Below are 72,089 nucleotides of genomic sequence, written 5' to 3'. Positions count from 1 at the left end.
CAACTTTGTCATAAATATTTCTTACTTTACAGTACATACTCAGTATTTTATGCATAGTACCCCTCCTTAAAAGGAACTTGATAATTAAGATTAAGATATTGAACGTAATGGAAGCTTCTACTTGTGTTCCAATGAAATATTAATATAAGATTGGATATCTTTATTTATCTGCAAAGTAAAAAATTTAGATATGAAACAGTGATGGGAATAAGCGCCTAATCATCGACAAGCATTGATCAAAATTGTCGACTGCTGGTAATATCATTCCATTTGTTCAGAAAAATAGAAGTACTACTTTCTGGTATTACCTACATAATTTTCCGCGATTTTCATATTTTAGTAAATATTATATTATTGTATAATTGCGACACAGCCGACTATAGTTATTTTGTTCATATTTCCTTCAAACATCAGCTCTTTTACACTGGTTTCTATATGTAATGGGAAACAACATTTTTACCTCTGAAGCATGTGTAAATAATTCATGCTGTGATCATATTAAGATATTTTAACATGAGGTAGACTAACATGATAGTACTATTAAATCGTGACAATACTAATGTAAAGAAACACATCTTTTATTTAAACAGCAAATAGATTCAAAATCCTGATTCATGTCACGTTTGCAGATATATAACTGATACAATCTTTCGAGAAATTCAAAGTATAGTAACGGCCATATACATACGTACAGATTGTATTTTAATTTCGAAATGGCATACATTTTTCTGGGTAGCTTGCAAAAGTATCGAAACGATATTTTTATAACATTTGAAACTTGTTTTAATTAACTAACAGTAACGTTTTTTTTTATTTCAAACATTCAGAAAATTTCTGCATATTTGTGTTGAGCAACAACTTTTGGGCGTACGATTCTTTATTGTGATGTTGCTTAACACACGTATTCATAAATTCTCTGAATACTCGGATAAAAATAACTTTACTGTTAGCTAATAAAACAAAATTCAAATGTTATAAAAATATCGTTTCGGTAGTTTTGCAAGCTTCCCAGAAAAATATATAGATACGTAAGTACAGTGGTTCAAAAAAGTATTCGTACACCCTTTACAACAGAACAACTGTTTCAAAATTCGACCAAGTGACTTGAGTTTCTTTGTGAACTTAGAAGGATTAGAGTATTAAATGATGTGTCAACAAAATGTTTAAAAAATTGCAATAGGTCGAAATCGCGAAGAAAATAGTAATGACGACTTTTGACGACTTTTTTTCTCTAAGATTCTAATGAAAATTTAATGAATGCTTAACTTTGTGCAGGTTATATGCATGCTGAAAATTTCATCGAGATCGGTGAACGTTGTTATGAGATACAAACGGTTAAAAGTGTTGAAAATCGCAGTTTTTCGGGACTTTTGACCTACAACTGTAGTACATCTAAAGATTCTTACATGTTTCGATGCTTGTTACTCGTTTCTGTATATACCCATTTCAATAAAAGTTGCAGCATGTATATAACAGACATAACTCTTCGAAATGTATTTATTAAATTTTCATTACAGTCTCAGACAAAAAAGTTGTAAAAAACGACATTTACTATTTTCTTCAACATCCTGAATAGTCGCAAATTTTTCAAAATTTTTTTAACACATTATTTAGTAAACTAATCCTTCTAACTTCACAAAGAAGCACATGTCACTTGGTCCAATTTTGAAAAAATTGTTCTGTTTTAAAGGGGGTACAAATACTTTTTTGACCCACTGTATTTTGCACTCCATCGAGCGATACTTTACTTATTCACCAGAACCCATTCCCCGACCTGATACAGATTATAATTCTAAATTACTTGCACATCCACTAAAAATTCGCAGCTCGCAAGAGAATCAAGGTGCGAATAAGAATGTGCACGAATCCTGAATTACATTTTTTTTTTCTTCTTACGTAAGTCGTCGTGGACGGATCGAAATCGATCGATTAAACGAATCGGTCGTTTCTATTCGACGCAACCGGTCCACCGTTGGGTCCAGATACCAGATAAGTGAACTTCCTGAGCTCCTGTCGCGTATCGATCCGAATTCCGATTCAATTTTCTACGCCCCCGACGCACACGGCGAAACGCCATGCATTAAACATCGCGCATAACGCATACCGTCGCGCTAATCCAACCGGCGATATAAGCGCATCAGCCTCGATACAAATTTAAGTTCGATCGTCTACGCTTCTACGATGAAAACAACTATTTTGAACATCCGTTTTCGATAATTGTGAAAACGGAATTGTGTACGTAGACATAGAGTACCGGACAGATATTTTCGGAGAAAAACCTTTTGTTGTATTATTTGAATTAGGGATACCATTGATGTTACATTAAAGGGTTTGCAAAGTTTCCGACCGAATTGTAATTTCATCATACGTAACTGTGTCATAACTTTTGTCACGCTCGTATTTGTTAGAAACAGGAGAACAGATTATTTTTATACAAGAAAATTGTTAACCCTCAAGTGGTAAGGTGACTTTTATGGTCGTAGTATGGGGTCGGATCCGATCCGAACTCTTTTTTGGTATTTTCAGACGGGTAAAAAAAAGTTATTATCTTGAACTTGTATTTTTGTTTCTTCACTAAGGAATAATAATTGAGTTATGTCACTTATCATAATACAACTATTAAACGTTTACTAAATAATAAAAAATATTTTAAAACGAGAATAATAAAAAAATAATATAAAATTGAATGAAGACACAAGAGGAGTTATATCTTGGATGGCATACGACACAGACCTTACCATTAAAGGGTTAAGATCACCAAATCTGAAGAAGCAATGTATCCTTAATACGGGTATATCAAAAGTTTATTCGTATTATACATTTTTGAAAAAATGTGTAGAAATTACAGTATGACCGGAAAATTTGGGCAGCAATCTGAAATTGCACGTCATCAGTGAAATTGTACAAAAAAACATTCAATATTTAACCAGTGAAATTTACAACCCTTTTATTATAATTAGTAGTAATGATCCGAACGATAAGCAAACAATTCAGTACACAAATATTTAAAATCCTAAGTAGCAGACACATAACCTAACGTATTTTAAAACGATATCGTCACAACAGTAAAAGCAAAGGTATCAACATAATGATACTATTAACATACTAAAACCCCAATTGCAAGACATGATATCTAAAAATTCATTTTTACCTTTGACTACAACGATCGACAGTACCTACTAAAATTTATATCGCAGATTTCACAGTTTTCACAGTTCTGGGAAACCTTAAATGATCGCGACAACGGGTCCGCAATCAATTCTGATCCCCCTGATTGTCGCGTAAATTTGCGAACCGAACCTCCTTCGTTTACCTCCTCGCCTAAGAAATTATCCCTCGTTCGGGGCGTCGTCAGTTATTTACGCCGGAATAATGCAAATCGGACGTGCGATACCATGCACAATTTTCCCTGGCAATGGAACACATTACGCGGTTACTAAAAGTCTAGTGAAAAAGGGCCGATCGCCAAGCGGTTTACCATAATAATTATACGCATCTCGGTCGCGCCTATTACGCGGGCCGCATAATAGGGCCAGACGCGAAATAACTATAATTTACGCGTATCACCTTATTCCGTATGCCGGGCTATGGTCATAAAGTATTTGAGCTGGCCCTACCGCCAGCCACCATCGAAAATTATAATCAACCGCGTGTTATTTAAGTTTACCAATTTTATTTAGCTCCGTTCTATCCGTCTATCGCGGACGTGTCCTGCGGACATACATACATACATATATGTATACATGCATACAAGAGGACCGTTTCAGTTTCATCCGTCGGCTGGGCACCAAGAAGACAGCGGCCAACCTGCTCTATTATTAGGCGTAATGGCCCGGGAAAACTTTCATTAACTTGTCCGATGCCTAATTCATGAGACGACCGACGCGATACCATGTAATCCGCGCGCCACTTCCCTGCCCACTTCACGGAAAAAAAGGATCGAATCCAATCGGGGAAACGATTTCGACCGTGCGGGATGAAAGGAAAATGCCTTTTTGCGTTCGTCCTCTCCTTTCCATCCCCTCCCATCCTCTTTCTTGTAGCGCTTGAGTTTAGGGTTGGACGAAATATAGTTCAAAAAGTAGTGGATCGATGGATGTTTCACCGGTTGGTAATCTTATTTAAAGTAAATAACACCATTCTTTTCTTTAAGGGATTCAGACCACCTTTATGTGTTCAATATGTAAATACAGCATTTTTGTGAATTTATTTCTGTACGATAAAAATACCTTTTTCAATCAAAATTTTTCGATGAGGGCGGAGACTTGTATCCATAGTACAGAGAAATGCGTTTCTTCAGTTGTTCTTTAAAAACGAATATGGCTTCCACATGAATTCATTGAAACAAATGTGGATTCCTGATAAGCAGGTTTTGGAAAGAAAAATTCAACAATGAAATATTAAATAAATCTAAGTTGTCTATCGTCTTACGAAGAATTTTTTCGATATTTTAATGTTTATCTGACTTATGCGTAAATTTTCATGTAAAAAAATGAACTTTTGCTACAAAATCTTGTGCCATTTTCTTATTTTTCAACCGAATGAGTCTATTCATAAATGTCTCTATCTTTATTGAAAATTTTTGATGGAAAAATATATTTTTGTCATTTAGAAATAAATCCCCGAAGTTACTTTTCGAACACATCAAGGTGATTTAACCCCTTAATAAGCATTCCTTACTAACATGTAACAATATGGGACATTAGTTATTTAAATTAGCGATCTTCCTACTTTTTTGAATGTATTAGTTTCCGGGTGTGGAATGAATTAATATGACGATGCTGATTTTTGTACAATTCAGAGATTTATTTTTTTCATTAATTGTTCAAAGCAAAACTTATTATTAACATTAATTGTTACTTCTTTGCTAAACGTTAATTTTTATTAAAAACGAAACTACAATATGAAAAATTCTAGTCTTTATGGCAAATATTCAAACTGAAATACATGAAAACAAGACTGGTTGAATTTAACATCACATGTTGTGCCCAATCTAATCTATACATTTAACACTATACTATCCGTTGTGATTCATTTTGAACAATATTTAACGAATCATATTGTTAGAACAAGTAGTACTGCTTAAACAATAGAGTGTACAATTTAGGTGTCCTTTATAAGAGACACTTTGTGCTTGGTAACCCATTTTCGAGACACTTTCCGTCTTTTGTTAGTAGTTTAAAATTCTAAAGACAGAAAACTCGTGAATGTACCCTGACAATAAAGTCGCCAGACTCTGACTGCGTGAAAGAACTCTAGATTGACATTCAACTAGTGACCATTGTTAACAAATTTTATTCATAAAAGTATTCTCGTATACTGCAATCAGTAAAATCAGCCACTTCATATTGAATAATTTAGTAAGTTTCTTTTCCATGATATATGAAAAAAGTATAATTTTAATATAAAAATTATGGCTTTAATAGAATAATGAAAGATTATTGTAGTTTTAATTCGTTGTCATAATATAAAAAGCACAGCTGAAAGACATATACCAATATTATACATAAATTTTCAATTTTGTTCAGTTGTAATGAATTTCTCTTAATAAAATATAGTGGCAAAATCTTCCACATTTACAGTCATTTGCCCATTGCAAAAGTAGAAATATTTTCAGACCTGTTATCAATTTTACATCAAAATATATGATTATATTTTCAACCCAATGAAATTTTGCGGAGAAATAATCATTCTTTGTTTAATTATGATCTTTGTAAATTACTAAAAAAACTTAGGATTCTGCGGAAAGATCTAGAGTTCAATTGATAAACTCTATCTCAAAGCATTCACAAAATTCTTAAAATATTTAGTTTTAAACAAATTCAGTAGAAAGTTTAAAGAACTCAGAAGTCTATTTAATTCCAGTTTCTGTATATAACTCAATAAAAAAACAAATCTGCATTAACGTTCCCAGTCTGATTATCAATTTTCGAAAAAGGTAATCAAAATTCGTTAACCATTCACTTTCACTTCAATAAACACACAAAAATCAAATATCCGAAATTAGATTATTTCCTAAAGGATTTAGAAGTTTTCAAAACTGAAATATGAGTGCTAAGAGACTTAATTGACTTAAAAGGCACATCTCCTCCACCTACAGGATATCAGAAGAACTACACGACCAGGAATTACACAGAAGACGACTAGGAAACCTTACCTACGGTACCACCGACTAGGTATAGGATAGACCTATCATCTTATGGGACTTCGTGCCTCAAGTTCTGAAATACCGATCGTGTAAATAGTCAAGGATTTTCTACTGCCCTCTACGTTATGAGAACGGTGAATTTGTGAGCTACGTTAAATCCATTCGAGCTCAACTAGTCTAACTTCTACCGTGTTGTCGAGTCTAAAGTACGCAATGTTGCCAAATCATGAGTGTTCGGTAAGTCGGAAAATCATCGAAGGGACCATGGTCGTGAACGGATTCTCTTCCGTCCGTCTGCTGTAAAGTAGACGTATTACGTGGAAAGGAGTCTTGGGTTCCAGTCCTGACGGACCTATTGGTTTTTTTTCGCGTACAAAAAAGTTATTGCGTTTAATATTGTTTTTATGAATATGTATATGTATTATTATGTACATTTGAGTAAATTATTTTATTATTCCATTGTTATTACAACAGTTTAACAATGACAACGAACGCATGTATATTTACAAATATCGGACTAACAGTATATTTTTATTCTATATTATTACACATAAGTGAGTAATACGTATCAAAAACGTAATCGAAACACAGATTTCTATTACACCACAAACATCGCATAAAAGATATTTCGTTATATTGACATTTGTAATAATTATGGATGTTGCGGGGAAATCAATATTATTGACATTATGGAACATATAACGAAATATCACTGTAACACTTAAAAAAGTTTCAAAGTTCCATTTATATCATTGTCCTGTGAAAATATTTATATTTCCAGCATCATTCATGTTTCAATCAAAGAATTTACAGAATAAGGAAAAGGAATCTAAATTAAGTTTCAGTAGTTCCATACATCTTTATCTCGAATAATTTTCTAAAACATTCAAAGTACTAGACATTTTTACACTTTGAATCTCATCGATTTCTAAAATAATCCTAGTTCGATGTAATATAGAACGTGGTTTTACGAGATAGATTCGAAGTTCGCAGCAATTAGCTCGATATTGTCTTCAGTTCACAGTACTTTACCGATGACAATACCGATTGCCCAGGCCTCACCACAAGGAGGTTGCTGCGAGTGGAGGCCCAAGGCAGGTAGATGGAATCACAAGTTCTACATCTACCCACCTTTCACAATAAACCTTATAAATAACTTAAATCTTAACTATCTAATACTATCGATACTAAAAGCCCTCGGCGGATGACTTCTTTCTTGAGCCTAAACCTATAAAAAACTAAGTTCCCTCGTCGGTTGTCTTCGTTCTTCAGCTTAGAACTAATATTATCTTAATATTCTAATTAATACGAATTAATGCTATTAATACAAAATAACTTTAACTAAACGCAACGTAGTCGCTAATACTCAAACGAAAGAGATAGACGGAATGAAAAAAATTCCATCGATCATTTCGTTTACGCACCTAATATACCAAGCAGTTATTAATTCTACGATAAACCACGTTAAACTACAGTATGAACAAGTATCGCGATGAAAGTGTTGTCGCCAGAACCTGGTTTAAGAAAATAGGAAAGACGGGCGACACCTCGCTAACCCGGATCCATCTTTTACTGTCATGGAGCTTTGGGCTGGTCACCTGCGTACCAGACCCGAACCAAAAGAGTACACAAGCATGGTAGTGCAAGCGAGATTCCCTGTTAAACAGAGTCCGTTTACGGAGCAGCCTCCCGACTACTCCGTACTCTCATTTTGGTATTGGACCGACGGAGAGCACCGATACCGCGGCACGCTCTAACGTACTCTCTCGCTCGCACACCTGCCCCCATAGACCACCGAAATTCTTCGGCACGCGTCAACACCGACGGAGAGCACCGATACCGCGGCTCGCTCTACCGGTCTCGTTCGCACACCGTGACGTCATCCGATTCCCGGAATCCCGCGGCTACGAGATGGCTCATTACGGTAAGGCATTCCCGCATGGGAAACTGTAAGCCGCCGGCCAAAAGGTAGATTTGATAAACTATTTATGAAACTACATCTATTCTGAATTTATCTGTTACAAATATACAAATGTAAGGCAAGATATAAAAACGAATAAAACAAGAACATGTAAAAAGTAACATTAATACAATGTCCATTAACGATGCATTTAGAATAAATTGTCTTGTAGTTAAGTGAAAAAATATATACTTTTCCGTTTCACGTTTCATGACTGTCATATTTATTCCTTAACCTTAAACTAAAGCATCGGATATTTTTATTCCCGTCAAATCATGTAGATACACGCAACATGAATGGAATATATAACACTTCATTTGTGCTAATAATACTCAGAATCCATGCTTTATCGGTAACGTCTAAAATGGTAAGCTCTTTTCCGTCACACGATTTCCTTCCTTTCCCTGCGCCGATGATATCCAACATTTTCCCAGAAACTTTTGACAAATACTTCCAAAATCGTCACCGAGTTGTCGACACAGTCGCCGTATGGATAATTTGACCAATAACGAGTATATCTCGAATGCAAATATAAACCGATTCTAAATTTATGCGTCGATCCATCGTCGTGCTGATTGTGAGTCCAGAAGCGAACGTCAATCACAGAAATCATTATCACTTTGTAACGACGTACATATAATTACCTCACTTAGTTCATCGCATGAGCGTTACGTTAGGGATCTGGACGCATGCTATGTACGTATTTCCAGGTACAATGTATACTTCTCCGACTCCTCCTCCGAAGGGGTTGTATAGCTCGGGGCGTTTAACATCCGTTCGCGTGTCCGTCCATCGATTACGCGTTGGAAAAAAAATCTACGTAAATAAGCGCGGCGGGAGGTAGTGAACGAGCGAAAGAAAAGAAAGGGGAGAAGCGCCTGAAGAGGACAAGGTTGAGAAAGGAAGTAGCGAGGTGTATATTTAGTAAACTACTTTGTCGGAGAATGGATCCAGCCTGGGGGCGTATTCAAAGAACCCGGTTGGCCGATGAAAGACAGACGGAGGATGGGATGGGAAGTTCCAAGCGATGAATACTACGTGAGGTCGGGACACGGTGGACGTGCACGCGGCTCGCGTGAGCAGCACGGTAGCAAATTTCGTGACCTGACGTGACTCCCGACCGTACAAAGTAACTTCACGCTAGATTGAGATTGCCGACGATCTTCATCCCCCCTGGAGGATTGGGTTTGCCGTGATGGCCCCAGAGATCGGATCGTGATCAAGGGAAAAACCGCGTAATTGTCTGGCTACGCACGCAAGAACGTCGTATTATGTTAAATTAGAGAAATACTTTCTAGTCGGCTGATAAGTGTCCAGTTCTATTCGATAATTTTTTTGACAAATTTATAATAATTTTTCGATCCTTCTGCGGTAGAACTTGAGTGAGTTTACAGCAAAATAATGTATGAAATGTGCGTAGTGACATTGTTCATTTTAAAAAAGCTTTTTTCAGTTAGTGAATGTTGTACGGATCGAAACAAGTGGTTATGGCTTGTATAGTAGCATCTGGATTATACCGTGGGTGAATTAGGCGTTCCAAGCCGATACTTCAGTTTTTCCCAGTGTTCCGTGTGAAATGTGTGGACCAACATTGTCCTGTTGCATGATAATCCCTTTCAGAAGGAGCTGAAACGAATTTTTTCATCATTTTTCTTAAACACGGCCAGACTGAGGCAACTTTTCGTATTTATTCTATAAGTAACTGTTGTTGAATCTTAATAAAATATTCTCTCGGAAAGAATGTGAACATCGCAAATTTAGTTGCCAACTTAATATTATGCGTCGATGTCAATGTAACATAGTGAATTGTTACTTAGAATAGAAATTGACGAGGTTGAGTGTGTTTCTATTATTTAAAATAAAATTGAAATTGATCTATTAGTACGAAACGTAAAAATCAAAGGAATAAACGTTACAATATCCGGAAAAAGTATTTGTGATCTGTTTGAAGAAGCTGTTATGTCAATCTCACTCTGCAGTAAACTGTAAACTTATTAATATAATTTAATTATATAAATTTACTGAATAATAATATTCCGAAAATTTGTTTATTGGAATAGAAATTTCTATTGAAAAAACACATGTTATGAAAGAATTATTATACATTTCATTAAACTATTCTTTTAGAGCAAAATCCATTAAAATTTTTGCAGTGACTCAATACTATCTGCAAGAATAAGTCGTAAGTGTAGAATGAAATTTCGTTTTCGAGGAAATTAAAATTGATTATTTATATATACAGATTCTAAACCCCCCCCCCCCGGTGACCCTCTTGGGCGTGAGGGCTATTTAAGCACGGATCGAATATCCCATCAAACACAAGATACACACATAATGTGCTCTAAACTCTAGGGTCCAACGAAGAAACTTTTTTCTTGTTTTTTTTTTAGATATTAATGAATAATTAAACTTGTGTTTGGTAGGATGTTGGGTGCGTGGTTAACACTCCTGGTAGTGTGAGGTGGGATGTTGGGTGCCTGGAAAATCATGTATGTTTGAAAAAACGCCCACTCTGTTACTTCATAACATATACATATATATTCATGATACACAAATATTGTAAATATTCAGCCTCAATTTAAGAGGAAAACTTAACAAATAGGGTAGCATTAGAGATATATAGTGGTAAATATATTTTAGTGAACATCTCAAAAACTGTAAGAGAGCGACTATTATATGTATAGGAAAAAGTTGTCCAGAATGATGGCCTTGACAACATAGATAATTGTCTTGGATGATTTAATGTTGTGTTGAAACTTTGACAAGCTCTTCTGTAAAGTTATACATCCTTGACTTGTGGCAATATTGCAGTCAGGATATGACGTATCGCAACGAAACGACTTAATGTGTTTAATAAAATTTTGTTCTACCTCCTATCATTTCAAAGATATATGTAGCCTGGCTTATTTGCGTAGGACACCCTCTACAGTAAATCCTCGATAAGTGTTGAATGGCCCCTCGACACTGAACATTAAATATTTCCGAAACTAATGGGCACATGCAGTTGAAACAAATATCATTGGCTTCAGAATTCCAAGCTCTGTCACTGTGCTAAACCTCATTCAAAAGTCAGTTACACCTGGGAAATTCCCGTTGTCAGAGCCGAGGAGCCTTCGAACTCTCATCGAGGATTTACTGTATAGCAGTCCGCGTATTACTACGGCCTCATTACTCTGTCTACAGACTCGTTCAGGTACAGGATCTGTAAAAAAGACTACTTGTCAGTCATCCTTCGTCTCCCTTATCTAAATTGTCAACGATACCAATTTTACCTGACTTCGTTAATGATTCTGATTATTATTGGTCACCCGAGCAGCCCTTGGAAGCTTTTCAATGTCTGTCATCGTGCATGTACCGAACATTGTTCACAATCTTGCCGGTGAGGTCGTTTCCCACGTCACCGATTCACCCCGCGGATGAGACTTAACGATAGCCTCGTTTTTATTCGAACGTCAATGTGTGCGTGCCTGAATTTTCTTTCCACGATACGGCACGCTATTGCCAGCTATTGCGGCGTGTAATGAATGGTTACACCGGCGCGCAGAAATTACAAACGTGTCGTCCTCGAGTTGTTGCGCGCGTGTACGCCTCGTTTTTCCGCTCGTATCACGACACGGCAATTTCTATGTCAGGACCACTCACGGCAAGCGGGGCGAAGGAAACTTTTGCGGCGCCAAAGCCATTGAAACAAGAACGGGGCGTAATAACTTGCATTTTTGCGCGTGGAAACGTTCGGCGGCGTGTAAGAGAGAGTACATTTTTTTATGGGAACGTTTGAAAAAATATTTCAGTGCCGCGACATCTGGAATTTTTAATCGTCTAGAATTAAAAATATCAGGTAACCAAGATAGTTCGTACCGTTTTAAGGGGGGACAAAGGGGGGTAAAAGTTAACAAAAATCGATTTCTTCGAAATGCATTTTCTTAAAGTTTAGCTCTTCAAAAATGCTATGTGAAAGTTTCAAATCGATGTTCGAAGAATTTATAAAGATACAGTGCTTTTGGATTACCTACATAAATAATTTCAAGTTAAACTTTGAACGCGTTTTTCTCGAAACGGCATTTTTCTAATTGACGTGTACGATAACTCTGCCTATTTTTATTCAATCAACTTGAAATTTTGACATATGTATTTGGCGTATCTATCATTTACTTCACAAACAAATATATCGTAAATCACGTCTCGTGATTTGTCCTGACCGCAATCCCTCCACAGGAGTCCGACATCTATCATATGTCCCCATGAATGACAATTTCGACGACAAACGTGTGAAACTATTACATATGAAGCTTTGAACATCGTACAGAAGGTTTACAAGTTACTGAAGAGGGAATTATTTTTATTGTTATAAGTCTGAATAATATTTCAGCCATGTTTTACTGAATTTATGCACATATTGTTACAAATATATTGTAAACTCGTACATATAAGTAGTATTTAAGGCAAATGTTGTGAAATTTATTCAAATACTATTGTAAATTTTGTATTTTCATTAGATGTTTTCAATAAAAAGCAGTTCAGTGGTACATATGTGTTGTTTATTAAGCCTATCACTACGCTATCTCATATTTTCCATAAATAAATAAATAGTAATATGTAAACTTAATTAAAATTGCATCAAAATAAATTAGAAGTTCAATTTACCACGAAATTTGAATATGAAAAAGCGCGGGATAACTGCAAAATCGCGGATTTACTAAAATTATAATACCTGACTTACAAATATGAATATACGTTGACCTATAATTAAAAATAATCAAATGGATTTCAATTGATTTTGAAACAATTGTGACTCAGTTTTCTCACGAAAATCTTATCAACCTATTAAACATGTTATCATTAACTCTCGTATAACGAATGCAGTATCATTCTGACCATCTGTAATAGGTATGTTTCCATTCTGTATAATTATATGGATATGTAACATATAAACTTGAAAAAATGCATAAAATTTTACGCTTAAGTCCTTCTTGAAACCCACGTACAATGGAAATTCTACTATGGGTCAAATTGACCCTGCATTCATCTGCCTCGTCAGTCCCAGACCATTCGCCTTTCGAGAGTTAAGAAAAAACAAACATAGTTAAAATTTGATTTTCCACACACCGGTCAGATTACTTTATTGCAATCGCTGAACTGTACCAAACGACTCGAGTTTTCTCCTCTCACTCATTCGCAGTATCCATCTCGCTCGGTGATCAAGCTCAGTGATCGACATTATCTTAGTTGCCATGAATCCAAGTACATCTAGACAGCTACACCGCGGACCTTAAGAGTAGTCTACTCGCGGTCACCATTGTATCACAACGTGTCAACATCTTCAGTTAATCGATTCTTGGTTAGCAGGTATGAAAGAATCGAGTATTCAATTGCTATTTTCGGTATTAAGCCGCTTGACCAAAATCTTGCGTTATATTTAATATAAGACGATAGCTACACAATATGCTTTATTATTACGTTCTTGCATAATAAGTGTTGGTTTTGAACTGCAGAATTTGAACTATCAGGATTTGTCTTAACCAGAAAATTTTTAATCGAAGAAAGATCTATTTGAATCGATAGATTTTCACTAATGAATTATAGGCTTTATGATTCACGTTTCTTATGTGCACAAAATGAAGCAAAATTTATTATGCAACACCCACAATGAAGATTATTAATGAGTGTGTTATATACTCTAAATTGTACAATACTGTTACCTTTTATGTTTTGTAATGTGGATAATAGTGATTTTTCGAAAAGTTGTGATACAGTTCGTAGTGGACTACTTGGTTTATACAATTTTAACGACACGTAAGGTCGTGTCTATATTCTTACAGCGACGTGCCATACACAGATTTAAAATCAGGCAGACAATAATGTAAAAGTATTCTATATTCTTAATCGTGTATTCACGAAAGTGCCGACAATAGATGACTAGACAAAATTTATGTCTGAACACAACGTCGTTCGAACAATGTTCAATCACACGGAATTGGAATTACTATAAAATAATTGCATATCACTATGCTTATAAGTACAGATTCACATTTTTATACACTATACACCAGGGTTTCCCAAACTGTGTTCCACTGAACATGAATAGGTGTTCCGCGACAATTTGGAAAGGTTTCATCATCAAAGTCATTAAGTGCTTTATTTATTCATATTTTTATGTTTATATTATATTATAGTTTTATGTTTAAAAATATTTACTAAATATATAATGTGTTTTAATAACATTTTTTTTTAATTTTTACTAGCAGGAATTACCCAACCTAAAAAATAAGCTAAGTGTTCCGTTAAAATTTCCGGATTTGCATTTATTAAACAGTAACAATTTTACAATCATAATCCACTCTATAGTGCCTATCTTTTAGTGTAGTAATTGCTGCAGATGGGGACGGGTCATTCCACGCCAAGCGAAATAGTTTTGTAAACAATGTCCGGGATTTTGCTCAAATTGAAATTACATACGTGATAGTCCATTTGAAAATAGGGGTTGGTTTAAATCACCATTTCCCTGGTTTCTGGTAGAAAGTAGAAAAACTGTGATACAATCAATTCCATCCACAACTCATAGTTGCACTATACAATCCACTATCTCTGCAAGTGGAAAACTACTGGCTCCCCTTTTCGTCATGTTAAAAGAATCTTTGTTTGGTATCATGAAAATATCAATTAAAATATATCCCTTTTGCATGATAAATGTTTAAAAAGTATATATATATATGGATATAAAGGAACCACTGTATATCAAATTCTTAGTTAAATAATATTAAATTAATAAGGGCGCCGATACTGTTTTTACACCCGGGCGGCCAACAACCCAGGAACGGCCCTGGTGGACGGTATTATAATTTTACACAACACATACACAGGCTCGCGTTATCATAAAGTAGGCAATGTCATTAAATCATCACTAGAATCTTTGCTGTATCATCCAAATATATTTTATCTATCGGTTTATTGGAACTCGACCATGAAAACATAAGTAGACGTTGTAAATTGCTTACACTCGAAACTGGTTTGATAACGTATATGAACATGTTCTAATGATTTTTCGCCATATTGTAATATAATTGCTTAATGTATCCATAAAAAAAATTACAAAAAATGAACGAGTGTGTGACGGAATCTTCCAATCACGTAAGCATCTGAATGGAATGCTGAGTTTACGTACGCAGTGAATATGTAAATTTTCTGATGGCGTCTGAATTGTGAATACGAACTTCGTTTTCTAACATAAGTAACATTTTTTTACGCAAAAACTGTTTCACCATATTACATATTATATATACAAATTTCATATTGATTTGAATTTACCTATGTAATATTAAACATTGATTTCTTGTAAGTATACGTTAAATCTTATATAAAAGAACTAAAGATTCTTCCTAAAAGGTGAAAATCACTTCACAAGAAACCACACGAGGAGCATAAAGTTATTAAAGGGTTTTTTGAAAGATTTATTGTAACAAAGTTTCAATTGATCAGTTAATAGTAAAAGTGTAAAACTTCAATTTGGCAGAATAATTGGACAGATGAGATGTTTTCAATATTCATATGTCTGTAACTTTGATGGCTATTTATGACCATTCAAAATCACAACATTTAATAAGTGTAACCTGTACGTTGATATATACAAGAAATTTTTCTCTGTTTTTTAAGACAAAAAATTGAACTTCTAAATTTTTTATTTTTCACATAATACGTCATTTCTTCCCAAAATCGTGCGTTGTTGCAAAAACTCATGATTTTTAAAAATGTTCGTGTTTGCACTAAGCAAATAAGTATTAAGGCATAATAGGCCTAAAGTTGATATTTGTTGGTATATTTACAATGAATATTTTATTATAAAAGGTGTTTGAACTGTGGACCATTATTGCTCATACAGACATTTAATAGTTTAAAAACTGACATGTACACATTTTCTAGTGTGCATCTGGCAATTTTTGAAAATGATAGTTCTTGCATTATCTCTGGAGTCGTTAGTGGTTCAATAAAGTGCAATGTAACACCTTTTACAGTAAACCTTAATAATTATTTACTCTTTATGCTCCGTAAAGAAATGTGCGTTCTACTTAAAAAAATCAAGGTGACCTTCAAAACTTTATGTGCGAACAATGTTGAAAAAGAATAATTGTTCTATTGAAAAGAATAATTCTGAATTAAGTTGTAAAATTTGATATTTGCATAATCATTCGCAATCTAATAATGATATTCTCTACATTACTACGTGTACAAAATAGGTTGTATCATGCGAAAAAGATTCATCATAAAACCTAGAAAAATTTGTACATTTTATAAAGACATGAAGTATTTTATAACACAGTATGGTTCAGGTTAGTGCGGAAGAATCAGGTTCGGGCTTTCGCAGATAGTGATGACATATTTCGTTTCTCAGTGAGAAATCCTCACATGAAATCTGTACAGTGACGAGACACCAGAAAGAACAATGTAAACACTCATGATGAGTGATTTACTAGGAAAAATTGAATTCCCGTGTTTTGCATAATACAAATATGAAGATACGAAAGATATGACTTCCTTTACGATAAAATAATTCAACGAAGGTGTTTGGACACGGTGACTTCGGTAGTAGTTTGTGAATAATTCCTGAGTATTTCTCAAACAAGCAAAAACATGTCAGGGTTACGTAAGATTAACACAGTCGGTACGTAATAGACACGAAGCGCAATACGCGTTCAGAAATACTCGATAGTATAATGCGTTACTTTTCCGGCGCTATTTTATTTGGCTTCAAAGTGACTTACGTTCTGATCGGCCACAGAAGACTCACAACGACTAAGTGAAGTGTTTAATCAACAATAATCTACGTTGTATAACGCGGAAAATTGTATAAATCCTCCAAGTATCGAAATGAAGCGTAGAAAACCGTTAGGTATCAACCGGCTTACAAATCGCGCGAAATTTTTTAGACACAATAAATAACAGGTTACTTAATCGATAAATCGGAATTGGTGTAGATATTACCTGGCCGGCTCGGTCACTCGAGTTATCACTACTAGATTATTTTGTGCGAGGATCTTTGTAATCTATCATTTCTAATAAAATTTTTACAACGCCATGTGACGTAAAATAACGAATTCAGAATGCATGTTGCACTATGAACCACAGAAACATAATAAGATATACCAGTCAATCGTTCACTTATTGTGTGCATAAATGTATGAATGCCGGCCGTCAGCACTTTCAACACTTAAAGGCTCCCACAAACCAACGCGAAATATTCGCAGTGGTAGCGAATATTTCGCGGCGATAGATTCGCAATAGTTTAAAATGCATGGCGTCTTATGAGACTGTTCACACCAATGCGAAAAATTTCGGCAAAAATTTATCTATAAAAAATCTGTCGCCGCGAAATATTCGCCGCCGCTGCGAATATTTCGCGTTGGTTTGTGGGAGCCTTAATAAAGTAAAGTGATTTGATAGCAGCTAATAAGTAAAATAATTTCACTCTCCATTATCTCTGACTAATTTTGATGTTCATTATAAGTGGGACAGTCTGCATATAAACATATATTAAATATAATATATTATATAGGGTGAGTCACGAAAGAAATGAACACCTAAATATCTCTGATAAAATTAAGAATATGAGAAAGTTTTCAAGAAGATAATTGTACATAGATTTTTGTTTGACGCTATCTTCAAGATTATTTCAACATTATATCGATGCTTTTTGATTGGCGTGAAAACAATCACCTTTAATTGAAAACTTAATCTCATCTTGAATTTTTCGTAACTTCTTAATCGCTAAGAGTCTGAATATATTTATAGCAATGTACATATTTACGTAATTCAAAATTTTCTATCTTTCATTTCACGTGTGAGCGAGACGCGCTATACGTCAAACGTATCTAGCAAGTGTATCGATGTATCCACTATTAAAGCAAATTTTTGTATTTTTCCGTGTACTTTTATGAAAATGTTACTACTGATGATGAACAGATTTATTAACGCGTAATATTCAATTATTGAAATCGAATCCATTTTGTTTTTATTTTATGGTTGTACTTCTCATCTACTGCTAGGTGATTAGCAAAGAAGATAGTTGATGTTTCTTTTATGTGAAAATAGTTAGATTTTGTAATAGAGGTTAATGTCTCTTAGGTCAGAGTGTTTTTCATGTGATCCTGTGATGTCAGGGTCGTGTCTGGATTAAATTTATATATTCGCCTCTTCAATTTAGATGCACATAGCTCATGCCACACTAGCTCATGTACACTATTTGAAGCATCTAGTGTATCTCTACATCGTCCGAAAACAGCTTACCACATAAAGCATAGATACCCTTGGGACGAAATTAATGTCACTTTCAATGTAATTATCGATTCTGAACTATAAGTGAGAAAACGAGATTACCATTTCATATTATGAAAACAAAGACAATAAACTGTATCTCAGCAAAAAGGAATATGATAGAACCATTTACTTTAAATACTGAAATCTGATTTTAAATATATGTAATCACTGCAGTGCACTACGTGTAAAACAACACACCGTCGTGCCTTATATTGAAATCGATGAAACCATTTGTTTATTCTGCCAGCTTATTTGAATAATATTTAACATAAGTTTACACAATTACCACCAGGCTGCTGCGCTTAACACTGTAGAATCTACAGTGTAGATAGAGAGGGCGACAGAATTAAGAATGGGGACGAAATTCGGGCCACTTACCTTACTGTGTAAAATTTTTCACGTTTTACACATTTACTATGTTAGCGTTGAAACATCACGCCTCTATCGTATTTACCAACATCGTACTTACATACACCTACAGTTTACCATAATTCTCGTGCCTTATTAGAGTTAGGTTACTTATATTATCTGGAGCACGCGGCGAATATTGTGCATGTTAGTTTAAACCCCAGCTTTGCATGCGATTTCCTTTGTGGTCCAACAAGAACTTGAAGCAACACATACTATCGTTTGTGTCATGATTAGATAGTGCTATTTACTGTCCACGATTCGTTTTTTCTCCGTGGACATTCACGTCTTTAATAACTTACAAATAACTTTACGGCTTCTACCAATTGCTTTTGCTACCTCGGTACTAGTTAAATTTTGCTTTTATAAAGCAAGAATTGTTTTAATTTCACTGTCATGCAGCCTCTTACCATGACCTATTTTGTGAATTTATTGTACACGTTAACTGACTAAAAGCTCAAGAAATGCTGAAGAAATTTTAAACACGGGTCTTGTGTGCTATCATTTTATCTCTGTACATTTCTATATTTATATTTCTTCTGATAGCATTTATAGAAGTTATCGATCTAACATAACTTACGCTTACATATTCGTATAAGGTGTGTAGGTACATACTATTAACAACTTTGGGGCTATCATAATAACATGAGAAATTAAAGATAGAACGCGTGTATTATCTTTTTGTCTGGAAGTGTATGTAAACGCATTCTTAATAAACAGTTTTAAAAAGATATGGACTGCGTAGCACTGATCTTTGGACAGTTTTCCATATAATCGTATCGGTTGTTGTACTATAGTAGAATAATTTAGATCATGTTATAAAATATATTGTAGCACTTATTATTAAATGAAATACAATATCTGTCATATATGAAGTCTGCAATATAATATTTCTTATTACGTAGTTTCATTTATGGCGTAAATAATGTTCTTCGTAGCTGTACAAGAATATCAAAACAATATGTTCTTTATCACATGATAAGTTTTTTATTAGCACGTGACATGTTGAACGTCTTTAGCACCTCATTATACAGCCTTCACAACCAGGCGACTGTTAAACAGGCCCCATATCCGTCTCAGCGGTGTTATTTATAAAATAAAAGAGTTTTATAAAATACAATTTTTTAAATAAAATTTTTCTATTATTTTTACGAATGAATAAAATAAAATAGTTTCACAAAAGTAAGAAAAAATTATATCTTAATGTCGTGTATTTTGTAAATGATTACTTAAACCCAATCAGAATTTCAAAAATAAAATCCTTAGATTTCCTACATGTAGCTTTTACCTATCCAAGACCTCGAGAATCTGACCGTCAACGATTGCTAAAAGCGAATTCGGAATACATAAAAAAACTCCTGCAATCAATCGGTCCTCGGTTCGCTACGTGGGTAAAATTTCCCTATCATAAAATTCAGATCCTTAAAAAAATAGTGCTCATATCGGATGGGCCAAATGAAGTGTTACAAACTGTTTTCTCTGAAATCACTGCAGATATCGACTTCATGTTTTTTCAATGAAATCGTACAAGGGATCTATGGTGTGGAAATACGGTCAAGGAGTACTCCCGGACATAGTACAATAATAATCAGTTGTACCACGTACACCCCCCGCCCCCCACCTTATCATGCTTTTTCGTTTTTTTAAATCATATTTAGGGTAGAGAAAACAGTCACGGCGGAAAGTCACGCATAGATAGTACGAGGAACAAGTGAATATCACTATCTCCAGGAATACCCAGAGTTGCTATTTTCTCAATGGACCCCGATACTATTCATTGAAGAATGCCAATGTGTGGAAAGAGAAATGATGTAGAAGTAACTGCAACATAATTCGTATTATAACATTATACTATATTACATGTAGTATTTATATCAGAATCAAGATAAATAGCAGCTGCCGGCAATAAACACATTCGTTACCACCACGTTATTCCGAAAGCATTTGTCACAAACCACGTTAGATTTTTAGCATCCCAATCAGTGGACTGTTCTTATCTTCTTGCATTGAAATTAAAAATAAAGAAAACAGACTGACAAAATATGGGTGAATATTGCAAAGCACTAGTTACTTTTATACAATAAGTATGCTGACTTGAAAATCGGAGTACAACACATTTGTGACGCTAATAACTATTCCTTTTATTTCGTCCTTTCGTACATCCCTCCTTTTCCTGTTCTGTTACAACAACATCGTATTCATGTAATAATGTCGAAATATTATTTGATACCGATATTCGTCATTGAAACATGAAATTCATTTGACGACCTGAATATGTATATGGTGAACCTGACATGTTTAAATAAATTAAACATATAAAATAAAATACATAGAACAATTACGGTACACTAAAAAATTCATCAATAATTTGATTGTTGGTGAACAGTTATAAACTGAAACAAAACCAGATGTTTATGTAACTGATATATGTAATTTATCATCTGTTTATGTAACTAAAATATGAACTGAAACTTGAGCTGAGGACAATACACGAATAGAAGGATGAATAAGTAACTTTTAGTCACAATTCCAAGTTCAAGGACAAAGATTATTATGACATTGCCACGGTCAATGGGACATTTAGCTATAATATTGTCTGTAAATTACTCTTTTTAATGACACTCTACTGGCAAGTAGTGATGTAGCAGTAAATAGAACTTTGACGAAAGGAGGGAGATATAAAGATTCCTCCAAGTACAGATATGTATAGAGTCGCGACTAATGATACTAGTAGTTTCTCGTGCAGTCAGAAAAGTGACACGCAGAAACTTGCATGGAAATGTAATTTCTGTATCTTCGGTGTGATCGATTTGTGTGGAATACTTTTGTTGTCTTAACATCAGGAGAGTGTTACAAACTGTAAATAAGTATCCATATTACTATTTCTTCTAAATTAAGAATGAGTTTACTAGCCAGATATCTCAAACCGCTTAGTTTGTCGTTTGTCTTTGTGGTTGAAATATTACTACTAAATAGAAATTAAAAGAGAGAGGTAGAGGTTGGTCGAATTTGGCCTTTGCTGCCCACGAACAATTTTAACAGATTATGTTTGTATACCTATTAAAGAGTATGAAGTATATAATTATTTTAGTACATTATAAATTTTGAAATATTGCCGTCCCTAATACTCAGCCAGTTAACGTATTTCGACATTTTCTTCTTTGGATGATGATCCATTATCAAAATGGTCATTTAGAAATTCAGCAGGTAAGTTCGCTGTGGAATGGTATCGATCATATCCAAAAAATCATAAAATTATTGTTACCTAAGGGCTACAACCCATAATCCGTTCACCAACTTCACATCCACACATACATATGTCCAATATAGTTTCTAATCCACTTTTTTTTCTCAAATAGCACATACACAAAGTATTTAACAGTGTTGAGTACAAACAAAAATATTTTGTGAGGTAGAAAATAGTTTTTGTTTAATGTTGAGTGTCGCGGATGCAAAAAGTGCCTTGAGAAACAGTTTCCCCAATAACATTGTCGTGCCTAGAAGCACCAGCATTTCTTGCAGATTTCATTTCAATCCAAGAAGGGAATTTGCAATACCACCTGCCATTACTATTACAATAAATCTTTCGAGATATTTTCTTGAAATGCTTTTTAAAGATGAATCTTTTGCGATTTCAATCTCAGACTGCATCTTTACTAAACTGTTAGCACTATACAACGAAAATTCAATTGCAACAAAAGTTTCACTGCTAGCTGAAGAAATAGCAGTCCTATAAAAAAACTCTAATGTAAGCCATGTGAGGATCTTAAGTCAAGTCTTTAAGCTAATATATTTGATCATTATGCTATATTTCACAATGGCATTCATGGATATTTTCAAATTCGTCGTAGAGACGATATTAATTTCCTGCGAAATGTTTAAACATTGCTTCCTACTGCGAACATAATGTTGGCGAATGGGTTGACAATTCTTGCTCCTACGTAACAATAATTTCATAACTTTTCGAATATGACTAACAGCAAGCTACGAAGAAACTGGCTTCTACTACTTGACATAATTATTTTACTAATAAATCATTATTTGAAGAAGAAAATGTCGAAATTAATTGGGTGAATATATATATTTTTTATAACTTTCCTACTGCCTCAATGTTCTGATATTTCAGCAACTTGGTGAGACAAAATTCCTGCTCCAAAGAAATACTAGTTTTCGATGGTTTTATAGCTGTTTCGTTAATAAAATCCACAATTAAGTACATATTTTACATTTAGTTGATAGTGTTCAAATACAGGAACATATACAGGGTGTCATGTAAGTCGCGGTACAACTGGGTAGGGGGTCACTCTACAGGAAACAATAAGTCGAAAATATGAAAGAAAATATTTTCATTTTAGACGTCGTTTTCAAGACAGTCTTCAACAATCTGCTGGATACGCGTGCAATTGAAAAAGACTCGCCTAGAGCGTCCGATCATTGAATTCCGTTACTACTTACTACCATGAATACACGCATTTCAGATTAATTTGCAAAGTCCATTTTCACGAAATGAAGTCTCAAATGAACAAAATTTATTCTATAAGTTCGACTTATTTTTTCACTTAAAATCACCCCTTACCTGGTTGTACTACCAGTTACATGACACCATGTGCAAATGCGCAGTTCAACGAATAAGCCTATAAAGGAACGGACCCAAATAAATATCACCAATTTTGATAGAATTTTATTACAAAGTAATTTTCATAAAAATAATTGACACGTATTTTTTTATCTGGCAACATTGTGTGTTTTCGCAAGGGATCCAACTAAATGATTATATTCTAGAAAAATCCACTTGTTTAAATAGTAACATAATGGATAGACCGGCGCTGCTCGGGCGTTCGTAGTCCGAGGGTTAATGTAAAAAAAAAACTTAGTGGCATTTTATTAGGTCTACCCTATATATTGGATTTACAGATAATATACATATACAAAAATGTGTATTCCTTGTGCCATATAGTAAAAAATGTGAAACGAGTAATCTTATTTTTCAGGTCCATTCAAAATGGCGCTTATAACACCGTATTGGGGTCTAGATGGCATCCTACTATTCGCATCCCTTATGGTGGCCGCATATATGTACGCAACACGGAAATTTAAATACTGGGCGAAAAGAGACATCATGGAAATTCCTCCGACACCGTTCATAGGAAATTTCACGCAATGCTTTTTTTTGAAGAAGTCACCAGCGGAATTTGTGAAGGAACTGTACGATGCATCCAAAGGATTACGTTACATGGGATTTTATATTTTCGACAAGCCATTCTTCCTAGTACGGGACCCCGAACTTGTCAAGCACGTCCTGGTTAAGGATTTCAACAACTTTAACGATAGATATGGTTCGCCGGATGTGTCCGACCGGCTTGGATACGCAAACCTTTTCATGATGAAGAATCCTGGCTGGAAGTTACTTAGAACGAAGCTGACGCCAATCTTCACCAGTGGAAAACTGAAGAAAATGTTCCAGCTAATGGCTTTAGTCGCCAACGATCTGGACGACTATCTGGATTCGCAGAAGTTGGGTTCGTATTTGTGTTAGTATTCACGTGATTAATACAATATATTAACTTGAGAGTTCCAAGACCTGTTCTTTTTAATAGAACTACTTTCCATAAATGCCTACTTCTAACAGCGGAACCTAACATTCATAGAATAGATATGCAGTATAGAACCAGGCAAAAATATAAATAAATCACATTATTAGCTGTTGCCATATCATCAGAAAAATGAAAACTCAATTTCCCATCACTACATAAGCCTAATGAAAATTAAATAAATTCAATCAATCCATAAGTCTAAATGAACATTCACGTATGCAGCGTGATTTTTATTTTATACCAAAGTCAATAATCTTAATATTAATATTGGTCAGTTTAATAACAAGCGTCGTGCTATGAACATGGTGTCCTATCTAAATGGACCCACTTGAATATCTCCGAAACTATTGACTAGGTTAAAAAATGTTTCAGACAATAATTAAATGGTATCAAAGAGCACACTTTTTAATGTAACTTTTTTCTATGTGGACGCATAGAGGTCAGATGAAGGTAAACTTCGTTTTTTTAAACGAAGTCATATATTTTTTAATGCACTACTAAATGCTACTCGTTATTCCCTACATAAAATACTGAGTCACTTATGATGAATAAGTGCATTAAAAAATATACGATTCAATTTAAAAGAAAACAAAGTTGACCATCATATGATCTTTACGCGTCTCCATAGAAAAAAATTGCTCACATTAAAATGTGTGCTCCCTAATACCATTTAGCTTTTGTCGGAAACAGTCTTTAATATCGTCAATAGTTTTGAAGATATTCAAGTGAGTCGATTTAAATGGGACACCCCGTATATAGCCTTTGCATTCACTGATTCTGAGTCAGTACTGTATATTTTGTAACTACGGTTACCGTAGACTAAACAATATCGTGCAACCAAGATGTGTTATTATTATTATATAAGAGATAAGAGGAAGTTTGAATATTACTTGGTATAACGGTGGAAGTTGTCAGAAGTTCAGCATTTCTATGCAGAAGTATTACATTACTGTGATAGAAAATAACATAACTAATAATTAATTGTATCAGATGAATAATTAGTTTACATTCATGGATCACTATGGGATCCATTGAAAATTAACTCAATTCTACTGACAAGGAGTGTATTTTAGGTGTCCGCCTCCGATTGCTTTGGTTTTCGGATATGTTTTAGAGGACCGAAAAATAGGACATACGTATTTTTTTATAGCGGCCCGTTTTCATATTTAGGGGGTGAAACCACCCCTCAAAATTTCGACCCGGAAGTACTATCTCGAAAACCAGAAGAGATACATGAAAATTTTCAATTGGTGGCTTTCATGGTATTTTTATGTACAATAAACTGGTGTTAACAAATTGTCAAAAATACAATTTGTTTATAACAAAAAAATTTGTTATAACTTTATTTTACAACTTATTGAATTTTGCTTAATGACATAAAATGACGAGCACTTAATTCCAAGTCCATTGGTATATTTATTTTTGAAAGTCTGCGAAACATGTTTTTCAGAAAAATAACGTCGCCAGAGTTATTCTTGTGCCGCTGCATACGTTCGTTGAAAGACAACAAATATGAATGACACAAGACATCACGTTTGCAAATAAAAGTTGCTTTTGCAAACAATAAAAATTCATAAAAAATATATCAAATTTTTTGAGAAATCGAAATTGACTTTTATAAATTGACCATTATTTAATTTTTATTAATATATTCTCCGAAAACCGAGGCAATCGGAAGCTTAAAGAGCGGGCGTGCGCATAGGATATAAATAATAAAAAACTGCGAGACTAAGGAGGCAATTTCAAAAATAAATATACCAATGGACTTGGAATGAAGTGCTCGTCATTTTATGTCATTACGCAAATTTCAATAAGTTGTAAAATAAAGTTATAACAAATTTTTTTGTTATAATAACTTTTTTATGTACAATAAACTGGTGTTAACAAATTGTATTTTTGATAATTTGTTAACACCAGTTTATTGTACATAAAAAAACCATAAGAGCCACCAATTGAAAATTTTCATGTATCTCCTCTGGTTTTCGAGATAGTACTTCCGGGTCGAAACTTTGAGGGGTGGTTTCACCCCCTATATATGAAAACGGGTCACTATAAAAAATACGTCTCTTATTTTTCGGTCCTCTAAAACATATCCGAAAACCAAAGCAATCGGAGGCGGACACCTAAAATACACTCCTTGTGAGTGTAATTTATAATACATATATCGTACAAGAGAAGCTATTGAAAAAGTATTATAATGAGATACTCTGATTATATGTAAGACTTCTCTTTCTTAATGTGAGCTAATTACCTAAAAAACATCACTTAATAGTAGATAGTTATTGTGGAATCACATTTACATAATTATTAGTACAACATGGACGTATAATTACTTCATAATGAACCATTCCGTTTAATCTGATATACACGCATGCATGTATAATAGGTAGTCTAATGATGATGTGATAATAATTCTTTCAGAAAATGGCAAAGTGATGGAAGTGAAGGATCTTTGCGCGAACTTTACCACAGACATGATTGGTAGCACCGCCTTCGGTCTGCGAGTAAATTCATTGAAGGATAATAATGCACCTTTCCGGCAGTTTGGCAGAAAAATTTTCGAGTACAATGCATTTCGTGGGTTCGAATTTCTCACCATATTCTTCATGCCGCATTTAACCAAATACACAGGCGCGAAATTCTTCGGGAAGGAGACCAGTACATTCCTTCGATCTGTATTCTGGGACGTGATTAATCAACGAATCCAGTCTGGAGAGAAAAGGAACGATCTTATTGATCTTCTAATCGAGTTGAAACGGAACCATGAGAGCGAAGGCGACCTTGACGGATTTCGTAAGTTATAGTTTCAACTATTTACTCATTCTTAGTCTTCGTAAGTTGACTGCGAAAATTTTATTTCTATTCGGTTGATAAATATCAAACTACACATTCCTCGTGTACTCTACGGGTCAAATTGACTCGAAGCGAATTTTATTATTGTAACCAGAGACGTTACATAGGCGCCACATTAAATTAAGCTATTTAACAGAAATGTTTAGTAATCATGGTAAAGAAAAAATTAGATGTATTTTAATTTTATTAGCATCGCTTCATTAACATTCTAATTTCTCCTTTGATCCCTTGTTAGAGATTGAAAAATTGTTACCATTCGTTAGCATTGAATACTCAGTGTAACAATTCTTAATAAATCTATGCCGTCAATTAAGAGAAACTATAAGTTAGATTATACTTGTTTCTTATTGCTCTGTTTAGCGTACCATACCACCAATAAATACATAAACACGTAGTGTTTCAGTTATTATAAAAGAAGCATCATCGCTTTTAGGTATATTGTATAAAGTGTTTACATTATTGCTTCTAGAAATTATTCCTCTATTCATTTTTAAATTACATTTACGTCCGTAACTATGTGTATTCACTAATGCTTTATTGAAACCTTCATTCATTTCTCCGATTTGTCCAATTGAAAATAAATAAAAAACGACCAACGTCAAAGCTTTCACTAAACGTGAATAATGATTTATGCACAGTAATGTACCAGATGCACAGACAAGTAATCCAATAGTTTCTGTTCACGAAAAACCAATCCAGGATAAAACATATAATCATAATCTACAATTTTTCCGATTAATTGCTCCATTGATTGTATTATGCAACGTTTTCACCATGGAAAATTATATCGTATCCTCCTCTGCATCTATTTTTTTTATTAATGATTCCATTTCAAATAATTTGTGTTATAGAATTCAGTGGCGACGATTTAGTGGCACAAGCAGCTGTCTTCTTTAGCGGTGGTTTCGAAACTTCATCCACAACCATGTCTTTTACCCTTTACGAGCTTGCGTTAAACATGGACGTGCAGAGGACTCTGAGGAAAGAGATCCTCCAAGCTCTTGAAGAAACCAGTGGAAAAGTTACATATGACATGGTACGTAGCTTAGCAGTCACGAAGAATTAATTTAATCTGAAAAATTCTACCACTGGATATACGATACAGAATGAGTTTATTTCATATAACATGAAATTATAGATTCGGAATCGTGATGCACCACAAAAGACGGTAGCTCGCACGTCGAGAAAATCGTTGAAGAATTCTACGAATAAGAACAGTAAATAATAAACAGATATGTTGGGTGAATGCTATTCGACTATCTTGAAAAACTAAACTCTGTAGGAAAAAATTTTACTGTACATTATAAAGTTTCTTTTCTCCAACAAATCATCTCTCTTTTGCTGATAGATACTACACTTTCGAAAATAGGTATACCCCGAATTACGACCGCCTCGACTTATGACATTTCGGACTTACGACCGTAAAAAAAAATACTTCTTTTTTGGACTATTAAAATGGATATTTTTAAATTAATTTTAGTAAACAGTGTGACATGTGACTGGCGGTGCAACCGGGTAGGGGATGATTCTACGTGAAAAAATAAACCGAAAATAAGAAATAAAATTGTTTCATTTGAAACTTCGTTTTCGAGAAAATTGACTTTGAATATCTGCTGGCTGCGCCTGCAATTGGATAGGACTACTAGAGCGTCTGTTCATTGCATTCCGTTTCTACTTATTACCATGTCACATATACGTGTTTCAGATTAATTTTCAAAGTCCACTTTCTCGAAACGAATTTCACAGTTGGAAAGTGTGAACGGGCCCTTACAGAAACTATCTATTTCACTGTAAATGCTCTCAAACTGGTAAACCGAATGTGTCTTTTTCGCAGGTTATGACGCTACCATATCTCGACAAGGTGGTCTCAGAAACTCTCCGCAAGTATCCACCATTGGCATTTTTGGACCGCATCGCTATAACCGACTACAAAATCCCGGATTCGAATTTAGTGCTGGAAAAAGGAACTCCGGTATACATTTCTATGATGGGAATGCACTATGATCCGGAATACTTCCCTGATCCGGAGAAATTCGATCCCCTGAGATTTAACGAAGAGAATAAACAGAAACGACCGAATTTCACTTACTTCCCATTCGGGGAGGGACCTCATATTTGCATCGGTTAGTAAATTTTTCTAATTTTGACCTAACTATACAATCATCTTGTACCATGTTGTCTTTAGAATTATCATTCGTACTTCTTTAGAAATGACAGATAGTTTTCTTACTCTTTTGCAGTTCCTTCCTAGCCACACCATTAGTTTGTTTCACTTTGACTTTCGTATCGTCACTGTTGCTCCTTCGAAAACGACTCACAGTTCCCTTACTTATATGCTCGAGGAACAGTAAGGAATATAAAAAAAGGAATTTCTTATAATACATTACGTTCTTTTTATCCAATACATTTTATTCGTAGCGGCAATTATTGTCGAAAAGCCATGAGATTTTTGCACCGAATACTTTTACCATTAGATAAGAAATTTAATATCTTTCAAAGCGGGCAGTATAAGTATACATTTTCCATTGTGTTCATTTTCAAAAATATCACAAAATTACTGTGACATGATACAGGAGCTTTTTGTGTTTAATTGTATACTTATTGAAAAACAGTAAGAAATTAGTGGAGGTATACAAGGTAACCCACGCAACTTGCACACCTCAAATAACTTCTAAAGTATGCATTATGTAAAAAAATGTTCATACCAGAGTTGCATGGTTTGGAGGGATGTATTATGTAGTGCATATATTTTTTTAGAGGTGGAGGTGTGTCATCGATTTCAAAATCAACTTCGTTATTTTAAATAGAATGCTATACTGTTTATACCAACATATCGAGTAGTGTTGAATTCAGGGTAAAAAAGTATTGACCTTTATTATCTTTAAACCTAACAATTAACGAATAATTTCACCTTGTTTCTGGAAAATGTACTGTGCGTAATATCAAGTTGGAGCTTGCAGATAGTAAGTATGTATTAAAAATTGTTTTGTAAATATCTCGTTAACTATCAGGTTTAGGACGTATGAAGTTCGACGCATTTTTACTCAGAATTTGATACTCTATCGATCTATGGTACAAAAAATACGTCACTTCAAGATGACCTTGAAATCTTTGAAATGCCTCCACCCACAAAAAAGCACGTACCTTATAAGATGTGCCCCTTGATACCATTTAAGTTCCACGCCTCAAAATTTTCATAAAGTGCACCGTTAACCGATCAAGTTAGCTGAGACACCCTGTATTCTCTGCGCTATACTTATCTTTCGGGAGCAGATACGTTTCTCTTTTCTTGAACCTTGCAAAACCTCAAAATTCCATGGACACGATCTTATAAATTCTATAAATAATTTATAAACAAGCCAGGAGCAATTCTATTCTCTCACGATGTACTACATTTCAGGCATGCGACTGGGTCTCTTGCAATCGAAGCTTGGACTTGTCCAAATGCTGAGCAAGTACGAGGTGACACCTTGCGAAAAGACATCAATCCCGATGGTTTTAGATCCAAAAGGACTCACCACGACGGCGCTAGGAGGAATACATTTGAATGTCCGGAAAATCAGTACAGAAGCTGGTTAAATCATGTACAAATTTAATGTTTAATGTTATGCCAGTGGATTGATAATTAAAAAATTCTTTTCCCTTGAAATACGTAGTTAAATATGCAGACATATGTAAATATTGTGCATAAATTAAGAGGCGATACCTGACTGAAAGAATAAAGGATTTTTCCGTTTTTATTGAGGATTTGGAATCGTATTCACAATCATCTACAGGGGATTCTCGTGGTGTAATGAAAAGTGGTATCATAGGCGACAGTCCTCAATAAGCTGTGAAATATTTTTCTTTACCGTTCTCATTTATCTTCCCTCAAAAAAATGGAATATCTTATCCCAGTTGTCAAAATCACTCGGTATAAGTACGTACGTATCTGAACTCGTGATAAAATCAGAACAAGAGACATTATCATAATTATGCTGCAGACATCATTAAATATAGTTAATATCAGTGTATCATCCAGCTTGGAAAGTGAGATAACGATCACATTAAACAGTTTCAGCAAAAGAGAAAATTAGTTATGTATGTCGTATTGATACGAGATAAGTCACTCTATCGTTTCTGTTCATTTTTCATTAGTGACAGATGGTAATGCGCTTACAAGGGTATTAAAGCATTTTTCTTAAACAGTGTACGGACAATGACAGATTATGAATATTTTATTGAGTACAATACAGGGTGTTAATAAAAATGTGGGACCTTTCACAGGGTGGATTCTACAGTACACTCTTGGTAACTTTCCTCTCCCTACTCATTTTCACCAATACTCTTGCCCCTGTGCCGCCCCGTTAGCTATTTTTCCAGACGGTAATCTTTGCAGTGGGGGCATTTGTTAAGTTTCTGTACCCAGAAATTCTCTCTGAAATACTTCTGGTGCGATTGGTTATAACACTTAAACAATTGATTATGTAAGAGCTATAAAATGTGATTATGTAACAAAATAACAATTACAGCAACAACAACAATGATGGTAATACTAACAAGAGGAATAAAAAAATAATAACAACCACATTAAACACAACAAAATTGAGAATTATAAAAAGACTGAAGAAACGAATATGAGTTGACGGGAAAATCTAAGGATTTTATCATTGTTTATGTTGGAAAGATGGTAGAAATGTGTTTTAGTACAGGATACCATAGAACTGGGCCATAAGTATCAGCGACTAGACTAAATAAACCGCCATTAAGATTAATATTAACAGTACATGTACTTTTCCAAAGTTTTGCAAGTCCAATTTGCCATTAAAAGAAGCTAGAAAGTCTCTACTTTTCGTATATTTAACTCTTGTCGCGTGGATCGACGTGAGAGATATATTAAAACATTGACAAACCTTTACATAGTGCAAAAATTTCTAACAAGAATTTATTACTTGATTTGAAGTGTGATTTATAAAAATACAATATAGTTATTGATAATTTAAGGTCATTAAAACTAAAATATATACTTTGAGATGCTATATCCATCATTAACTTGAAATTTAAGCGTACCTTAATAAGCTTACAGGATATTTCTATATGTAGATGCCTGGAACGTGATCGATTAATTACTGCTTTATTGTCTGCCTTTAAAGCGTGGTTTGCTCAGTCTGTACACATTCAAAAAAAAGATTTAAGGTTTTATTGTGTAATATTCTTAATATATGGCTATTATAGACTACATTGAAACAATTAGTTTCTAGTTATTTGAGAATTAGTTTTATCCATATAGCATATGGGACTCGAACCACTTTGGCGCCGTGTTAGACGTATTTTTTAACGAATTAATAACTTGAAAACGAAGCCTCGAGTGCAATTCCGTCATTCGTGATTTTTGTCTTAATTGTACATGTAAAATCCATCCTGACAGTGGCCCACATTTTTATTAGTACCGTGTAGTATATCTTCGCAGTTAGGCATTAAACGCTGTCAGATGGAAACGAATGTAAACGTTGTTTCATGTTTAATGGTACTTGGAAAGTGATATACACCTGCCACATACGTATGACGGCGATTACTTACGAAAGATTACAGTATATACATATACATATACAGGGTGGGACAATAACTATGGCCACTTTGGATATTGCTGTTATTTGTAATAATATGAAAAAATGTTTTATACAAAACTTACACGGTATAGAGGGGGGCATATTGTGACACAAACATTTTCTGCGTGGGTGAAGGCATAGAGGAAATTTCAAGGTCCATCGATTAATTCGATAATCGTAATATCGATTCATTCAGAATAGTGCGGTCTGTATATTTGGTTAGAAAGTTCCTACATACATCTTTATTTAAGACATCTTTATTTAACAGCAACCATTGCTCGCGTTAAATTTACGTAAAATTAATTTTCTTAACTCGTTTGTAGCTGCTCAGAAGTATCCCTTCGGCACGTATTAGCTGCTTCTTCAACGTAATTTCTGTGTGTAGCAGTATTTATATGTTGCACTACTTGCGATTTTCTTTCGTATATTGTAGTTTTATTACAAGTTTGACAATATACACTTTTTTCATTACTCTCATTGATGATAAAATTGCAATCGCCTTCGATCCAATTGTTCATCAGTGCTATGCTACTACTCCGAGTTTTCAGCGTTATTAAAAACACTCTAATAGGATACAAATACTGTAGGATACAAGTACTGCAAAAAACATAATTATTGTCGAGCAATGTCGAGTATGTTTTTACATTCAATGTGTACTGAAGATTGTATTATTAACCCTGTCCAACCGCAGGATTCCATTTGGAATCGTTAACGTATTTAGCATTTATAGTTCATATCATGAACCTGAAGATTCAGTATGGCATCGTATTGTATAGTATAATTTTTTGCCGTTAGACGGAAAAGTTCTCGAAAATATCATTCGGGACCCGAATATGTTTCGAGACCCGAATACGTTACGAGATCCGATATCTGTCGGAATCCTGATGCGATTTATACAGTCGGGATCCGACTTGTCCCGACCCGACCCGAGTCTCGGGAATCCCGTGATTTCGGATACCCGCACAACCCTGCTCGATTACCCATCACTAGGTGCAACTCGAGTTCGCCGCGTAGAGCATCTTCGTCGAAGACAGTTTGCCGGCCAGAGCGGGGTTGGTTTTCACACCATAACGCCCTTATCAAGGCACTTATACCAAAAGCGTACCATCCAGTCGCTACTAGTACCTGGCCCAAATGCAGCGTTGATCTTCTTAGTTGTCTCCGCTGAAGAGGTGTTAAGCTGGTGCTCATACAACATAATAGCTCGCAGTTGACGTTGCTCCATTTTATACCCATTACGCGGAAGGTTTGAGCGTATACTCGCACATTCTGGAAACTTCTCAGGCCTGCTTCGATTTAAAGACGAAAATATCCAATAAACAACGATCCCGACAAGGACTTATCAGACAGCCGAATACTATATACAGAAATGTTGAAACAGCAAATATAATGATAATGAGTATAAAAAATATCATGAAATGACGCAAATTATCGTTGTGTTTCGTCTTTTGGTATATTGAATGGTATTATGAATAATTTTGAGATATTTCATGGGATCGACTGAAATCAAACAGCCTACATAGATAAGTTGCAGAAAAATGAAAATTTCGTAAAAAATGTTATTATTGTACGCGTATTCATTCAAATAATCTTGAGTGTTTACTATGAAGGTGTTCCAATACTTTTAATCTCAACTTTAATTGAATGATAAATTAGATAAGTTGGCCAGCAAGTTGCAATCACATTATTACACTACCTACATAGTACACAATGACATTGCAGTTTCCAGACTTGAAATAAGAGGGATACCTACGTGCTGCCGTGATGGGTGTGTAAACTCTTAAGTCATGATGCGAATTACTTGATTGTCAGTCGGTAATGGACCGCGAACAAGACTCAACGGAAGTGTGATTCGTGCATTTTCAGTGTCATCGAATTGTGCCTATTTTTCTGTTGCATTATTCTCTGGTATTTATTATATACTGTAAGTAAGTAATCTTCATATTATTTTCTTCAATCGTTCAAAATTTGGTATAGTATATTCTTAACCGTACTGATGATAGCTGAATATTTAACAGCCACTTTATGATAGTAAAGTACCAGTATGTCAGGTGCACTATTTGTATAATTGTATGGTTATCAGTGCAAATGTATCTATGTTCACTCAATAAATTTGTCGCCATTAATTATGAAAAACTAGAAAGCATAAAAAACTATAGTCCAAGGCAAAGATGATGTATAGATTGCGGATTTTATGCATTTATAGCCTATAGGTCTCTGTAAAATACAATGAAGGACAACATTTTTGTGAGATGCAACGAGTTTTCTATTTTCTTTGAGCCCAATAAGATACTTAAAGGAACAAAGAAATTCCTACTTTTGTTTTTGTCTTTATGAACAACCTTCTAAAATGTGATTTTACATAAAAATCCGCAGTCGAATGATGTACATTCTAAACTGTATTTATGACCATTGCATTGAGTTTCCGTCAATATTAGTGTACATACTGTTTGAAAATTTTGAATGCTGAATGAAGACATTGTACTAAATGATACTTTATTGAGTAGAGTATTATTAAAACAACTTCTAACAGCTTTATGCTGTCTAAAGGGATAGATAAAATCCAGATACAAAAACATTGGAAATACGATATTACTATACTTACAATTCGATGTGCGTTACGAAAAGTAACACGTTTCAATTTTGGTCTCGAAAAGTAGCATGTTTTTATTTACAGGGACGAAGAACAGCATGTTATGCTTTTTTGCAACGAAAACTAACACACTTATCACGGTAGTTTCATTTCTAGCTGCGAAAAACATCGCATTAGATAGGCTGTCTAGTACTTATGTCAACTGTTCGTAAGTTAAACTGTGCTAGTCTGCATAAAACACATGAGACGTGCTACTTTTCGTCGCAGTGTTCAAAATACGCTATTGTTTGTGTCGAACTGTGAAACGTGCTGGCTATCGTAGTGAATGTCCAACATGCTAGTTATCGGTGGAATCGATGCAACATGCGTCCATTCGTGATAAATTGAAATGTGCTAATCTTCATAAGACAAACGACACGTGCTACTTTTCGTAACGCAAGTCGAATCCCAAGCACTACGACGCGACATTCTTAATCATTTTATGAAATTAAACCCAAAATATATAATTTTAGTGTTTGTAGAGGACTTAAGGAAGTTTTCTCATTTTTTCTAATCGCTGCATCAACTGTTTATATTTGGTTATTAACGACGATACTGTAGGATAATTGTACCCACCATGAAGATTTTCAACAATTAATAACGCGAAAACATAGCCTCGAATGCAATTTCGTCATTCCTAATTTTCGTGTTAATTCTGTATGTAAAATCCACCTCGTGGAAGTGTCCCACATTTTGATAAACATATGGTAACTACATCTATCATCAAGCACGATATATCGCCACTCGTAATATTTCGTGAAAAAGGGTTAAAATTTGTTAGTAATCAATTAAACTACATAATGACGAAGTATGCGGAGGAAAACATGCTACGATTACAATGATATATTAACACTAGGTTTACGGGACGCGTCATTTTGACGCATTTCGAATGCTTTCTAACCTCGAAATTCTCTATGTGGTATACCTATCTCTATAGCTATGCATTAATTTCAGAGATCATAAATTGTGTATTATATAAAATAAGTTGTTTTTTAAAGAAAATCTGCGGGTTCGTTGATGCGTGCCGTTGAGATACCTACACGATAAGTGCCCGTAAACCTAGTGTTAACAACGTGTAACACAGAGCTGCATAACTTCTGTTCCCGGAGTCGGTGCCCCACTCCGGGGGTACCCCCACTACGAGGCTCAGATGCTCGTCAACTACGTACGCAACTACAACCGCATACCTTTCATTCTCATTATCAATATAGTATTTACTACAGATGGGAACACAAATTTTGCAAAGTTATAGAGCAGAGCTTTATTTGTCCAGAATGTAAACGTGATCGACTAAAAAAATAACAAGCACAATAATATAAATATTTTGCAACTGTATTTCTTTATTTTTATAATAAAGACATTTTTCAAATATGATACCATTAAAAATTGTTTGTTTGGAAGCCTCCAAAATATCCGTATGGTTAAAAATAATAAACCAGCATGTAAATATAACTTTAATAGCTTATAAATGCAAAAATTAATATTTCTCAACTAGGCGGTAATAGATATGTGCACTTTTTCATGATCTTGGCTTTTGCACGACTTTTTTTGTTTTAACGCAATTGAATATATTTAGACTTTAATAATTTTAAACTGCCGTGCATGAAACACAAAAAATTTCTTTCCTATCTGAGGCTAATTAAATACAAAAATATCGATTATCCTTCAATCAAGAGAGTTTGTATTTGGATAGCCACTATTAAGTGCGTTTTATTTTTTATTAAATAATATTATTTTGCAGATCCGTCCAAAATGGCGCTTCTATCACCGTATTGGGGGCTAGATGGCATCATACTATTCGCATCCCTTATGGTGGCCGCATATGTGTATGCAACCCGGAATTTCAAATACTGGGCAAAAAGAGGCATCATGGAAATTCCTCCGACTCCGTTCATAGGAAATTTCAAGGAATGCTTGTTATTGAAGAAAACACCGTCGGATTTCGTGAAGGAACTGTACGATCAATCCAAGGGATTACGTTACATGGGATTCTATATTTTCGATAAACCATTCTTCTTAATACGGGACCCCGAACTTATTAAGCACGTTCTGGTGAAGGATTTCAACGTCTTTCACGATAGATATGCTTCACCGAATGTGACCGACCGGCTTGGATACGCAAACGTTTTCATGATGAAGAATCCTGGTTGAAAGATACTTAGAACGAAGCTGACACCAGTCTTCACCAGCGGTAAACTGAAGAAAATGTTCCAGCTGATGATTATGGTCGCTAACGATCTGGACGAGTATCTTGTTGCACAAAAGCTGGGTTAGTATCCGTGTTAGTATTTATGTGGTTTCTTCCTTTGAGATCTATATTCGTGAACTGAAGAATAATAGCAACTAAAGGACATATGAAACTACTTCGCAGAATTTCTAATTCAGAACTCCGAAATCTAACATGTACAGTTAAGATCTACGCCAATACAGAAATATAAATGGATCACATTAGCTGCGTCATCAGCAAAATGAAAATATAAATAGTATACATTTGGGTTAACAATACGCCAAAATCAACTTACAAATACACCTATACTCCGTGTTTGTTACTTTAGATTCGGTGCTGCACAATTTGCAAACACAGTATACCATAAAGTAAGTATATTGTGCAACCGAGATTTGTTATTGTTATTATGTAACAGGTAACAGGCAGCTTCAAATTATAATACCTTGCATCAGATCTATGTTCTCTAACTGATATTGCTGAGATTTTTTCAGATTACAAGATTTCCATTGAAAATTTTCTTTGGTAGGATACGATGGAACTAATAATTACCTTACGATGGAACTAATACTACCATCAGACGAGTTGCATAATTCGATGTACTCTACATAAATACGTCAATAGGTGATCGATTGTTTCTACAGAGTATAATTATCATACCATGAAGGCGATTGAAAAAATCCTATAAATAGTGTCATTATTGAAAAAGTAATAATAATCGCTCGGATTGTATAGGTACAGGGTGGGCAATAATTATTACCACCTTAGATATCTTCGAAACTATAAGATTCACAGAAATATTAGTTTCACCAAAATTGCACAGTACGAAGAGAGCCATCCGATGGTGCTAATAGTTTTTTTGCAGGTGGAGGTACTTTGGATATTTCAAGGCCACCTCTATTTTTCTAAATAGATCGGTATGTTTTTGTTTCCGTAGAATGATAGAGGAGCTTAAAACGAGTTCAACGACCTAATATACATATAAGATCATACTGGGTGTTCGAAATAATGACCATCACTATCAATGCAACACTGGATTCTTTTTATGACCGATTGACGTGCAAGTCATATAACGTCAGAACTTATTGATGCACAGACTACAATAATTCCCTGTTGCATGTCGTAAGGTGTTGTTGGTACTTCTTTGTATACTTTATCTTTCAATGTTCCCCATAGAAAGAAATCTAGAGGTGTCAAGTCTGATGAACGAGCTGGCCCGCGACATTGGACCGCCGACACCAATCCAACGATTTTGAAATTTTTCATCGAGTTCCCTTCGTGCAATCAATGAATAATATGCTGGACATCCATCATGTTGATACCACAAGGTTTATCATATAAATAAAGACAATTCTTCTAGCAAAGGACCCAATGTATCCTTAATAAAATTAGCATACACGTTACCATTCAAATTTCCATTGATAAACTGAAGACCAATAATTTTATTACCTGTGATACCGCACCATACGTTCATAGACTATTGTCTTTGGTGTTCAACCTGCCGCAGTCAATGTGGATTTTCCGCTGCCCATAAATGCATGTTATGCAAATTAACATTTCCGTGATTTGTGAATGTTGCCTCATCAGTAAATAAGACGGTATTAAGAAATAACTCATTGTTTTCGATCTGATGTTTAGCCCATTGACAAAATTCAACGCGATTCATGAAATCGTTCCCCTGCAATTGTTGGTGAAGACTAACATGGTACGGATGCAATTTGTGACGGTGCAAAATTAAAAGTACGCTCCTCCTACTTGTGCCAGATTCACGTTCAATTTGTCGCAAACTAATATGAGCATAAATAAGAAGTATATTGACTTGCTCCTCAAACGGATACATCGTGTCCGGTTGACCGATACGATACTACTCTTATCATGTTTATCTTATTCTGCAAACTTAGTAAAGTGTCCTTCAAACAGTGTTTATTTTCAGTGAAGCAAACCGTAAGCATTACATATATCGCTTTTCTCTACTTTCTGTGACCTTCAATGACCTTATGCAATAGGTCGTTGAACTCGTTTTAAGCTAATCATTCTACGAAACCAAAAACATACCGACCTCTTTAAAAAATTGGAGGTGACCGTGAAATATCCAAAGTACCTCCGCCTGCAAAAAAAATTATTAACGCCATCGGATGGCTCTATTCGTACTGTGCAATTTTGGTTAAACAAATATTTCTGTGAACCTTATAGTTTCGAAGATATCTGAGGTTGTAATAGTTATTGCCCCATCCTGTATAACGTTTCTTTTTATGAATGCGAATTAAATGTTATAAAAATTCATTTATAATTAGTGACAAATAATCTCTTGGTGTTTATGCAATGCACATTTACGTGGACTACTTAAAAACCGTGGGAATCGAATAAAATGTTTTTATTTTATAAAAGTTAACTGTTTCAGAAAATGGCAAAGTGCTAGAAGTGAAAGATATCTGCGCGAACTTCACCACTGACATGGTTGGTAGCACCGGTTTCGGTCTGCAAGTAAAGTCATTGAAGGATAGTAACGCACCCTTTCGGCGTTTCGGCAGAACAATTCTCGATCCCAATATGTTTCGTGGTCTAGAACTTCTCACAATATTCTTCATGGCGCATTTAACAAGCTTAATAAACGCAAAATTCTTCGGGAAGGAAGCTAGTGAATTCCTTCGATCTATAGCATGGCAAGTAATCAATCAACGGATACAGTCTGGAGAGAAAAGGAACGATCTTATCGATGTTCTGATCGAGCTGAAGCGGAACCACGAAAACGAAGGCGACGTTGGTGGATTCCGTAAGTTAAAGTTTTCAATCCTTCACCAATTTTTAATCTCCATAACTAGACTGCAGAAGTAATTCATATCCATTCGGTTTATACAAAAAAAGAAAAAAGTTTATAACACTAAAATTTTCAGTCTGCCAACAACACTGATCACTAGGTTGCATGATTATTAACGACAAATTAGGCCATGTATGCATACGCAGGCGTATAAAGTTATGTATTCATCGTCTTGTACCATTATCTACATTATTTCGGGTTCCATATGTTTAAATGTTTACCACCGATAAATGTATAAATAAATAATTTCACAGTTACTATTCAGGAAATTTATTATCATGCTATTCAGCATCTACCTATACTACTCATTTCATGTCTAATTCGTTTTAAATTTTAATTCGTGTTATAGGTTTTAGCGGCGACGATTTAGTGGCACAGGCAGCTGCCTTCTTTAGCGGCGGTTTCGAAACATCATCCACCACCATATCTTTCAGCCTTTACGAGCTTGCGTTGAACATGGACGTGCAGAGGACGTTGAGAAGGGAAATCCTCCAAGCTCTCGAAGAAACCGATGGACAAATTACATATGAAATGGTACGTAAATTAATAATCAATTATAATTAATTAATCCGAAATAGCTGCAAAATTGATATAATTTAAAAATCAATTCGTATTACGTAACCGAAAATCATAAATTACGTAATTCTACATTCACAAATAAATCCAATGTGTAAAATAAGATTTATTCGCACACAGTTTCTGCGTTGATAAAGTCGAATCGGCAAAATGCATACAATATACAGAAACGGTAAATAATGAACAAGAATGTTAGACAAATTCTAATCGACTTCCTTGGTTACTAAACCTGATAAGAACAAATTTCATTTTGTATTTTTAAGCTGGTTTTGTATGTATCGTAAGTCATCTCTGTTACAATTATATGACACTTCCGAATACGTCATGTACATAAAGAAATCATCTGCTATGAATCTATAAATACCATTTTCGTACAAGGTTTGCATTCATAGATCGGTAACAACGTAACACACAATGATATAATTAAAGCATAGTACGCATACCGATAATGTGCATATCTGTAGTAGGCAGTGATAAGTGCAACATCGAAATGCATTCCGTTACTATTACGAGTAATGTTAAGTAATGTATGTAGATCTCACAAGGGAAGGCACGTCAGTTCAGCAGTCAAAAATAAGGGATACGTATTTTCTTTTATCGGCTGCGACGCGACTTTAAGGGGTGAAACCATCCCTCGAAGTTTCGATCCGAAATTCCTTTGTTATAAACAAATTATATTTTGAACAATTTGTTAGCACCATATTATTCTACTCCGCGGTAGTGTTAGTTACCAATCGCAGCGCGTAGCGTTTTTACGGTTAAGAGCGATGAAACTTTGAAAAACGTAGAGGAACTGTCTATTTTGTTGTAAATGCTCTCAAAATGTTAAAGAAAATGTCCCTCCTTTGCAGGTTAATACGTTACCATATCTAGACATGGTTGTCTCAGAAACCCTCCGCAAGTATCCACCATTGGGATTTTTGGACCGTGTCGCAGTGGCCGACTACAAGATCCCGAATTCCGATGTAGTAATCGAGAAAGGTACACCAGTGTACGTGCCAATGATCGGACTGCACCACGACCCGGAATACTTTCCTGATCCGGAGAAATTTGATCCTCTGAGATTTAACGAAGAGAATGAACAGAAGAGACCAAATTACACTTACTTCCCATTCGGAGAGGGACCACATATTTGCATCGGTTAGTAAATTTTCCTAATTTTGACTTGTGACCTAACCGTACAATCATCTTGTTTCATGTTATCTTTAGAGGTATCATTCTTAGTTCTTAGCCACTCGACTTCCCCAAGGGTGACTCCCGCAACCCCTGCGCGGTCAAGCCAAACTCGGCCACGTGATAGTAATTATTTTCAAGCGTGAGTTACTTCCTGAACGAATCTTTTCCTCCACCTATCCGAGAAATATCCTTACTCCTTCAGGGTTCAACCAATAAGAATTCGTTATTTAGGAAACGTTTTTGACGAACCATATCGCCAACGACGGTAAAGTGCGACGCCAGAGGCGCGCCAGGACCTTGTAAATATCAGACTTAAACCAGAACTCACCTGGTGAACATCACACATACACGCACACAAACACACTATTGTAAATACAGTTCATTAACACTAGAACTACCAAGCAAGTCAACATGCCTTGTCAATACACTCTTACAACGACGATTAAAATGTTATGATAATATATTTTCTCAGATCTGTTGCACCTTTTATTACGATATGAAGGTGAAGAAATTAGTCAATTTCAAAATTTCAAAATTTTCAAAAGTTGTTCATGTCTATCCACCGATCGAAGCAAATATGCGTTTATCGTCGGTAGTTCTAGTGTTAAGAAACAATCAAAGTGTGCTTTATTTTGGTTTCATTTTTAAGGATCACGTAACGGTTCGGCGATTAAGTGCGAGCATTGCGTGACCTAACAACGAGTCAAACTATAATACTGTATTTCGTTATTATGAAGAAATTGAATACTTATTCAACGGAGACAGTAATCTTAGTAATGGTAACATACGCTGTGATTGATAGGAAACATTATGTAGGCTTATATCCTTTAAAAATTTTGCGTCCCTATATCCGACTCTAGGAATGAATTTTCACCTTCTTACAACGCAGGTTTAAGTCATGTATTATCTGTTGAGCAAGTTCCCTTACAAATACTTTTCCTTGTCCTCCAAGGATTATCGCCATTGTAAATCAAGTAGCCATCATGTGTCCTCTTCATATAAGAGATGAGAGGGTTTACATTTCTGATGCTATCCTTACCTTTGGGAAGCAGATACCTCCCCCTTCCTTGAAACTTGAAAAATTATCAAATTCTACGAACACAATCTTACAAATTGTATAAACAGTTTATAAATAATCCAGTATTAATTTCATCATCACACGATGCATCACATTTCAGGAATGCGATTAGGACTCTTGCAATCGAAGCTTGGACTGGTTCAAGTGTTGAGCAAATACGAGGTGACACCTTGCGAGAAGACACTAATTCCGATGGTTATGGATCCAAAAGAACTCACGACGACAGCGCTGGGAGGGATATATTTAAATGTCCGGAAGATCAGCACAGAAGCTGGTTAAATCATGTACAACTTTGATTTTAAACGTTATGTTAGTGGATTGATTACTAAAAAGCTCTGTCTCCTTGAAATATGTAATTAAACATACAGATATAAGCAATGTACATATGTATGTATATATATAAAGGGGCAATTCCTGGGCAAAGGAAACTGGATTTTTGACCTTTTATTAAAAATCTGAAACCGTGTACACGGTAATCAGATGCTGCTCTTATCTGAGTGACATAGAAACATATGGTAGAGGAAAAATTGCACAGCCTACCAGGTGCTATTGAACGTTCTTTTGAACGTTCCGAACACGAGTATCGGCCATACATTTTAAGTTCCCCCATTTTATTTTTCAGGGTGATGAACGATCGGACACTAGATAATTTAATATACTAACTAAATTTTCTCGGATTTTTTATTTCGGATAAACGAACTCGAAATTACAATGGTCACCGTAAAACGCTTAAAATAAAAACACCGCCGGGAGATCGTTGATATTTCCCCTATTTATTCATATTTTGCATTGAAGAAGTTACTATAAGCACTTTAAAAATCTTAAGTTCTTAAAAGTTTTTTAAAAATCAATTCCGAAAGTACATGTCTTTTTTCGAGTTCGCAAGTAGGCATAACCCCTTAACTCGACGAGTCTCATTTTGAAGGACTCGATCATTCTCGTTCCCCTGTTCAATCAATCAAGCTCCTTCAATCGAACATCATTCGGATCATTCAATCTCGTTCTAGCTCCAACAGTCGAGGGATCATCATTCCTGTCGTGCATTCTCGTAACAAAGCTCCATCGGTCGAACAATCGTGCAGTCTCGATTATGAGTGAGACCGCCTCGTTTTGAAAATCCCGTAGAATTCTGCTATGCGCCGGATAATGAACCACAACGCCATATATGTGGTGATGTAGCTATTATTACTTGTGCTTGGTGACGAAAACCGAAACATTTCTTCAACGATTAACATTATTGTCATGACTATGTTTCTTAAATTACTCGAATTACTCTTTCCGCGTAAAAATTGTCAGTTTAATCCATCCCCTCTGGAGTGCGTATAGCTGTAACTGTTTTATAAGATGCAATACAAATTTAATAAAATTAACTATTGTATATTGCAAAAATAATTGTTTTTCATTTACACGTATAAATAACATTGGCTGATAATGCAATATCGTCCGATACTACTCAATTTAGTATCGTGAGGTGACTCAAGGGGCACGATCTTGCGCACGGCAGGGGACATAAATAATTAAAATCTGCGAAATTATAGGAGGCAATTTGAAAAACAAATATATCAATGGATTTGGAATAAAATGCTCATTACTTTTTGTTATTATGTAAATTTGAATAAGTTGTAAAATAAAGTTGCAAAAAATTCTTTTGTTACAAACAAATTATATTTTGGAGAATTTGTTAGCACCATATTATTCTACATAGAGAACCGCAAACCTCGTCCATTAGAAGTTGTCATGTATCTACTCTAGTTTTCGAGATAGTACTTTCGGGTCGAAATTTCGAGGGGTGGTTTCACCCTTCAAAGTTGCATCTCAGCCGATAAAAAAAATACGTATCCCTTATTTTTGACTGCTTAACAGACATACGAAGTTTCATCAAAATCGGAGGGGGACACTTCAGTACCTTTCCTTGTCAGATAAAAAAGAAATTGTTTTGTATTGCAGGTGCGCCAGATTAGAACTGTTAAAATCTAAAGATTTTCAATGACGATTAAAAATAAGCATGACAAGTAGAAATCGGAATCGTGAAAAAGTGCACATAATATCGTATACCCAAAAAATATTAACTAATGCATGTATTTATAAACTTTAAAAATTATATTTACATGTGTGTTTGCTATTTTTAGTTATATGATTACTTTGGAGGCATTTTGCCAAATTTTCTTTAATGGGATTACGTTTAAGAAATATCTATATTATAAAAATACAGATATACAATTTCAAAATATTTACATTATTGTACAGGTTCTGATACCTAACGTGAGCACCTTCAATATCTAACTTGTTTTTGAAGATACAAAAAAATGTGAGGGCAAAGTATTATTTGGTTAGAAGGAGCAAATACTATGATAAACAAAAAATTTTCTTAAGGTTATATTTTTCGAAATTTGAAAGACATTGAGATTTTTTAAATGGAACTATATATGTATACATATTTTTATCATCGTGGTGTAATAGGTGAGTCAAGATGAATCCAATTATCTACATAATATGACAATGATACAAATGTAAAGGAGTAATTAAGATTTAAGTAGTAAAATACCTACGATAGAGGGATTACTGCAAATATGTATCGAAGTTGATGGACATCACTTTAAACATTTCTTGAAATAAATTTTCTGCACATCAAAAGCAAGTGATATATTTAAGATGCTCACATTAGGTGAGACACTTTGTATATAATTTTTTGAAACGATCACAATTACATGTTGGGCAAACAAAGTTTAGTTTTTTAGCTTCTCAAATTTCATGTGCCCATCTGTAACAAATACTACACTGAAAGGTAGGCGGTATTGAATTCACACTGGGCAAGAAACAAAAAAATTGGTTCCGTTAACAAAAAGATTGAAACCAATGAAACAGCTAAAGCATGTCATTGATTAGACACAAAAATTTTTCCTCCCACTAAATATTCACTCATTCATAAAATTTGCAAACTTATATTCTCCCAATGGGATATAAAATTGTCATCAAGATTCATTGAAATACTTCTCATTTGCTGCACGTTGCTCGTATGACGTTGTAACTATAATATGCCTTCCTACACATGCTTGGCCACTAGTTTAGTTCATTATTAACAAATGTTAACACAAAATGTTTTTTCACAAGATATTACGAATAGCGATATTAAGTGCTAGGCGATATTTGATGCAGTTACCCCATATAACTTAACACAACACCTATAACTTCGTTAGTTTTGATTTTTTAACAGTTTTGTACTAGAATACCCCTTTAAATTGGAATTCTCGATATCCTATCGTTAGCCATGCATGTCTCTCTTCCGAGAGATTCGCGGTTACCGCCTAAAATGGCAATGTGAGTTTAGATGGCGTTAGGAAAAAACTCATAAAGGGTCCTAGGTCCCGAAGGGACGTACGTTTAGCGGATCTGTTAATACCTCCTCCAACTGTCCAACGACACGTCTATCGCTATTTTGTATGGGAGTTACGATACCAGAAATAATAAAGCGATTTCTAGCGCCCATAATTCCCAAATTGGTATGGAAACAACTGAAAACAATTGTGGACTTATTTATGTTTTATAAACAACCGATTCTGATCGTTCGTATCAAACACTTGATCGTCCAAATGACCTGACAACACATGTTAATGACAAAGTGCACATAGATAAGGTAATCAGCAGGTTTTAGCTACATTACTTCACAAGTATCATTACAGTCACCCGACTATTGATAAAAGGAGGGTAACCGTAATTTGTGAAGACATGACTAATGATACCAGTCGCTTTTTGGGCAGTCTGTTATGAACCGCGCACGCTACTTCACAAAAGTATAATCGGTGCACCTTCAGTGTCTTCGAATTGTGTTTATTCTTCTGCCGCAATAAAATCTGGTAATTGTTACAAATTGTAAGTAAATATTTTTCATACTGTTTTCTTCATTTCTTCGACATTTGAAATAGTACCTGTCCAAAATGTAATTTGTTTATAACAAAAAAATTTCGGATCGAAACTTCGAGGGGTGGTTTCACCCCTTAAAGTCGCGTGTCAGACGATAAAAGAAAATACGTGTCCCTTATTTTTGACTGCTTAACAGACATACGAAGTTTTATCAAAATCAGAGGGGGACACTTCCGTGTCTTCCCTTGTTAGTATATGTATGCATATCACGTGTGTATTTACATTGATTTGTGTATTTATTGGATTTACAGATAACATATTCATAAATCAATACTTCTTCGATACATATACTGCATAATAAAAGATTTGCAACAAATAATTCTATTTCTAAAATCCATCCAAAATGGCGCTTCTAACGCCATACTGGGGACTAGATGTCATCGTACTGTTCGCATCCCTTATAGTGGCCGCATATATGTATGCGACCCGGAATTTTAAATACTGGGCAAAAAGAGGCATCATGGAAACTCCTCCGACGCCGTTCCTAGGAAATTTCGGAGACTGCATTCTATTGAAGAAATCAGCAACGAATTTCGTGAAGGATCTCTACGACCAATCCAAGGGATTACGTTACATGGGATTCTACATTTTTGATAAGCCATTCTTACTGATACGTGACCCCGAACTTATCAAGCACGTCTTGGTGAAAGATTTCAGCGTCTTTTGTGACCGATATGCTACGTCAGATGTAAACGATAGGATTGGGTCTGCAACCATTTTCTTGTTGAAAAATCCCGCGTGGAGGACACTTAGAACGAAGATTACACCAGTCTTCACCAGCGGAAGACTGAAAAAAATGTTCCACTTGATGACGCTGGTTGCAGACGATCTGAACGAGTATCTTGATGGGCAAAAGCTAGGTGAGTGTTTATGTTAACATTCACTTCAGCAATGGTGAACCTAACTTGAGATTTCTACCTTTGAGAGCTGTTCTCATGAATAGAATAAATACCTAAAGACGTAATTGTTGCTACGTCGTTAAAAAATAAAAATATATTTAGTCTGCAATAAGGGTAAATGAACATAGACATACACATATACTTTGTGTTTGTTATCTTACACAGAAGCCAATAACCAATAAGCAGTTCAGTTATACATTCGAAATAATAGTGAGGAAAGGGAAACGCGCACATCAGTAATAATTTCCTTAGACGTTTCGCGAAGGTGAGAACATTTCTAAAGAGACAAGTTTATTAACAGCGTTAAAGAAACGAAAACTTGATTGCATCGAAATAGACCCAAAGGTCGTAACAGGATTATTAACCCGTGAAAAGATCGCGAACTGACCGGCACCGATTTGGATGAAACTTTGTAGGTTTGAAGAACAGTAAAAAAAACGTATTTCTTTAGCTACGTTAACTCAAGTTTAAGGGGAGAAACCACCTTCCAAAGTTCAATTCCCTGAGAGCTAACTTGGAACTTGTTAAAGATAACAAAAATCTTATTAACGAAAACTGATTATGCTATTATCAATAGCACAGACGAGATATAAAAATTGACCTAACATGCAATGTAATTTTCTGTCCCATGCTTTGGAGGCGTCAGAAGCCCTCGTACCACTTCAGTATTCAATTCCTTGCTAGCGAAACCAGGACAATAATGTATGTATGTATCGCTATATGCAATTACGGGTGTTTGTGTTGTGTGGCATCACGATGTCAAACGTAGGTCCTGAAGTCGGAAACTTTTATGTAGAGTGCGCTCGAATCAGCGTGATTTTCGTGGGACACCAAGTCCTATAAGATGTTAGGTATATTCTCATCGCGGATTACACATACATTATTCTCAACCTATGAATTCTACAAATTCCGAAAAACTAAACGTGCGTGCAATACTTTGGAACACCAGTGTATGTATTAATTCTTTGTTTTTCGAATGTTTATACAAAGTCATATTTACATGGACTGATTTATAACAGTAGGAATCGAATAAAATGTTCTCATATCATAATTCCTTCAGTCATATCAATTTATTTGTTTCAGAAAATGGTAAAGTGATAGAAGTGAGAGATCTTTGCGCGAACTTTACCACAGACATGGTTAGTAGCATTGGCTTAGGTCTGCAGGTGAATTCATTAAAGGACAGTAACGTACCCTTCCGGCATTTCGGCAGAAAAATGTTTGAACGAAGTATAATGCGTGGCCTAGAATTTCTTAGTATATTCTTCATGCCGCATTTAACTAAATACACACGCGCGGAATTCTTTGGGAAGGAAACCACTGCATTCTTTCAGACCGTACTATTGGAAGTGGTCAATCAACGGATACAGTCTGGAGAGAAAAGGGAGGATTTTGTTGATCTTATGATCGAGCTAAAACAAAACCACGATAAGGAAGGCGACATTGATGGATATCGTAAGTTATAGTATCTACCCGTCACTACTTTTTGAACTTCATAACTAGACGTCGGATGTAATTCATGTCCATCCAGGTAACACACATGAAACTGCTGTTTGGAATGCACGAGGTTAAAGGAGTAAAGTTCATATTATTAAAATTGTAATTATCTTCTATCAGTATGTTATATTATTTTGTGTTCCATGTGTTAAAATGTTTACCACCGATAAATGTATGTGCATATAATTATACAGTTAGTATTGTGAAAACTTATTGACATGGTTTTCGGCATCTCTCTTCACTAATAATTTCATTTCTAATCCGATTATCAATTAATTTGTTGTACAGAATTTGGCAACGACGAGTTAGTGGCACAGGCAGCCGGCTTTTTCACTGGCGGTTTCGAAACTTCGTCCAACACCATGTCTTTCTGTCTTTACGAGCTTGCGTTGAACATGGACATACAGAAGACACTGAGAAAAGAGATCCTTCAAGCTCTTGACGAAACCAGTGGAAAACGTACTTACGATATGGTACGTAAATTGATAGTCTAGTGTGATTAGTTTTGTAGAAAGAAAAATAAATAGGAGTCTAACTTTCTTCCCTATAGTTTAGGATTCGTGAAAGGTGTTGTTCAAGTAAGCAGATGCATTGTGACTTGGACAATAGCAATTAATGTATTTAAATTTACAGCCGCTTCCAAACGGTCTGCCAACACTTTTTGTAACTTAATTGGCGCTCGTCCTGTATATCCTTTCCTGCCACACAGAGACACACTCGCGTATTTAACTATAATTAAATATTACACAACTTAAATATTATTTAATGACCATCATAATACATACCACTGAATTTGTTTTACTATTATCCACAACTCACATAATGAAACAAAACTTGACTTCCATTTAAAAAATCAAAAATGACCTCGAAGTTTTGAAAAATACTAGCGCTAGGAAGAAATCGAATAATTCACTATTAAGGTTCAAGGTCAAGATCAATGTTGAGGCTCCTTTCTGATATTCATTTCCACCAAACCAAAGGTGTAGAATCCAGATACGGTAGTCTTGACGTATCATTTCTAAAAACCCTGTACAGTCTTCCTATTTCCAGAAAGTCGATTTTGAAAATTGTTTATTACAAACAAAAACGGCAAATAGTAACCACAGACGGAATGCAAATGCTATTCGGCTTCTTAACAAAAATAAACCCTCCAAGAAGTAACTTCACTTTACATTTTCAAGTTTGTTTTCTATGATAAATTATCTCCCACTCGGTCATTGTCATGAATCTTGTGGGTCAATCTACATCTTTGTCTCAATCAAGCCTTTTATAAGAATCTCGGAAGAAAAACAACGCTCACAGCTATGTCATAAAAAAGCGAACGTAGAGAACAACAATTCTACGAGAGACTTAAGGAAACTACCTGTTTTTTTCGTAAATACTCTTGTTGAGCGTTAGATTGTAAAAAGCAATTTAGGCTTAGGAAACCGGAGGCGCGTTTATGACCAGTGCACCCTAGCAAAACAATACAGCGATCGAGGCACGCGGGCCCATTGTAACTCGTCATTACCTTTACTAGCGGTCAATGGTCATAACCTGGGATTTTTGAGACAGCTGACGAACACGTGTTTCTCATCTGTAAATACCCCAATTACATCGGTTTCGCCAGTTAATGTCCAGGAATCCCAGGACACCCTTAGAAAAGGAAAAAAAATAACAATCCGTCTTTTTCTACCTTCGCACCAAATTTCGCCACACCCACACCAACAGACACGACCAATCACACTCAAACACACCCTCTCCAATACACACTGCATTCAATATATAAAGGCAGAACTTAGGCAGACGAGAGAATTGACACAACAGCCAACACGGTCACATCACAGTATAATAACTCGATATACTTTACATCTTGTAAAATAAAGAACTCATTAGTACAGCACATATATTCAATATTTCATTATCTCTTCGATCCTCCGCTCCGAGTATTAGTTTACTCTGTGAGTGCGACACATCCGAACGGTTGAACCTGACCGATCGTCACTTTGCGTCGCAACAACTCTCAAAATATTAAATGAAACGTGTCTTCTTCGCAGGTTACAAGTCTACCGTATCTAGATATGGTTGTATCTGAAACCCTACGCATGTATCCACCACTGGGATTTCTGGACCGTGTCGCTGTAACCGACTACAAGATCCCGAATTCCGATGTAATAATCGAGAAAGGTACACCGGTGTCCATACCTATGATCGGACTTCACCTCGACCCGGAATACTTCCCTGATCCGGAAAAATTTGATCCCCTAAGATTTACCGAAGAGAACAAGCAAAAGAGGCCAAGTTGCATTTACTTCCCCTTCGGCGAGGGACCACACAATTGCATCGGTTAGTAAATTTTCATAGTTTTGACCTAATCATATAATCATCATGTATCATGTTAGTTTTAAAGTTCTCATTCTTACTTCTTTAAAAATGGTAGCTTGTTTTCTTACTCTTTCGTCGATATGGTTTGGATAAAAAGAGTCATTGTTGTCGGAAAAACTACAAAAGCTAAGCTACAATTTATATTTCCTAAAATAAAAAAAACAATTGCAAATTGTGTCGTACAAGTATAAGATTTTTCTGAAAATATATTCGAAAGTAGTTATAGCTTAATGCGATAATATTCAGAATTTATTGAGGGAATTATTTGAGGCATTTCTTTTATGACTTCAAATAAAGTTAGAAGTAGTGATTAGTTATATATTCATGGAAAAACATTTCAGAGTGTGTGAACTGTTATATATTATATTTTGAATACAGTCTTTGACAATAGAATTCGAAAATGTAAAACGATATTGACCGAAGAATATGATAACCTCTTACAAGGGAGGTTAAGTCATGCATTATTTCTATAACAAATTCCCCTATAGGTACCTTTCCTTATCCTCCAACAACTTTCGCCAATGTACAATAGGAAGCTAATAGGTCTGACACATTATTGATCAACCTGCGCTCAACTAGGTCTAGTAGCCAACATGCGTCCTCTTCTTGTAAGGGGTGAAGGCGCTTACATTCACGATACCTTCCTTAAACCTTACAAAACTAATAGAAAACAACAGCCTTACAAATTTCATGAACACAATGTTACAAATTGTATAAATATTTTAGAAATAATCCAATATCAATTCTTTCACCTCACGACGTATCACATTTTAGGACTTCGAATGGGCCTCTTGCAAACCAAGCTTGGACTCGTCCAAATGCTAAGCAAATACGAGGTGACACCTTGCGAGAAGACACTAATTCCGATCGTACTGGATCCAAAAGGATTCAACGCGCAGCCGGTAGGAGGATTACATTTGAATATTCGGAAGATCACTACAGAAGTTGGTTAAATAATCCTAACTTTATTTACAAATTTGCATGTTGAATGTTATTAATATATTAGTGACTGAAATGCTAGATTTCCCTTGAAATATGAAATTATTATATAATTCCCTTCAAAATATTTTTCTGCACTTATACACTTACGCCAATGGCTCTCCCGTTGATAACAACATTTTTTGAACGACTTTTTCAAAATGCTCTCTAGACGTTTCGTCGTATTCGGTTTTATCGTCTCGATGTCGTCAGAGCTCCGTTCTCTCAGTTACATTTGCAGTTATGGAAAGAGCCAGAAGTTGTAGGGTGCCGTATCAGGTGAGTAGAATGGATAATCAACTACAGCAGTGCTGTCCAATTTGGCTCTTTAGAGTCAACAGCCACCCCCCACCACCATCCGCCGTTACTATGGAGTAACAGAGACAAGAGTTTGAGCTTCTTTGTTTTTACGAAGGCATATGACGCGAAAGAATGATTGGAAGGGGAAGCAGGCGTGTGAGGAGCACCTCCCGAGAGCCAAGTTGGACAGGACTGAATTATAGGGATGCTACGTTTTGCCAAAAAACTCCGCACGTACTACATAATTGTAAGTAGTGAGCAAAAGCGCATTGTCAGGGTACAATGGCCACAAGCCAGTTTCCCACTTCTCCGCTCCAAATCTTCCGTCAAAATGGATTGGCACGTACCGACCGAGAAGTTAAGCTCTTCAGCAATATCTCGTATTGTTAATCGCCTGGTTTTCTTCATTAATTACTTCATGCGTGCCACAGACTCGTCGTTTCTGGCCTTCGACGGCCGCCCGAGTCCTGGATCGTCATCGGTACATGTTCTACCTTCTTTAAATTGTTTGTGCCCCTCAAAAATGGTTATGCGGCCTAGGGCGTTCTCTCCCTAAGCTATTTTTGAAAGACACATAGTTGTTTCTTTTCAAAACCAAAAAAGGTATATCGGAAGTCCTTTTCGCGCCTGAACAATGATATTGCTTGTTACTTTCATTTGTCACATTTTATGAAGCCATCATTCTTGTTTTTCGAATTATGCAATGCAGAGCGTTTGCCAAAAACCTAACCTCCTAAAACCTTATTAAACCTTGTAGGAAATAATAAAAATGGAGTAGCTTAAGGCTCTCTGATTAAGAAAATATTTAATACGTATTCACACAGAACTTAAAATGGTCCGATTGAAACCGCCTTTCGACTCAATTTTTATGAAGAACATTTGGTCAATTTGTTAGAAATAATGTCAATATTGGTTTGACAACATATTGCCTCTAGTATTACAGGTTGTTGGAATCGTATAAATATCTGCTATTTTATTAGGAACAAAAAAGTATAGTATGCCATTTAAAACAAATGTAAGAGACTGAGGAAAAAATTAGTATATGCATATTATGTGTCCCTCCTTACCATACAACTTCTGTAAATAAAGTTTTCCATATCTCTAAAAGTAACAGAGATATTCAAAGTGGTCAAAGTTAAGGCCACCCTGTATATGTTAGTGTGTGACCTTTATATTATGTATGCATACTAATATTGTATACATATGTATACTAGTATTAGTATTATTTTATTATAAAAATTCAAATTTCCACGTTTAAATAATTAAAAATGACGAAATACTTCTTTTTAACTTTTATTCGTTATTCGAAACTTTTTATCTAGAATACTTTAGATCTTCAACAAAAGCTGAAAAATCCTTCTTCCATTACTCAGGGATTACTTGTCTATGTATTTTGTTAGAATATGAATGTCCGGAGGGGAATAAATCAAATGAAACACTTGTAACACTAATAACGTATATTCAAAGAATTAGAACAAAAATAGATTTAAACACGTGCTCGTTAATCCACATACAAGGGGTGATAACAAAATCCGGTAAATGCTAGAGACGCTCCAATCAGTCACGAAATCCCGTCTCCCATTTTGATTGGCACCGTCATTTTTAGGCAAAGGTGTTATACATGGTGGTGTAGTAATAACAATTGATATTTTAGAAAAATGCCTGGATGTTATACGCGAAATTGTACGAACTCGTCATAGAAAGCCAAATAATAATAATTGTACCAAATTGCCATAATTTAAATATAAATATATTTCGTAAGTTTGCGATTTTTAGGTGTAAGATATTGCATATAAAAAAAGCATAAGCCAAAAAGGTATTTCGCTAGTAAGACCATGGCAATGCTCACATAAAAGAAAATAAAGACGTAATATTTATGTTTCTTATACTATTTTTTTAATTTATTCATGGGATCTGTTGCTTTTCAATTTACATTTTTCTCTCTCATACATCCCCTTTCATCGCATCCCCTATTGATACCTTACGTGGCAATTGCTAGTTAATAAAAACATTACATTGTGTCCTCATCCCTCCTATTCACCAGGTCTCGCACCATGGACTTCTGGCTCTTCCCCAAATTCAAATTAACCCCGATGGGTGAACGTTTTGAATCGACGAGATGAGCAAACTGATTATCTAGATCTAAAGCCATGTACATAATCGACGTAAAATTGACACTTGGTAGAAACAAATGAAGATGCTTTATCGTCGTTACAATGCAGACATTTCTAAATGTCATTAATACCCATTAGTGTTATCGAAATTAGGGGCGGAATACAGTAGAATCGTCTCGGGAATAAAGATAAAGCACCCATTAACAAGTGCCCTTGTAGAATTTAGAGTTGCACTTTTTAAAAACTTATAAGTAGACTGCGGAACGTTATGCAAAATAACATTTTTCAACGTGATTTGTAAAGACAAATGTAAAGACTAAATTGTCTTCCATTTCTTAAGGATTTTATTATATGTATAAAACAGAAATCGTATTAGATCTGATGTTAGCTTTACCATTTATCATATTTCACATGGAATCCACAGTTTACTTATAAAAGAGTATTGAGTGCTACATTTCCATGAGGAAAAAAGTAGTTTTGTAAAAGAGACTACAGACAACACTACGTTGTAAATATTTTATTAAGTACAATATATCCTCTTTCATTAAGCATTAAACGATGTTAGCCGGTAACAAATACTGACTTTCTTTATTATTTAATGGAAATGACAAACTTATGTATCTATCACATACACCGTATCACTGATAATTATTCGAACGATATAACTTTGGCCTTAATTTATGGCCCTTAGCCGAAGGTATATATTACACTATTCAACACGATTTGTAATCTGCAATATCCATTGAGAGATCCTTATAAAATTCCACGTCCAGATCACAAATCCGGAGGCAGAATTTCTCAGTCTCTCTCAGTTTTCAAAAATGACGTATTACGTGAAAAATAAAAACGCTAGAAAGTTCAATTTCGTAAACAAACACTATTATTGAAAACCTATTTATTTTTTAATGAATTGAAATAAAACTAGATATTTACTATCAACTGACGATCTTTCGGGTTTGGGTGAATTTCACTTATACTACACCGACGATTAAACAAACTCGCTCGAAGGACCACCGTTCACCACCATGTCTTTCAGCCTTTACGAACTCGCGTTAAACATGGACACGCAGAGAACATAAAGAAAGGAGATCCTCGAAGCTCTCAAAGAAACCGGTGGAAAAATTACGTATGAAATGGTACGTAAATGAGTACTATAATATAAATTTAGAATTATAATTTACTCTTTATATGCATATAAAAGAATTGTGTAAGGTAGACTGAACTTATTGCACAAGTCAGTCTGTGCAAATTATCTGAACGTATAAACAGACGTTTGAAGTAAACGTGTCTTCTTCGCAGGTTACAAGTCTACCATATCTAGATATGGTTGTATCTGAAACCCTACGCATATATCCACCACTGGGATTTCTGGACCGTGTCGCTGTAATCGACTATAAGATCCCGAATTCGGATGTAGTAATCGAGAAAGGTACATCGGTGTATATACCCATGATCGGACTGCACCACGAACCGGAATACTTTCCTCAGCCGAAGAAATTTGATCCCCTAAGATTTACCGAAGAGAACAAACAAAAGAGGCCAAGTTACACTTACTTCCCCTTCGGCGAGGGACCACACAATTGCATCGGTTAGTAAGATTTCATATTTCTTACCTAACCACACAATCATCCTGTTTCATGTTACCTGTAGAATTATCATTCCTACTTCTTTAGAAATGACAAATCGTTTTTTTACTCTTTCACTTATGTGGATATTGTTTGGATAAATAGAGTTGCAGTTGTTATCGGAAAGTAGGTCAAGTAGCTACCATGACGTCCTCTTCATGTAAGGGGTGAGCGCGCTTACATTCATGACGCATATCCTTAGATTTGGGAATAGATTTCTGTCCCCTTCTTCGAACCTTGCAAAACTAACACACAACAACAGCCTTACAAATTCCATGAATATAAGGTTACGAATTGTATAAATAGTTTGGAAGTAATACAGTATCAATTCTATCCTTTCATGACGTATCACATTTCAGGATTTCGACTAGGCCTCTTGCAAGTAAAGCTTGGGCTCGTCCAAATGCTGAGCAAATATGAGGTGACACCTTGCGAGAAGACGCTAATTCCGATCATTCTTGATCCAAAAGGATTCAATTCGCTGCCGGTAGGGGAACTACATTTGAACGTTCGGAAGATCGCTACAGAAGCTGCTTAAATAATCCAAACTGCATTTACAAATTTGATTTTAAATGTCATGTTAGTGTATTGATGATTAAAATGCTCGTTTCCCTTGAAATATGAAATTGAATGTACAGATACGAGGTGTGACCAAAAATACTCAGATTGGTTCTGTTAAAAATAAACTTTATTAGATAACGGTTCAAGCAAGTATTATATAATCCCCTTTAAAATTTTCCCTTTTTACGCTTATACACTTACGCCAACGGCTCTCCCGCTGGTGATAACATTTTTTAAACAAACCTTTCGAAATGCTCTTCAAATGTGTCGTTATAGTCGCTTTCATCGGCTCAATATCGTCAAATCTCCGTCCTTTCAGTGACATCTTGAGTTGTTATAAAAGCTAGAAATCGCATGAAGACATTTGAGGTAGTTGTTCAATTGCAGGGTTGCTATGTTTTACCGCAAAACTCCGCACAAAGTAAGCAATACACAAAACATTGCAGTCGTGTAGTGTCCACGAGCCAGTTTTCGACTTCTCCGGTCCAAATTTTCTGTCAAAATGGATTGGCACGTACTGTACGTTAAGTTATCATTGGACGATTCCAAAATGTTGTTAGTATGCAAAAATGAAGGTGTTAGTGGTAATGGATTAGACAGAATTTGTTTGGAAGGCCTTTTTGATCAAGTTCAATGATTTGGTGGCCAATTATGCTGCACCAAATATTCACTTTCCACTGGTGTTGGTGGTCAATTTCACGAATCCAATGTGGATACTCTGTTGCCCAATAATGCATATTTTTTATATTAATATCTCCGAAAATTGTGACCTTGGCTTCGTCAGTCCATAAAACAGTCTGTAGAAATGTAACATTCGAATCTTCCATCTAGTGCAACAACCAATCACAGAATTGTACGCATTTCTCAAAATCTTGTCCATGTAGCTTCTGATGTATTGACAGGTGACAAGGATGAAAGTTATCCGAATGAAGAATACACACAACACTATTTTGACTAATGCCCGAACCACGCGAAATCTTTCGTGTACTGATATGTGGATTATAGGCCACAGCTGCTAAGGTAGAAGTACGATGTCCTTCATCATTTACAATTTTACCACAGTTACGTTTCTGTACGTTAAAACTGCCATGTTCTTAGAGCTTTTTATTAAGCCTTACAAAAGTAGAATGTGATGGCTGATTTCGATCAGGATACTTAATTTGGTATAGTATCTTAGCTCTCGTAGCATTTTCATCACATGCACCGTAAACAATTATCATATCGTACTTTTCTTTGTTACTGAACATCTTACTTTCACGTTTACTGAGCTACTAAATAGCTACTAAACTCAGGTACATCTTATATTGATTATGTCTAACATATAACAAAGAACGTGTTTACAAATATGACTTGGCGTTGTAAACGAAGTTGAGTTCTCACGTTGAGTGAGCATTATAAAATATTGCCTAATAGAAGATCATTAGTTTGAGAATATCTCAGTAATTATTCATTTTAAGCCTTCTGTGGTATAATACTTTTTGACGCAGAATTTGGTGCTTTTTCCGAATTCAGGATAAAATATTGGGTATTCCATTTAAGCAACTGATGGTGACCCTCATATCTCGATAAAACAGCGATGTAACAAAAAACAAATTACAGCACTATGTTCCCCTAGAAACCATGCTACATTTGTTTGAAAAATTTTTTTATACAACAAAGAACTTACGAGTTATTTGAAGTCATCACGTTACGAAACTCATCCTGTACGTAGAATCATGTTACTCGGAGACAGACATAAAAATTAAGTAACGTACTTTGTTAAACGCCACGGTTATAACCACGCATCGGGACTCCTCGGATTAAGACACGTACGCCGTGAATCGGTTATAACTACTCGACGGCGACGACGGCGAACCGTTTATCTGGATTGATTCCAGACGTAGAATGCTGATCGATGGACTCGCATCGACCTCCTGTGATCATCATCGAGTGAGGATAAATGCGCACGCATCTGTGATCATGAAGTGAAGATACTGGAATTACGCGGCTCTAAACAAAGGCTCGTGCGTGCCGCGGAGTTATCGCGGCGCTGGGGTCGGTCTGTTCGTGTTCGCCACTACCACAGACTCATTGGCATATCTATATAACCAGTGCAGTTAAATACAATGTCAGAGGCGTCCCGATATGTCCTCCTTAGGGGTTAAGCTGATTTGCACCCGGACAAATTTTTTTTTAAATATAGGACTAGGTAAGCATGCAGGCAGATAGCATACTTTCTCGGGTGTGAACGTATGATTAAACTGGTAAGTAGAGAGAGGCCAGGACAGGCTATCACAGTCTGTGATCAGGTTGGCTCTCCCACTCTGCGTGACAATTCTGCTACCGCGATAATTTGTAGTGTTAATTCGAAACTGGTCTAGATGGAGCATGCCGTTTGCTTTCGGTTTCGACTTCGGTTCTCCATAAAAGTTGAATAGTTGTGTCGCGGTCGCAATCAGAAGGACAGGATCGTTGAAACGAACGAACTGTTCGATTGCACACGTGGTATAAAGACTCTTAGAGTTGTTAGTCGTCCTCAACCGAGTAGCTTGCGGATTTCGAAGAACCTCAAGGTGACCTCTTAACCCTATCGGGAGTTGAAATGCATCCGACCAGATTACGTGGTTACCCACGGGGTGTTATGGCGTTGGAAAACAGTTTCCGTTGAGAAACAGGCGTGTCCCCCACTACTTTCAGACTCCATTTTCAGGGTATAAAAAGGGACGCGTACAGATCATCCGCGGGTTATACTCATATCAGAAGTCTAGTTAGTGAGATCAGGTATTAAACTCCTTTCCAAGCATTTTAAAAAGTAAGCTAAACTCTGTACCACAAGCCCCCGCATTTCTCAGTGCGTAAAAACCAAGAACGTTAGAATTAGCTTCCGCGACCACAACTTACATTAACATTTGTAAAAAAATTTACTTTCTTGAATATACTTCATATACATTTATATATTTATAATTCAGTGTTGTTCATTTCAACTCTTGAATAATATCTAGAGTCCCAGCTAGAAGCAAACCCACAAAGGCATACTTTTACCGCTCGAAGTGTACCGAATTCTTAAAGTTACGGGGCCCATACTAACAATCCTAGTGGCTCCCTGAGATGAAATAGGCTCAGGTTCGTCCACGAAAATCTTTCCTAGTGCTTCCCTGTGATGCAATAGGCACAGATTCGTCCGCATAACAAACTCAAAAATCCAAAGTTGCCATTCCTCGGCTTTCGCAGCCGCTTAGCCCTGGCTCGTAACAATATAAAAAAAGATTGCATTTTTTATTGCAAAAACAGCGATGTACATACATATACAGTTGCCTCATCAGTTAACACAAAAATTCTATTTTATTTGCCGGCCAACTATGGAATCGCGTCGGCCGTTCGTAGTAGTCGTTAAAGCTAGTAGGGTTCACAATTTCTGTAAATTCATACTATGTATTAGAGGTATGATTACATGCCATACCGTTTTGTATTTTTCCACGTGCGCATTTTCCACGTTTTCTTATCAGAATATACTGCGGATACTGCACTTTGGTTCGTTTTATCTTTAATTATCATAAACATTTTTCTGCTCATGAGGCTAACGTTTTAAGAACTTCCCTCGCTTATCGATCAAGCATGTCATTTTGGAATGAATAATGTACTCGCTAAAAGTACAGCTCGGGTCGTTTTATCGCAATGAAAACAACATTTTGTTATTGTCGTATCAAGTTTTCTATACAATAATTGACTTTCTGTTTCAAGATCATGATCACATAGAATCAAGATTTGTTGATAGAAACATGATTATAATCCTATGTCAGTTTCTGTTCCGGGGATCATAATGCATTCAAACTTCAGAATGATGTTTTAACCATCCATTCCATTTATCAAATCAAATCTAACCATTCCATTTATGTAAAACGATAATTTCATGAAATTTTGTTTACCGTTTCCCTGTTGAAATAATTAGAAATCGCACTAAATGTAAAAATAAATCGAAATATAGTTATTAAAATATATAACGAAGCAAATTTATTTAATTTTGTTTAAAATAAAGTTAAATTTTTGAAGATTGATGTACTTTCTTGTATGTTTTATTACAACAAATTTCCCCGCCACCCTTCCCACCCGCTTTTCAACCAAGGAGCCCCTCAAAAGTTTAACAGCTCCAGTACCTATGAAAAAACGTAAATATGATACTAATTATTAGTTGTTTAGCTCGAAGAAGTTCCAAGTGCTCTTTGTTTACTTTGTAACAAGATATTAGCAAACAGTTCCTTAGCACCAGCAAAATTACGGAAACATATGGAAACAAATCATCCGACTTATACAGACAAAGACATCTTTTTTTTGAAAGAGAACTTAAAGATCCTAATAGTTCTAAAAGTTTCATGCGAAAAAAATATCAAACGGATAACGAAAATGCAACAGAAGCTTCATATAAAGCATGTTAACACATTACTCTTGCTGGTGAGGCATATATTATTGGTGAATCACTCATTAAACCATGCGTAAAAGATATCATCTCGTGTATGTTTGATACAATTTTTGTTAAACATATTGAAGCTGTCATTTTCCGATACTACTGTATGAAGGCGTGTTAACTATATTACCGATGATATCAAATCGGAGCTTATTTCACGATTACATCTAGATACATGTAAATAAGAACAATCAGGTGCATATCTTTAATACTTGCAAAGATAAAAATTCTTTTGTGAAGGTAGGTTTCGTAAAAATCGGTGAAAACTACAAACTTTGAAGATCTGTATCTTTTAAACAATTTCGAAATCAGCGAAATGATGACTTGACCCTCCTCTATTTTCACATGGGTTATAACATATTTCAATTTGAGCAAAATCCCAGACATTGTGTACAAAAGTAATCCGCTTAGCGTGGTATGACCCATATGTGATGCTTACGTATTACAATTAAATGACACCACAGACGTTGCTGCACTGACAATTTTACTTGCTTTGTTCGATATGACTTGAAGAAAAAGATTGAAGAAAATTTGCTATTCTATGAAAGTTTGAAATTACATACCATAGGAAATAACATATTCAATTGTATTAATAATTTTATGAAAACGCACGATATAAGCTGGGAAAAATGTATTGCAGTATGCAGTGATGGAGGAAAGGCAATTGTAGTAAAAATGGCTGACGCTGTAACAAGAATTGAAAATGTTGCAAGAAACTACAACATTAATCACTGCATTCTTTATAGGTATTCAGTAGTAACAAAGAAAGATTTCAGTTACGTTAAAATCTACTTTAGGCGAAGCAGTGCGGATAATCAATTCAATTAAATCTCGGCCATTTCAATCGCCTGATTTACAACCTTATATATATGTGAAAATATGGGTAGTCTCCACAACACTCTGCTTTTACAGAGAGAAGTTAGGTGGCTATCGTAAGGTCAAATTCTTGTGAGAATGTTTGAATTGTGGAAAGCATTGTTGGCATATATTATCAATCATAAATTTCGATTATCCGACAGATTAAGAAATACGGCATGGTTATCAAGAGTAATTGCATACTGAGATGGTATTTTTGCAAAATTGAATGAATCATATTTATCGCTGTAAGAAAAAGAAGTGAATATTTTTTAAGTCGAAGATAAAATGATATTGTTGTGACGTAAATTACAATACTGAATCTCAGTTGTAGAACAAATATGTACTTTTGACTGTCTTCCAATTCTTAATAACTTCCTTCAAGAATATGAACGGGATTTTTTTTTCTCTGCAGCTTGTTAGAAGTCAGAATCTCTAACTGAGTATTTTCCAAATGTGAAAAGCAAAAATAATTATTCGGTACAAAATCCAGTTACAGTTAAAGAAAAGCCGGCAGTGGATTATAAAAATTTAATTAAAATTAGGTCAGACGCTCAATTAAAGGCTACGTTTGAAAAAATTCCGGTAGCAATTTTCTGATAAGACATTTGACGAACATCCGGATATATCAAAATAGGTTATTCGAGCTCTATTATCGTTTGCAATAACATATTTGCATACAACAAATATCGCAACAAACCGGACGTTACACCAGATGTGCGAATTCAATTACCCAATATTAAACCAAATTTTCAGAGGATACTAGAATTCAAGAAGCAGCTTTATTCTTTGCATTAATCTTGTATTAATTTTTTATTAATTTTCTATTCATTTCCTATTAATTTTTGTTTCATAATTACAAATTTATATCAATTAAACACGGAATTATTTTATATTTTAATGTTAAATTTATTACATGCGTTTTTTATATGAATAAATCGTCCCCCAAAAACAGTTTTCATTTCATTTAATATATTATAAGAGTCACAGGGTTGTCCATAAAATATAAGTGTGGATTCCGCGAGTTTTGGAAAATCGTATAAAGGTTCTGCGATAAAACAGCGTAATATTTTTAAGGAGATCTTATCTGAAAAAGTGATTGCGACCTCGATGTTGAATCAAGGTAAAAATTAAATGTAGATATTTAATATTTTAAGTCTGTTCGACTTTTAATTAAGTTTGGAAATCACTGGTCTGGTTAAATGTCTGAATGAAACCGAATGGACTGAATGAAACCAACATATGCAACAAAGAAAGAAGATTGAAAAGCGGACCTATCAAGTAAAATACTCCGACACGTCAGACGTATTTAATACGTATTTCGCCCGTATTTTCAACAATTGATAACTCTTAAGTGAAGCCTCAAACACAATCTCGTCATTCATCTTTTTTGTCCTAGTTCTGCATGTATAATCTACCCTGTGATATAGTGTCACATAACACCTTGTACCCTTGTAACTTTCATTACACGTTTTTACATTTTCATTTTATTTCCCCTTTTGGTATATTTCCTCTGCTTTTTCCCTTCTATTTTGTAAGTAGTAATAAGTTTGTATTTACATAACGAAATGGAATTACTATTATATTTTATACTTATATTAACTATTATTCTAACGAACTTATGGAAATATTCCTTACTCTGCCATTACCTGTCTGACATCAACCAAAAAAATTAATTTAACATCCTCCATATTGATACTGTTTACTACTCTTCTAAAGTTTAAGTACATACATAGATGGCTTGCAGAAAATTGAATATTTCGTGAAAAAACACTGTTATTGTAAACCTATTATATTCGTTATATTCATTTTCTAATTAATTCAAATGAAACTGAATATTTACTATGAACTGGCGATCTATCGGGTTTGGGCGAATTTGCACTTACTGCACCGACGATTAAACGAACTCGCTCGAAGGACCACCGTTCTCCAATCAAAAGACAACAAATTGTATTTAACCGTTTACTTTACAATGCAACATGTAAATGTGAAATGAATTTCTTGTCAGTACAGTGAAATTCTACTTACATCGATGTGTCTGTTCCTGCGTTACACGGTTATTCTACTTTAGAGTGTTATTTTGTAGGTCCTTTGCGGTTTTTTATATGTAAACCATATGACCTTTGATATCAGCCTTTTTCACGCATGTTTATTTAGGTTCTAAGAATATTCACCGTTTTTGCTAAGTGAACATAATCGAAATTGACTGCATTATAAATCATTTAGTACGGTACCTAAAACAAAGTGTGCTGCTGGCTGACACGATTTCGGTCATTCCACTTATTTTAAAACAAAAATCGAAATATACGCCATTGAACCAGAACTCTCGATGATCCTCACTTGCTCATTTTCTAAAAGTTTTGCAGTCACCGCCCAAAATGACAGTGTAGGGGTTGATGTCACTACGGAAAGCATAATATGGAGTCCTCGCTCCCGAAATGGACGTATACCTAGTGGATCCGTTTATACCCGGACCAACTGACCAGGTCACGACACGTCCGTCGCTATTACTTAGGAGATTTACGATACCAGAAGTAATGAAGCGATTTCTAGGGAGCCTAATTCCTAAATTGGTATGCCTAATCGAACACAATTGTGGACTTGTATTTTCTTATAATACCGAGTACAACTTACTGTAAGTACATCTGATCGCGAATACGTCTAATCGTTCAGATGACGAAACAACACGAGTGCATTATAAAGCACAGGTAGATAAGTTAATCACCAGACTCCTGCTGCAGTATTTCACAGATTAACAAAATAACGTTGATTGCAAAGTCAAACGACTACTGATAAAAGGAGAGAAATCGTAATTCCTGAAGTTATATATATTTATTAATGAAACGAGTTGCTTTTTGGGCAGTCTGTTATGAACTGAACTTCACGGAGGAGTGACCGGTCCATCTCCAGTCATCGAATCCTGTTTATTCTTGTGCTGCAATAAAATCTGAAAATCGTTATAAATCGTAAGTACATATTCTTTATAACATATTATTAATTTTTTCAAAATTTGTCATAGTACATTTCTAATCGTACTAATACACCTCGATATTTAGCAAACAGTTGATAACATTAACATACCACCATGTTAGGTGCATTATTTGTATAACTGTACGATGAACAGTACATCCGCAATTCCTCACTTTGTCGTCATTAGTTATTGAAATATAGCAAGCATAGAGAACTAACTGCTGAGATAATGGTGACGCCTTTTATTAAAAATATTTATTACCATTTAAAAATGAGATTTTGTAAGTATTAATGCTTACACTACGAGATTATACTGATTGATAAAATGTTACTAAATGACATTTTATTGGATAAAAAAACTATTACAATAAATTCTAACAGTGCACTTAAAAATGTACAATAAGTTACGTTTTTTAGTCTTCAAATAATGTATGCACCGGTAATTTTCCGAATGAAACACCAATAGTATCTCGATGTCCATAACCATTTAGAAGTTAAGAAAAAAAAATAAGCGGTCACATCTTGAACTTTTAAATGTTTATGGATATCGAGATACTATTGATGTTTTGTTGTGCCCTGTTGTATCAAAATGCCCCAATTTCCTCTACTTCTTCTCTATACATATTACGTAATAGAGATCTGAAACAAATAATTCTATTTTTAAGATCCATCCAAAATGGCACTTTTAACACCGTACTGGGGACTAGATGTCATCATACTGTTCGCATCCCTTATAGTGGCCGCAGTCATGTATGCGACCAGGAATTTTAAATACTGGCAAAAGAGAGGCGTCCTGGAATTTCCACCGATGCCGTTCGTCGGAAATTTCGCAGAATGTATGTTAATGAAGAAAACACCGGCGGATTTCGTGAAGGATATGTACGATAAGTCCAAGGGACTACGTTACATGGGATTCTACATTTTCGACAAGCCATTCTTACTAATACGGGATCCTGAACTTGTGAAACATGTCCTGGTGAAAGATTTCAACGTCTTCTGCGATAGATATGCTTCGTCGAATGTGAACGACCGACTTGGATACGTAAACGGTTTCACGATAAAAAATCCCGCCTGGAAGACACTTAGAGCAAAGATAACACCAGCCTTTACCGCCGGAAAACTGAGGAAAATGTTCCAGCTGATGACTGTGATCGCCGACGATCTAGACGATTATCTTGATTCGCAGAAGCTAGGTTAGTATTTGTGTTAGTATTCACCTGAGTAATGGTACATGTTGAATTGAGAGTTCTACCTTTGAGAGCTCTTCTCGTGAATAGAAGAAATAATAATACCCGAAGACGTAGCTGTTACTACATTGTTAGAAAATGGAAACATATTTAGTCTGGAGATCTATATCTCGGCTAACTATAAGCCAAAATAAACATACACATACTTGTGTACTTCGTATTTGTTATTTTACACAGAAGTCATTAACCACAACAATAATTTTGGTTAATTTAATAATATTATCGTGCTGTACCTAACATTTGCATTGACTCTGCTACGATCCTCAGCCAAGTTATACATACGAAATACTAATGAGGAAAGGGAACGGGTTTCCGTAAACATTTCGCGTAGGTAAGAACATGTTTCAAGAGATGAGACTGAGATTAAATTTACAAAAATGTGTAAAATCGTAACAGCGTCAAAGAAAGGAAAACGTCATTGAATCGAAGTAAACCCGAAGATCGTAACAGAGTAAACTGACGGAAAGTTCGCAACAGGTCCAGCTCTAATTTGGATGAAACTTTGTACATTTGAAGAACAGTCAAAAGTAGTAGATAAATATTTTTTTAGCTACAGTAACTCAAGCTTAATGGCTGAAACCACCCTCCAAAGATCGACCTCCAGAGAATTAACTCGAAAGTGGTTGAAGATAACAAAAATTGTTTTAATAGATACTGAATGGTTTTTGGCATGTTAAGAGTACCTGCTAGAGTTAACAAAAAATGTTGATAAAAATGCGTCGGTCATGTTCATTTAAAAAAATACATCGACTGTCCGTATAACACGATTGCATTTTTTATTGCAAAAACAGTGATGTGCCTATATATACAGTTGCCTCATCAGTTAACACAAAAATTCAATTTTGTTTGCCGGCTGACTTTAGAGTCACGTCAAAGTGAGCCACTCGTATTACTACGTCAACGCTGGCCGTTCGTAATAGCGTCATTGAAGCTAGTTCGCGTTTTCTGCAAATTCATACTTTTAGACTTTGTGTATTTTTACATATTATGTGCATTCTCCGTGTTTTGTTATCGAAATATACCGAGAACACTGCGCTCTGGTTCGTTCTATCTTCAATTACGATAAACATTTTTCTGTTTGTGAGTATAACGTTTTAGGAGCTTCCATGAATAATGTTCTCAAAACATCACCTTAGAAAGTGCATCTCGAGTTGTTTTATCTCAATATGGACAACGTTTTGCTTGTTAGCGTCAACGTATTTAGAATAGAGTCGAAGGCGCTTTGTCTAGCTTTAATTTGCCATTGAAGGATTTATGATAGGAACTTAGACTGCATGCGGTCTTGGAAGGGCGGGCGTGAGACTAAACGGGTCCCATTGAAATCACCGACATAGACTTCATCGACACTGTTTTCACTGACAACAATTCACCGACACCAGACTTAATCATCAACAGCTTTACCCGAAAACAGCCGATAATGACATTAGTCCAATTACTATTCGTCTCATTTGTTTCGTAGTTTTCTTTTTTCATAGTCTAGAGTGTGGTAGACTTATGGTAGTGAGAAGAGACACAATTAAGGATCATGGAACAAAAAATGTATTGCCACGTTTATACATCTACATAGGTTAAATACAAAATGTTATTTTCGAGAAATGAAAAAAGAATACACACAGCATAAATCAATATCACGAAAATGGTAACTATGTTCAATTTATTGTAAAGTAATATTGTCAGACAATGCTTGCAAAAAGTCTGTGATATTATATTCTTGACGATTATTCACAATTCCTTGAATGCGTTCCCCTTTTAGTCTACTTTTCCTGATTTAACATTTTCGTTATATTGATTTATAATGTGATTTCAATAGGACCCAGAAATAAAAACAGCTCTGATGTCACGCGATGGCAGAGGCCCGTGTTCAGTTCTTGAGTTATCGGCTGTCGTAGATTTATAAGAAACAGATGAGGGAATGTTAGAGATGGCAAGCAGCCCGACGTTGCATTGCCTTAAAGATAAGGACATTGTTCTTGGTGTGGGGTAAGCAGAGGTGCCTTCTGGTAAGAGGACTGTGATGGACCACAAAGCACTTACCCCAGAATCTCTGAGGCATACAGTTCCTCTTAAAAATCGAAGCATCGGTAGAGAGTTTCTAACATGTTATTCTCGTACCATGTTATCTATACGATAATTCATCTTATCGAAAGATCCAAAGTATTCTGTCAGCTGATTTTCAGATATAGTACTCGTCTTAAGCCACGTTATTAACCTCCACTCCAGGAACATTATAATCAAATTACAATCCTTTGTTGAGAATGAGTTTTTGTCCTCTATGTACAAAAATTTCATCAACTACCTACTCGTGGTACAGGAGCGGGTATGTAGACGAAAGAACAAGTCCGTTCGAAAATCCTGTAGACTACTGTTATTCCGTTAAAACAAATCAAGATGCAATATCTGCGGTGATGTAGCGGTTCCTAAATGCGGATGGTACACTATATCTTTGTGTCTTAAACAAAATTGTTCGATGAGCACCACTATTGCAGAGACTATATAGACTAATTACGGAATTGCGAATGTTTATACACTTACTTATAGGCCTATAGGAAATTTACATATCCAAAAAAATGCAAAATGCACATAATATGTAAATGCAGTGATCCTCGATGAATGCGACACGAGCAGCAGCGTTATTCCCACCACTGGGGAAGTCCCCCCGTGGGTCGAATCAAAACAGAGTAAACAGTAGCTAAGCAGAGGCTCGACTTCGAGCAAAAACAGATTTCTAAGGGGTTCCAAACCTTTCCGCCTAGCCACGAATGCTGCAAAGTGGACCCGAGTACGTCGCACTCATCGAGACATTACTGTATACACAAAATATCGAAAATAAAATACAGGGTGATTTATCTAACGCTGACACCTAAATTACTTACAGACTGTTCATTATATGAAAAAATGTTTCAAACAAAAGTTGTATGGTATCAAAGGGAGCACACAATGTAACAATTAGTTTCTTGCTATTTTGGTTTTTTATCGAGATATGAAAGTCACCTTGAACTTTTTAATCGTAATTTGTAAAATCTGGGCCAACCCCAATAGGGTATGTGGGTCCAAAAGCCAATAATTACTGAGAATTAATTCCGAGAGGGATTAATTCATAACACTAGGAGTCGAAAAAAATGTTTTTATTTCATGATTTATTCAGTCCTAACAAATTATCTGTTTTAGAAAATGGTAAAGTGCTGGAGATAAAAGATCTTTGTACGAACTTTACCATAGACCTGATTGCTAGCACTGGTTTCGGTCTGCAAGTGAATTCAATAAAAGATAGTAACGCACCCTTCCGAAAGTATGGCAAAAAAATATTCGGTCGCGGTATAGTTCGTGGCCTAGAATTTCTTATCATATTCTTCATGCCGCAATTATGCAAATACCTACCCGTGCAATTCTACGGGAAGGAAACCACTGTATTCTTTCGGACCGTATTATGGGAAGTGATCAATGAACGCATAAAATCTGGACAGAAAAGGAACGACTTCGTCGATCTTCTGATCGAGTTATACAAAACGCACGAGAAGGATGGCGACCTCGGTGGATTTCGTAAGTTACAGTTTCCACTCTTCATTAACTTTTAAACTTCATAATTAGACGTCCGATATATTACATATTCATTCGGTTAATAAACATGAACCTGCTATTTTGAATGCACAAGATTAAAGGAATAAAGTTCATACTACTAAAATTGTTAATTTCATCACAATAATTGTAACTAGCTTGTATACATGATTCTCAACGACAAATTACGTAATTCGTTCCGTGTACCACGTATTTCAATGTTCGCCACTGCATGTTTAAACCAATATTTACACAGTAATTATTGCGAAAATTTTTAAATTAAATCGTGTTACAGAATTTAGCGGCGACGATTTAGTCGGACCGGCAGCTGGCTTTTTCACTGGCGGTTTCGAAACTTCGTCCACCGCCATGTCTTTCAGCCTTTACGAGCTTGCGTTAAACATGGACGTGCAGAGGGCCCTGAGGAAAGAGATCCTCCAAGCTCTCGAAGAAAGCGGTGGAAAACTTACTTTTGATATGGTACATAAATTAATAGTCAAATATAAATTTTAGTGCTTGTTTTACAACATATAACGAGTGGCAATATTAGGTATCTTCACTCTACTCAGAAAATGTTAAATGAAACGTGTCTTCCTCGCAGGTTTCAGGTCTACCATTACTAGATATGGTTTTCTCAGAAACCCTCCGCATGTATCCACCACTGGGATTTCTGGAACGTGTCGGTGTAACCGATTATAAAATCCCAAATTCAGATTTAATACTCGAGAAAGGCATACCGGTATACATGTCTATGACCGGACTGCAGTACGACCCAGAATACTATTCCGATCCAATGAAATTTAATCCCATGAGATTTAGCAAGGAGAACGCTGAAAAGATACGGAATTTCACTTACATCCCCTTCGGCGAGGGACCACACAACTGCACCGGTGAGTAAATTTTCATAGTTTTCGCCTAACCGTAGAATCATCTTCCTCCTAAATTGAGTAGTAGAATTATGTATAAGATTTTTCGGAAATATATGCAAACGTAGCTATAGATTAATGCGATAATATTCAGAACTCATTCCGTTTTCAGCATTTCTTTAACAACTTTAAATTAATGTTATATGTAATGATTAATTATACAGTGTGATACAAAGAAGGGTGTATAACTTCTAAAGTAGATAGTACTCGCCAAATAATGAAAGCAAGTCCTAATAAGCATGGATCGAAGAATTAATATTTTCTAAGTTATAGACCAATTTTTCTTTCTGTTAAAGCCAGTGACTTTCCCGCTTCAGGAGCAATCGGTACCGTATAGGAAGCAATTAAGAAAATTGTAGAACACCTTCTATAACCAAAAAAAGAAGCAATAATAAAGTAATCCATTGTTTCCTTACGGAACGATCGCTTTCGAAACGAAAAAGTCACTAGCTTTAACCGAAACTAAAAATTGT

General features: G+C 35.3%; 3 protein-coding genes and 1 pseudogene across 4 annotated transcripts in view; all 4 read left to right on the top strand.

Annotated features, from left to right (window-relative positions):
* The first annotated feature begins 13,346 nt into the window (after nucleotides 1-13,346).
* LOC107192283 (cytochrome P450 6k1-like) lies at nucleotides 13,347-31,011 on the top strand. 2 transcript variants are annotated; one of them, XM_015581499.1, is made up of 6 exons: nucleotides 13,347-13,454; nucleotides 23,816-24,343; nucleotides 26,840-27,211; nucleotides 28,123-28,307; nucleotides 29,106-29,394; nucleotides 30,672-31,011. In XM_015581499.1, the coding sequence occupies exons 2-6, from the start codon at nucleotides 23,827-23,829 to the stop codon at nucleotides 30,848-30,850; spliced, it is 1,542 nt and encodes a 513-aa protein (XP_015436985.1). In that variant the 5' UTR covers nucleotides 13,347-13,454; nucleotides 23,816-23,826; the 3' UTR covers nucleotides 30,851-31,011. The 2 variants fall into 2 exon arrangements, with proteins under 2 accessions (XP_015436985.1, XP_015436987.1); XM_015581501.1 differs by lacking the exon at nucleotides 13,347-13,454 and adding an exon at nucleotides 21,632-21,683.
* Nucleotides 31,012-37,243: 6,232 nt separating this feature from the next.
* Nucleotides 37,244-43,733, top strand: LOC107192279 (annotated as a pseudogene).
* Nucleotides 43,734-47,627: 3,894 nt separating this feature from the next.
* On the top strand, nucleotides 47,628-57,599 carry LOC107192277 (cytochrome P450 6k1-like). The gene is made up of 7 exons (XM_015581495.1): nucleotides 47,628-48,144; nucleotides 49,267-49,638; nucleotides 49,969-50,153; nucleotides 51,717-52,005; nucleotides 52,819-52,988; nucleotides 56,706-57,024; nucleotides 57,421-57,599. Exons 1-7 carry the CDS (start codon nucleotides 47,628-47,630, stop codon nucleotides 57,597-57,599), a joined length of 2,031 nt encoding a protein of 676 aa, XP_015436981.1.
* An 8,965-nt stretch (nucleotides 57,600-66,564) lies between these two features.
* LOC107192278 (cytochrome P450 6k1-like) overlaps nucleotides 66,565-72,089 on the top strand; it is a 6,780-nt gene continuing 1,255 nt past the window's right edge. The window contains exons 1-4 of the mRNA XM_015581496.1: nucleotides 66,565-67,081; nucleotides 70,304-70,675; nucleotides 70,986-71,170; nucleotides 71,292-71,580. Coding sequence (XP_015436982.1) covers nucleotides 66,565-67,081; nucleotides 70,304-70,675; nucleotides 70,986-71,170; nucleotides 71,292-71,580 — 1,363 coding nt within the window. The remainder of the gene's footprint in view (nucleotides 67,082-70,303; nucleotides 70,676-70,985; nucleotides 71,171-71,291; nucleotides 71,581-72,089) is intronic.

The sequence above is a fragment of the Dufourea novaeangliae genome, unplaced genomic scaffold (assembly GCF_001272555.1).
Source record: "Dufourea novaeangliae isolate 0120121106 unplaced genomic scaffold, ASM127255v1 scaffold310, whole genome shotgun sequence".
Lineage (NCBI taxonomy): Eukaryota > Metazoa > Arthropoda > Insecta > Hymenoptera > Halictidae > Dufourea > Dufourea novaeangliae.
Note: the sequence above shows the minus strand (reverse complement) of the source record. Positions and strands in the feature narration are given on the sequence as shown.

What these genes read in the sequence shown, in the direction of transcription:
- LOC107192283 (XM_015581499.1), top strand. Translation starts at nt 23,827, where the DNA reads ATGGCGCTTATAACACCGTATTGGGGTCTAGATGGCATCCTACTATTC. An exon ending in AGGCGACCTTGACGGATTTC is followed by an intron (nt 27,212 to 28,122) that starts GTAAGTTATAGT and finishes TTTGTGTTATAG; the next exon opens with AATTCAGTGGCGACGATTTA. An exon ending in GGGACCTCATATTTGCATCG is followed by an intron (nt 29,395 to 30,671) that starts GTTAGTAAATTT and finishes ACTACATTTCAG; the next exon opens with GCATGCGACTGGGTCTCTTG.
- LOC107192277 (XM_015581495.1), top strand. Translation starts at nt 47,628, where the DNA reads ATGGCGCTTCTAACGCCATACTGGGGACTAGATGTCATCGTACTGTTC. An exon ending in AGGCGACATTGATGGATATC is followed by an intron (nt 49,639 to 49,968) that starts GTAAGTTATAGT and finishes TTTGTTGTACAG; the next exon opens with AATTTGGCAACGACGAGTTA. An exon ending in GGGACCACACAATTGCATCG is followed by an intron (nt 57,025 to 57,420) that starts GTTAGTAAGATT and finishes ATCACATTTCAG; the next exon opens with GATTTCGACTAGGCCTCTTG.